The 72,089-nt window shown below is 38.4% G+C and overlaps 3 protein-coding genes and 1 long non-coding RNA gene across 6 annotated transcripts; 2 read left to right on the plus strand and 2 right to left on the minus strand.

The window, feature by feature from the left end:
* The first annotated feature begins 3,807 nt into the window (after positions 1 to 3,807).
* On the plus strand, positions 3,808 to 8,250 carry LOC125235970. Of its 2 annotated transcripts, XR_007178150.1 has the most exons (6): positions 3,808 to 4,713; positions 4,978 to 5,094; positions 5,436 to 5,556; positions 5,811 to 5,881; positions 6,357 to 6,431; positions 8,082 to 8,250. It is a non-coding gene; the product is annotated as an uncharacterized LOC125235970 (long non-coding RNA). The 2 variants fall into 2 exon arrangements; XR_007178149.1 differs by lacking the exon at positions 3,808 to 4,713 and having other exon boundaries at positions 4,752 to 5,094.
* A 17,931-nt stretch (positions 8,251 to 26,181) lies between these two features.
* LOC125236015 lies at positions 26,182 to 30,242 on the minus strand. The gene is made up of 3 exons (XM_048142697.1): positions 30,102 to 30,242; positions 29,478 to 29,733; positions 26,182 to 26,827 (listed from the first exon to the last, which is right to left on the minus strand). The coding sequence occupies exons 2-3, from the start codon at positions 29,583 to 29,585 to the stop codon at positions 26,540 to 26,542; spliced, it is 396 nt and encodes a 131-aa protein (XP_047998654.1). The 5' UTR covers positions 29,586 to 29,733; positions 30,102 to 30,242; the 3' UTR covers positions 26,182 to 26,539.
* Positions 30,243 to 31,679: 1,437 nt separating this feature from the next.
* Positions 31,680 to 35,975, minus strand: LOC125236073 (zinc finger MYM-type protein 1-like). 2 transcript variants are annotated; one of them, XM_048142759.1, is made up of 2 exons: positions 31,904 to 35,975; positions 31,680 to 31,756 (listed from the first exon to the last, which is right to left on the minus strand). In XM_048142759.1, exon 1 carries the CDS (start codon positions 34,456 to 34,458, stop codon positions 31,915 to 31,917), a length of 2,544 nt encoding a protein of 847 aa, XP_047998716.1. In that variant the 5' UTR covers positions 34,459 to 35,975; the 3' UTR covers positions 31,680 to 31,756; positions 31,904 to 31,914. The 2 variants fall into 2 exon arrangements, with proteins under 2 accessions (XP_047998716.1, XP_047998717.1); XM_048142760.1 differs by having other exon boundaries at positions 31,688 to 34,511; positions 35,167 to 35,975.
* Positions 35,976 to 51,939: 15,964 nt separating this feature from the next.
* LOC125235860 lies at positions 51,940 to 54,016 on the plus strand. Its single transcript, XM_048142478.1, has 2 exons — positions 51,940 to 53,799; positions 53,879 to 54,016. Exon 1 carries the CDS (start codon positions 52,325 to 52,327, stop codon positions 53,540 to 53,542), a length of 1,218 nt encoding a protein of 405 aa, XP_047998435.1. The 5' UTR covers positions 51,940 to 52,324; the 3' UTR covers positions 53,543 to 53,799; positions 53,879 to 54,016.
* Positions 54,017 to 72,089: the final 18,073 nt, after the last annotated feature.

Consider the following 72,089-nt stretch of genomic DNA (forward strand, 5'->3'; position numbering starts at 1 on the left):
TACCTCAACTCGGTACCATATCATGATCAAATGAAGAAATGATTTGATGATACTAAACTTCACATATTTGAACACATAACAAGGAAACAAATATTGAAAAGAGCCTCGTTCTCACTAGACGATATCGGCCCTAAAATATGTCGATTGTCAAATACATCCCATTCAAGATGAGGTGTGTGGTTTTAGTATGGGTCTTATTACCTTGTAGAGTGAGTAGCCACGAAAAACTACCCTTGAAATGGGTCGAATCCAAATGGATTTTAACCTAACCGATAAGCTTTTTATGGCTAATGTGTTCCCAAAATCCCCCCTTGTTTGTTGCCCGCAAATTCCGACCAAACTAGTTTTGACCACTTTCCAGCGCTGTCTGTCTGTATCAATCCACTCATTCCATAAAAAAAAATCATTCGAGACACACTTCATTCAGTCATTCATCCCATTCAGAACATTCTTACATCTATAAACATTCATCATCTCTAAATTATTCACACACACACACACAATGTAACCATTCTTACTTCCTCATTCGCTCTTTCACTCGATCTCAACAGAAAGCCAACGCTTTTAAAAGTAATCAAAATAACGAATAAAAATGGAAATAAAATTACACAATAACTTCAAAAGTTTACGTATCCCATTTTACTCCACTCTACCCTGACTCGAAGGCAAAGAAAATTTCAATTTATTTATATATGATAGGTTTCATTTTATACGTCTATATTTCATTTTTACAAAATATTTATTAACCGCAAACAATTTGACAATGTGTGAAAATTGTTTGATGCACATACTAAAAATAAAATGTTCGTACGAAGAAAACGTTACATTTTATGTTCACATTTTAATTAGAGTCAATTACTGTAAGGACACTACCCTACTTTCAATTTTCCTGTCTTTGTTGTTGTTTTTTTTTTTTTTTTTTTTTACAGTTCATAATGCAAAATTGATAGCATAAAATGCAAAAAATTATAAAAGTAAGTAAGCAAAAAAAAATAGTGGCCCTCCCTACTCTGATCTTTGTCTGATAAAATCGTTATGCTTAGAAACGAGGATTTGCACTGATGCCAACCAACATCGTACAGTATACCACCCTATATAATGTAAAACCGATAACGCATAAATAATAAATATCACTGCTAACTGTAATAACTAAAATGAAAAATAGCTTTTCCACCGATCTCGATTTTCCTAACGTCTACCCCAGGCAGACTAGCTACTATGATGTCCAGTTATTGTTATATTAAAATAATCTAACCATACAATGTATATCCAATACATTCTTCTTACAAAATAAAGATTTTTAAAAAAAATTGTTGTCCATATAATGAACCGACTTCTTTATCTAGATAATAAAAAAGATCCGTATTATAGATTTACATCCACCATACACCACTTTATAATCCTAGGAATGAAACTACTAAATGACAGTGAAACTTTACGATGGGCTAGCCAATAAGGCCCTTTATCACACAGATCACTATAGAAATAAAATTAATTTTAGTCAAAATTTTGACTTCTACCACCCTGATAATAATAACACTGCATCTCAATAAAATTTTGAAAAACTCATGACGCATTTAAAATAATGATAATGATGATGATGATAAGAAAGAAAAATAATAATGTTCCACATAAGTATGTCGCAATAAATAAACATTCTTTACTAAGAAGTCATTGACTTGTAACCAATGTACTCATAAAATTTACATTTCACATCATGTAATGTTCATAATAAACGCATAATACAATTTTGCAAAAAAAAGTAATTGCAGTTTTGAAGTGGTTTTCATATTTTCAATTTTTTCCCGCAAAATATGATGTATCCTTAATTTTGATATGGTTTTGATATTTTTTGTAAAATATAATGTAACATCAAATTTGATGTGGTTTTGATAAAATATATTCCCTTTTTTTTTTCAAACTATCTGCAAAATTTTATTTTGGTTTTAATTGCCTTATGATAAAATACAAAATGATGTCATAAGTAGGTTCAAAATACTTTTATTTGATTGGATAATAATATAACAAAATAATGATTTTTTTCTTGAAACGAGCTTAAAACTTGTATTGTCCTATTCTATGTCCGTGTCTTCAATATTGTAAAACATGCCCCGACAGTCTTTTGTAACCTCAGACAATTTATTCCTTCTTCATGGCATTTGCAGCTGCAGCAAACTTAGAAAATTGTTAACAAACACGACAATGGGCTGAGAAACTTGGTCATGGTGTCTCTCTTCCTTTTTTCTCCTTCATACTTGGCTAGTTCTATGATGAGTTCTTGAGTAGCTAATGATGATGATTAGATCCTGCTGGCCTCCTGGTAATATTTCAAAATTTTCCAAACTATTCTCTTCTCAGTCGGTGTCATAACCCAGGACACCATGAAACCTCTTCCGAAGACACGTTGCACACTTGATCACAATCAGCATAACCGCAAAAGATCCAGTTACTTATTTTTGAACACAGCAAGTAACTTGAAACCAATGAATATTTCTTCAACTCTAAAGTTGGCTAGTCCTTATTTGTCCAATCATTGGTCAAAAAATAAAATATTGCATAAATCGAATATCATAAACACTTGTTATTTCACTAGCGTTACTAAGCATGCACTTAAACACACACTGAAGTTTTCACCGCATGTTTCCACCGTCCTCGCTGATCCACTATGTTCAATGACAGAACACTGCTGTGGTAAGAATCTATCTTAGGTTGAAACTAAAGCTAAATTATAGACGTTCCAATAAACAGAGGGAAAGATAAAATAAAAATCACAAGGTCAAAATATTTTCCAAAAAAAAAATATGCCAACTAAGGTTGCAGGACCATCTAGGTACTTTAACCATATGAGACATACGTCTCATTTACGTTCACCTACAATTATTTTTTTTTTTTCATTTTCCTCAAATATGATGTCTGATCGCTAAGTGACTTTAATTTTTCTAACTCAAAAATTACTGCAGACTATAAAACTCCGTCTTGTTTGCTTGATAAAACAAAAATACTCATAGGGTAAATTAACTGGGGTTTTGAACACTTACATATATGTATTTTTCTTGATCCTCATTTTCTGTTCCATTCTTCTGTGTAGTGTGGCATAATATGGCACCAATAACAACATAATCATATTGAAAATCTTCAGTAACACGTTGGTTCTATGAGCAGGTGTGAGACCAGGCTCAAAAACTCTTGCCTCTCCGTTCATTTACATCAAACAAGTCGGATACGTCAACTCTAACGTCGCACGAAATATTTCAATGTTCACTTCATGTTTGTCGCGTCCAAACTGTTGCTAACTCTGTCTCCATGTACTCAAGTCTTGCACTATTGCACTAACACCTTTTTTAACTAACTAATTATGGCCTAAAACTAATTGAAATTACTATGTTTTCACTAACAGAGCTCTTCGTTTCAAACCGTAGTTCACATTTCTCTTCGTCTGATAATAAGACGTCACTAAAAATCACACGTGCTTCTACACAATCAACTATACTAATTATTGGAAGCTACACAACACTGTAATTTCTGTGAAATCGTTTTCTTAAATAAAATTTAATAACTTCGCGCTCAGATTTTTTTTTCGTAAGGAACTGTCACTGTCAATATTGTCATCCTTAACCGTTTTTTTTTTCTTTTACAATTGTCCTCATGGGCGTATTTTCATTGTAAACACACTATAGTGTTTTGTGTAGTCACAAACATTAAATGCGTAGGAAATTGCGTGTACGCAACTTAGATTATAGTGTGACCAGGTTTAAAAAATAATATATTGTGAGATTTTTTTAAGGAGCTACCAGACGGTCGGACCGCACTTGTAAGGGGACATGTGTTAGGCCCTATTTACAAAATACCGTTCAGAATCTACACAACTTGAATAGTTTGATGTGATTTAAGCAATAGAAAATTAAATTAACAAAGTCTTTTGTATTTAAATACATCTTTTGTATTAATTTTACTATAATGAAGTAGAGAAAAGTGAAGTAAATTTTTTGTAAATGACGACACCGGACAATAAATTACTGAATTACTGAATATCTTTTGTCGAAAATTGTATGACCGGTCAAGCGTACCAATTTAAAAACAATGATAGTTTGTGTAATGTCACCGTTAGAACACCTTTTGGCGAAGATATATGTTATCTGTGGTTAAATTATTTTCTCTAATCTATGTCATGCTTACCGCTAATCCGCTTGTTCGCGAAAAAATGGCAGATCCGTTTTTGTTTTCTTTAGCTCATTATTAATTACGTGATCTACAATTAGAATTATTTAAATATTCGCTTCATTTTAATCTGCTTAAACAATACGACAGGCAATTCTGCGCCGACGCCGGTCATGTGCCGTCCATATTCGCCATTTTGTCATTTGTCCTTTAAGTAAGAAAATGCAAACAAAACATTATTTGCCCTAAACACGCGTTACTTCTAAATAATTTTGTCGACAAAGTGAGCCTGTTTTATCAAATTGAACTCTGAACTGCAATTGCAATGTAATTTTCCGTTAGCGAAAGTGAGGTTACGAAATTGACATGATATTTAGTGAATGCAATGCAATGGACATGTGTTTAGTTGTGTTTCTCATCAAGATAATAGAAGAATCTAGTGCTCATACTCATGATCTAATGAGCAAACAGCCCATGTATAGGATGTCTTATCGGGCTATGTCTCTACTAATAAAGTGAACAATTGCCTTCTCCAAAAGCAGCTTTGCAAAAAAGGTAAGCTTTTGTTTTATTATTTGATGTGTTTTCGAAACCCGGCAGAACATACTTGCGAACTACAACGACTAGACCGAATATATATGGTGAAATGTTGCTTATTTCATTGTTCTGTCGTCAGATAAGTTAATTATAGTAAATTTCCCACGTTAATTTCTGACTTTCACATTCCCTAAGAGGATCTAAATGTACGTGAAATAGGCCTAACTAACAAAATATATTTGTTACTTTCAATGAGGTTTACATGGTTGTTCGATTTTTCAGTTTCAACATCTAATTGGAATTTCTCTGGAAAGTTTACAATGCCCGATATTTCTACACATCTGCCACAAATTTATGGAAATCAATATTTATAGAAACTGAACATACCTTGGTTAAACGGTAAGCATTAAAAATATGTTCGACTAATTTATTTGATCTAGGCTACCTAACTGTTCTTGGAAATTGTAACGTTGTTTCCGTACCAACATATAAACTTCTCAATTATTTTTCTGAAGCGCTGGCTTATGGGCTATGGAAAATAATATTTGTAGGACCTCAAACGAATGTCATGGCATTTAAAAATAAGCATTGAATCTTGTCCAAACTTTAATTTTGTATTTTTCAAAGATAAAACTTGACGTCTGATACTTAAATAAAATTATGTAGACTAAAAATCCAGACTTAGCATAGATTTTATTTCTGCTACATTGAGTTTAAACAATGTATGTATTAATTTTCAGTATATGAAATGGGTAACCATCCTCGAAGAACATCAACCAGCTGTCGGCAATGTGCAGGTGGACTGAGGAATTTTCCGGTGTGTCCTTTATGGACTGTACTCCGTCTTAGCACTATCCTCAAGTGAGTACAAAAAATCATTGCCACTAAACAGCTACTTTTTAACTTAATTAACTCTACTTAGTGAGTAAAACGACTCGACAGGAAATTTTACATAGAAACATGGATATGGTTGTTCTTCTTCTTTTTTTTTCTTAACCATGAATGGCCTAGATAAATATAAACAATCTTAATGATACGTATTTATAAATAAGATTCCTTAAACATACATACACCCTTTTTTTTTAACTAATTTTTTTTCATATATACAATTTCAGGTTTTACCCGAGAGGCCATGCTTCAGGTTGGACCGTCTTCCATATATCTACTGACTTCATATAAATGAAAGGTACTTATGTTTTATTATAATAACACGTTCTAATTATTAAATTTAAAAGTGAACAGCTCATGGCATTAATATTATATTTAGATAATTTAGGCGAAGTATAGCGATGGCAATAAGCGATGAAGTGAAAATTGAACTTAAATGAACTTATCCTAATTCAAACAAACTTAAGCAAACTAAGCAAACTTATTACTAACTCATTTATGTCCTAGCTCATGTAGATATGAACTGCACGGCAGAGGTTCTCAAACTTTTCTATTTTTAATTTCCCTTTTGTAAATTTTGTTGTATGCGTTGTTTTTTCTGACACAATATTTCTCATGGGCGTGTCTTAGTTCCAAAAATTAAGCGACGCGCCCCCGTGAATAGATAAATGAAATAATATTGAACCCTATTTGGCAGAACCTTACTCTAAAACTAAACCCTTTTCTTACGCTATCTACATGAACATTTCTAATGTCTGACTATTTCCTTTCAGTGTACTGAGGACTCACTAATCTGCACTACCAGTAACAAAGTAATCCGACAATCAGACTGGACCCGGTCATGTTAGGTAAGTTTACATACTTAATGCGTACCACATACCACATACTATTTCTGAACCTCAGTAAAATATGATTTTATAATGATAATAGTGCTTATTATCTATGCCTACTTAACAGGAATATTACAAATTTCAATCAATTTTCATGAAATTATTTAAGCAATTGTGACAATGATCAAGCAGTGGTGGAGTTAGGGTATGGCGAGGTACGACCTCCCAGATGCTGGTAATGCTAATATTTCGTAGGATATGTTTGACATGGTTGTAATGAAGTACAGTATGTTGGCATACTCCTGACTTGTGTAATATTGTATAAAAGCTGTGTACACAATCTACCGAACATAATGATTGTATGGTTTTACACTTACTATTTTAGACTAGCCTACAGCTTATCATGTGAGATAACGAACTCATGTCATATGAAGCTATTGAAAATCTTGTTTATACATACATACTTATTTGTATTACTACAGTAAAAATGTATACCTATAGAAAGTTGAAATTCGTACAGTGGATTTAATTTATTGAAATAATTGGCAGATATAGGCTACGGTGACTGCTTACCGTCAAGAGGGACGTATGCTTGTTTACTACGGATGTAATATGAAAATATATGATGACTCATAAGCTAATGAACTTAAATTAGTCCTAATATTATTAATACCTATATCTTAACAAACAGAAACCTGTTCTTCTCATGGCTGCACTACAGTGACAATATTTGGTACAAACCGTACAAACAATATGCCAAATTATTGTATGATGTATGAAATCCTGTCAGCCAAATTTTAGATTATAGAGTTACAACTGAAATGCAAACAAACCATCCATCGAAGGATGTACTGTCATAGTATAACATGCGTGTAGCTATTCAGTATTCATAGAAAAATGGCGGGGCGCCCCATATAATATTGTACTTCAGCGCGACAATGAATAATCGCGCCCCCATAGCCATTAGACTAGAGCCTATCTTCTTGTATTACTAGGTCTTAAATCTAGGGCTTAGGTATCCTAGATTATTTTAGGAAAATAACCTTACATCTAGACTGTAGTTATCCTGCCTATGAATGAAATTCTGTATAACAAGCCTGCTAGGAATATGTATATCATCAGAGTGTCCATAGACTATATAAAACAGCATCGAAGCTATCCGATCTCCGGTGTGAAGTGCAAACGTGATGTTAGCTTTCAAAATAACCCTGAAGATGGCAGAACCTGCTAAGAAAATGTACTGGGCATATAGAGAACTATTTGTTTTAACATGAAATTCTATTACTATTGTACATTGTGTACACACTTATGTTTCCAATTCCGGTCACGAGGTGGCAAACTCTTCTAAAGTGCTACAGCTCCGCGCTTCCTATTATTTTAGATACATGGGTATTTTCTATATAAGTACCTAGTATTTCCAGTACTTGCCCTGCCTATACAACAGCCATAAAACATACATTAAGACACAGAATAAATAATAGTACTACGCACAGGCGCAAGGGAACGTCAAGATGCGCCAATGCCAACAATTGCTACGTAGCAATGCAACCCGAATCGCCTATTGGGGACGATGTTTAACCACTACGACTATGAACTAATTTCCTAGAAATATTTTTTTGTCTTAGTTTACTACGCTACTTTACTTTTATTACTATGTTTTTTTTTTAGATACCAGTGGAAGGAGATGAACATACAATTGACTCCGCATCGATGCATGACTTCGCCCGGAACGCGGCAAGAACCAACAATGGAAGAAAAACTACAGACGTGTTTATTAACAATAAAGTTATTTTTGTTTTTATGAAATAGCGATTGAATAAAAATATTAGGTATATGAGTTTTATTTAGAGATGAAATAAGTCAGGAAATACAGCACACCCACTCGTTTTCACAACAACAAATGTAGCCTGGTAAGGCTAATTCCTATTATTTATTTATAAACCTTGGTATCCAAGATGTGTTCTACAGAGCACATCTTAGATCCCTTGGGCACGGAACCAAATGTAACTAAACCTCCGCTCACCTTACTTATTTACTTACTTACTTGACTAACCAACAGTATAGCTAACCCCCCTTTAAATATATCCCGTAAATTTGGCCTTGTGATCGTCTAGCGTGAATAAGTAGAACCCTTCGAAGTGAACCGCGATAACCTAGATCCTTTAATGAGTATCAGCTGTATTTTTGACTAATTTTTAAATTTTTATTTATTTATATTTTAAAGAAGAATAAAGGTTATTGTAGCATAATAATATAGTGTTATAGAAGAGTATTTTATTAGATTTAGGCCTAAAAAGTTATGAGTGAGAAAATTAATGACGTGATGAAGGAATTTTAGAATAAAAGTTAGTGAGTGAAACATACATGAAATAAATATTAAAAATTATTTTGGAAAACATCGGCTACGCTCTATTTTCGATTCCGGTTTGGGGTGAGAACTTGCGATACCGTCTGGAATCCTTAGGCCCAATCAAACCACATTATCGGGCATCCTAAGCAAGTAAGCCTGAAGGGCTATCTATCTACAAACTAACCCCCTTTTTGTTTTGTTTCTTTTTCCCTAGCTAAACCCCCTTTTCCCCAATACTGCTAATAGACCATAACTTCTCGATCTTTCTAATGTTTTATCGAAACACCGAGCAGTTGCTAACTTTTATAAGAACTAAGTCTACTAACTTTTCTAAGCTTTTGACTTTCCATCAGTGGACGGCGCTCGCATGCCACTGGGCCCTATAACAAACCTATGCTTTTTATTCCAAAGAATAGTTTGTTTCCCTAACCATCTTGATAGAATTTACCTTTAAAACCAGTTAGCAACACTAAGTGTCCCGCAGCCACACCGAAAGATCAGAAATTGCTACCACAATTATTAATTTCACTCAGATAAATTAAGTAATAAGAGACTTTATAAATTACCAGTTCTACCACTTATTTTAAGATAGTAAACACCACATTTAAAGTCCATTTAAACCATATAAATAGTAGTAGTTAAATTATTTCTCCACAATACACGTTGACCAATTATATTCCAAGACCAATCATAAAAGAACTCTACTTTCATAGAAATAGTGTGTGACTTTACCCTAGTCCTATCGTTTTCCCTACTCTAGCATATCTGAAACACAGACCGTCACTTACCATAGATCTTGTGTTCAAAATATGCACAAGTGTATCCCTACCATAAGCTGTACAGTTCAGCCAGCGAAGCTGAGATAGGCAACCTATAGGCTTGTGTTCTTATCCCCCCCTCTGCTCTTGCCCGCGGGCTAGGGTAGCAGAGAGTAGATCGCCCTATCCGTGTATATATCCAGTATTCTAGGACACACCAGTACCAGCCACATGAGAGACCCAGCTGCGATCAACTTTACTTAGATGTGGATCGATCACAACCGAAATCCCCAGCGACCAACGCCAGCATGGACGAGAGCACCGAGTAAATAAATATATATAAATATAGGACCCCAGCCTCAAATACTGCCGACTTCTGTGAGCAAGGATTACTCCTAATGTCTTTCGTCAATCGTGAAAGTCCTCACTTCCATCTAACAGTTGGACTCTTTGAGACCGGTGAGAAAATACGCCTTTTGTAAGTAAATAAAGACGCCCAAGCCCTCCACTTGGAACAAAAAGACTCCTAAACGCTCCTTGTTTGACACCGTAAGGGAAGAAGCGCCTAGCCGGACAACAGTCTGTCACAAACAATGATCTGGCTTATAACTTTCACAAAATAACCCCATAGAAAATTACTAAATTCAATTTTACTGACCAACTAAACAAACGAGTGAAGTTTCCTTTACGTGCTATAATCTAAGCTTAGTTTTGCAAGAATTACTCCCTACAAAACCAAACACAGACTTATCTCCAAGCACCAGCCATACATCGACCCAGTCTTTGTATTGCTTGACGGCACTCATGAAACACAGCACAGAAAACTTCACTATACACATCAATTTAAATGTAACACCACACTATAAATAGAACACTAAAATAACCCCACAACTGACAGTAAAGCAATTCCACCATAGGTCTAAGTTCAACTGTACGACGATATTGTCCCCGCACAATCAAACAGAGACACAATTTCAAAGTTTACAATCACTTAGAATAATTTCCAAGTAAAAACAAACAGAGAAATAATAGCAGAACAACTTCACTCACCAGTATAACACACGAAAGCCAGAGACACTGTTAGTCTTGTAGATATTTTAAGAATGACGCGCGTCGGCTCGCTCCGACCCTTTTATAGATAAAAATGAGCGACAAAAGAGCTACAAAAGAGCGACAAAAGGGCTACAAAAGGGCTACAAAAGAGCGACAAAAGGGCTACAAAAGAGCGACTGGCTACAAAAGGGCTACAAAAGAGCGACAAAAGAGCGACAAAAGGGCTACAAAAGAGCGACAAAAGAGCTACAAAAGGGCTACAAAAGGGCTACAAAAGAGCGACAAGTAACAATGGATAGCCGCTAAATTACATGCATAAGAAAAAGGTCATAACTGTTTTGTTTACTAAGTCGTACGCCTTAGGCATTAATGTCCAAGACAGCTCAGCACGTACGTTTTTGCTTCTCAATAGTAACATCTGCATGACTGCACGTGTTCCAAAGTGATATAGGAATAATTTTATTGATACCTAGTTAGCGACGAAGAGTTATGTATTGCGGTTAGTATAGGTATGCAGATATTTTTTTGTTAAAGGGTTTTAGTTAGTTTTGTAGATCAAATACGCAGTAAAATATCATTTTTGTTTCTAAATGCTACATTAAACACATCCAGAAAGTATACTACTAATCATTATCAACTTTCATGACCTGTGATTGAAATCAAGACATAATATCGGAACGCTACGCAGCTGACAACTGTCAGTGTCAGTATTCCGTCCATGTGAACGTAGTTTGTTGATAAATATGTTTTTCCAACTTGTTTTGCATAGAATAACAGTGAATTTTATGAGTGAAGACGTGACTAAACATGTGATAAAGCTTCAAAGATATTATTTGTCAAAATATCCAATGAAATCCCAAAGGAAATATGCACCAAAAAGTTGGTCAAGGAAAAGTTGATTCGCCGTAAGTTTTATATGTAATAACGAGTCAATTTCCTCGTCATAGACGCTTGTTCTGTTACATAGGTACCTAAAAGCCAAAAAGGGCTAAATTAAAGCTAAAAAGCAAAATAATGAAATATTGCGACTACATTCACGTAGCATGGCACGGTAGTCAAATCTATTAAAGAATCGTATTGCATTTTTGTGGATTGACACAGCAAACGTTATTCTAATTTTATTGAGCTGAAGAGACAGTCTCGCTCAAAAAGTATAAAATAAGGGCCCTATCTTAAAAAATATATGTGCATAAGCATTATATTACATTTAATGACACCATATAGACAATTTAAAGTTAGTTCTAAAAATTTAATAATAAAGAATTCATTTAAGGTACTGAAAACCTTATAATTTGTAAATCTAAATCAGCTATATTAGGATTGGAACATATATTTTAAATGTATAAACTTAAGTTAAAACTATGTTATACCCTACCCCTTTCCTTTCCCAAATTATGAGACGAAGACGAAAAGAAGATAAAGAGATACGAAGAACGAAAGTTAATTGGAATATTAACTGAGTAAAAATCATTCCACGTCAGAGAACCTGATAAAAATTTGGCATGGACTATTTTACTAAGTAACTATCCAGATTCCATGATCAATCCAGAATATTTCTACGAAAAACACATGGAGGATAAGAAGCATACGAGTACCTCAATATCTGGTAGTCAGTCTTTCAAAACTTGTGACTAACGTCTAAGGCATTGGTTTTGAGACCGATTACAAGGTGTGGATATACTAAGCAACATCTCCCAGAAAGAACTGATAAGTGATAGTGAAAGTGTAAAAGGCAATAAAATAGTGAAAGTGAATAACAACGGTATTGTGCCGGGATTAAAAACAACAAAAGACATTTTAGGGTTAGCATAAGTTTTATTGTATAACTTACCATAGTTATGTATAATTTAATTGTAATTTTGTCTACAAAATTATTTTTACAAAATGTATTTTTTATCTTAAGGAGGGAGGAGTTAAGGAACCCACCACTACGATACTGAACCCTGACAATCCGCAACATTGTATGTCTTTACGTAGAATTCTAGTTAATTTTTTGCTTATCCGGTGGCAAAGCCAAAGGACACGTAGAAAAGTCATAAATCTACAATTTGTAGGCAATACGTGACATTTCAAAGGTGTTACACATCCTGTACCGTTACCATGGGCTGCCCAAGTGAGAGCCGTATTACTTTACTCAGAAAGTAAGTGAGTTTACGTTTGTTTACAATATATTGTGACTAACTTCACGCCAAAGAAGCTGCTTCTATCCCTTTCTAAGTTTATCAATAAACGGAGAAAGAACTATAGGCGAATGCTACGCCTCTGGTGTTTACGCGATGGAACTAAAATCATAAGTAAATGTAATTTACCTATCGAAATCTGTCAATATAGGGTCTACTGCAAATTTCGAAACATACGCACTGAGGGATTCTTCCTCTTTCACTTTATACTGATAAGAGTAAAAGAGACGCATGTCCACATGTCGATAACTTCGGTATTCGGTAGTAGGCCTCAAGCCATAGGCCAAGTCATTCTGACGTGGCATTTCTGTCAAGTTATACAAAAATCACACGGAATTTTCACAATTATATTTGCAGTTTTAAATAAAATTATGACTAACATATTGCATTAATTTATGATATTACGTGAAATTCAAGATTAGCTAAAATTAAATAAAAAGATAAACCAGTGAACAAATCAAATAAGGTAATGAGTTATTTTTGGCCATCATATTGTACTATTTACAATTGAGATTATTATAATGCTCAAAGCAGTTTTTGGTTTCAGAAAGATGACGGAAGCTATGATTGAAATCAATATTTCCGAACAAACCCGTATGGTATTCAGTCAACATGGAAGATGGTTCAATTGATATTAATACTGTGGCACTCTGGCAGTTACGCTACTCAAAACTTTAGGGCAGCAGAGGGGAGCAGTACCAATTTATAGGTGTTTTTGTTCCGCGAATAATAAAATTTTCATTTGGATCCGTAGGTTTCTATGCAGACGTTTGTCTGCGTTTTTTTCGATTACTCATATTACTATTGTTTTTAAAAAAGAAATGCTTGCAGTGGTTGTACAAATGTTACACAGCGACGTAGGTAGTAGGTACGAGTAGGTATGTATTCTATATTCTATATAAACTACATATTGTACAACAGAACTCACATAGCTCCGTATCTCGGCACTATTGTCGGTGGGTAAAAAGTACTTTCTCGCATTATCGCTTACAATTACCGATTGCCGACCGATTACCCCTATCCCTATCCCTAACCCTACCCCTATCCCTATTAGGGTTTGCTCCCGGGAAATACCGGTACCGAAAGTACCGGGAATTCCCGGGATTTTCAGCCAAGCAAAAAACCCGGAAATGAACTTGAAGGCTGTAGGCATAAACCATATAATTTATGAATTTATTATGCACACTATTGGCGCTTTGTAAATAATTTGTAATTGTTCAAAAATATTTCTTTTCATTCATAAAACATTGTATTGCGTAGTTACTAAATAGTCATAAGTTTAGCATTTCAATATGTGCAATATTACTTTTATGATTAACAAAGTAATTGTTATTCCTGTAATTGTTTCTTCTGCTGTATGTTGTATTAAATATTGTATGTTTGCGCTGATGGCCAAGTTGCCAATGCTCCCAATAAATTAAAAAAAAAATAGCTTTGTCAATTTTGATACAAGGACTTAGCTGAAATGTCAATCGTTGACGCTAAACCATGGACTTTAAATCTATGCGCTAAACGCCGATCGAAATTCAGTCTAGCTCTGTCATGTCAATACGGAAAAGTGATAGAGATAGCTAAGCTACGATAACGATGTTATCATAATCGTTTGTGCATTTGGCTACGTGCCCTGCCAAAAAATTAGATACAATTTTTACTTGTTTCAGCTTTTTCTACTCACTTTTGTATCAAATTATAATCTTCATATACACCCCATAATGGCCTAATCGCCTTCAAAAGTTCTATACCTTACCTTAGACTTTGTCGTTACCTATGTCGATGTCGTTGTAATAATTGATGTTTGATATGTACGTAAACGCTGAATTTTAGGTTTTTAGTTTTCGTTTCACGTCAATTTATTAAATACTTAGCCTGTTACTCAAGAATATTACAAAATAAACAAAGTCACAGAATGAGATACTTTATTTCAGTAATAGGATATTTTTTTTGAAGGTTTTTCCTTTAGTTCACTTCTAATATATACCCACGAGATATGGTGTTATGGTGACTATAGGTACAAGTATTGTGCATTGAGGAACTAACATGCCCATGAATTGGTACTGCCTGCTGCTGTAGGTAATCAGTTGATTCTTAACTGCCTCATTCATTATCAATTTGAACAATCTTCTACGTTGGGTTTGCCGAATACCATACGGCTGGCATGGAAATATTGTTTTCAATAATATCTTCTTTTTCTGAAAGCAACCAATATAATCATCTCAACTGTAGCTAAACAGTACAAAATGATGAATAATAAACCTAACTCATTACCTTTGTAAAAGTATCAAGCACTGGTTTCATCACTGGTTTATCTTTTTATCGAACTACTGACTAACTGCTACATTTAAGCTGTTCCTTCATTTCACGTAATATTATACATTAATACATATTAGTCATAATTGCATTTAAAATTGCAAATATAATCGTGAAAATGTTGTGGGATTGTTATATAATTTGACAGTAATGACACATCAGAGTGAATTGGTGGTTTACTTTTACGTTAGTGACTGTCATGATTACTCACGTAAAGTATTGAGTTTTCACTAGAGACTGTCAAATAGTTCTGGTTCTATTGACTTCATACACTCAGAAAGAGAGCGCCTTAGCTGTAAAGTTAGGAACGTATTAAAAACTCGGAGTAAACACATTAGTAACTTATGGTACCGATGAAAATTTTAGTACGTGAGCGTTTCCGCTTGGAGCGCTGTTCAGTTTTTCCATACATTTTCCGTAACTCTCACTGAAAACGTAACGTATTTTTTAACTCAAAAAAGTCATGGTAAGGCTACTGGTGGTGCGTTTCTTAATCATTCTTTGTGAGAATTAGTATATAAGGAGGCTTCGTCCCTCCATTGGTCATTCCGGGTCTCCTCCTCTCTCAGAGCAGTTGTAAACTACTTAATAAGTGCATTATAACTTTAAACCATACTCTGTTGGTTTTATTCGTCTATATCAAGCCTCCCTAATAAAAAATCGTGTGAAACGCGTATACTCATCCTTGACTTCCTTATGAATTAGATAGTGTATTGAAAAGAGACGGATATATGCTAGTTATTTCTCTTTTTGGTAGGTGGTCGCCCGTTTTGTGAGATTTCGTGTTTAGCCAGGGATGTGACTGTGTCGATTTAATTATCGATATATTTTGCACGTGCTTATGTTCTCACCTTAAAAATAATATAGCCTTCTTGAGCTTACCGTAGGACTCAGTCAATCTGTGTAACAATGTCCTATAATATTTATTTATTTATTTATTTAATATAAACTTCATACATAACTAATGACACTAAAAATGTATTAAATTGATCACTTTTATTAATATTGAAAATAGGCAAGGTAATGTACAAATTGCGTTTATTATGACTTTTGACTAGACTTAGTCATACATTAATCATTACTTCACTTTCACCCCTCATATGGAGACCTGGGGACAGGCTCTGTTTTAGCTTCTTGGCCTTCTCCTTTTTGGTGGGGTCCAGGGAGTAAACGCGAGCATCGCACCTTGAACTTCGTGTTTCCAGTGTTCTTCGGAAATCTAAGAAATATATAAAGTTGAATTTGCAAGATAAGTAAATAACAAGAGAATCATAACTAGAGATGGGCCGAATACGGACTTTACCGAATACGAATATTCGGCCGAACATTCGGTTCAGCTGTTTATTACCGAACCGAACATTCGGCCGAATATTCGGTTGAAAAATCTATACAGAATTGAATAAGATTTAAATTGTATAAACTACTAATATGTACATTTATATTTCTGCCAGGTCGTATCAATAAATATTATCAAAATTTCAAGAAACTTACCGATGAAATGATATTTATAACCTCTTGCGTGTTTTCTTTTCTTCCTGAATGTGATTTGCAACACTTGATCACACAAGCCATAGTCAGAAATGAAACTTGGAACTATCACAAATATACACTGAGCTAATTTTTCCACGATCTATCAGAAATCCTCACAAAATAAATAAATATCGTCAAGACGACCATTGAAGTCGCGCTAAAAATTCGAACCAATATAATACGACTATGTACAGTTGTCAAAGATGGAAACCGAGTGTGAAATGACAAACGTATATTTAATTTTGCCGTATAATAAATGGACCCCAAGTCCGTTTTGATATCAGCATTTAGGGACAACCTTCGAGAAAACGAAAGAAGTTGTGGAATTTTGTCTCATTCGCTCATATAAAAAAGGTAATAGTGTGGTGTGAGTAAGATACATGTCACCGAGCTCTTATTTTAGCATGGCTTCCATGCTTTAGTTATACTTCCGTGGTCTATATCATCATCTACGAGACAGTCAGGCTCCAGTATCAAGCTCCTCGCGAAAGCAACCATTCGCGACGACATTTGTACCTTGCAGTTGCTACTATCCACTTAAACATACATTTGTTAATTCAACAAAAACTGATCAGGCTACCAGCAAGAAATGTGCTGGAACAGAACCTTTGGACATTCCGGAATCTAATCCAATTCAGATATTAGGTGATTGTATATTACCTGATATTGACTTCACATCTGATTTGCCAGTATTGTGTATTGATGATTACGAACTCCCACAACCAACAGAAATTAAAAGGGTTATGGAAAGCAAAGAAAATAAAGACAGCTTAAGGCTCGGTACGGGTGCAAAAAACATAGAAAATAAAGATTACTTAATCCTTGCTAGGAACATAGAAAATAAAGAAAATGATAAAGACAAACACCATAAGGATGTTAACTTGCTGTCTGGACCAGTAAATACGCACATAATTGTGTCAAAAAGTTCATTAGATATTGAAAAAACACCTAAATTAGCAATAAATAAAAGACGACGTTTAAAGAGTAAACAGAAAACCGGTGAATTGCAACCTAATTCTAAGATAATGAAACCCTTAAAAGATGATATCTCAAAGCTACCTTCACAAAAAAAAGCACTAACTTGTATTGTGAAAAGGCAATTAACGTGCAATAAATGTAAAAATCCTACACATTTACATGATTTAGCCAAGTGTATGGCATGTAATAAATACTATTGTCTAACGTGCACAGACGGCTCAAATTTTTTCGATTACATTTGTAATATTTGTTTTGGCGAGGATTAAATTAGATTACAAGCAATCTTTCTTATGGCAGCTAGTGTATACGTTCCTAAAATAGTAAGTAGAGTTTATGGTTTAATTACTACGTTCAAAAGAGTTTTTTGCTTTTGATTTCAGATTACAGACAGAGCTACTGAATTTTATACAAAATGGTAGTACTTTTTGATATTGATAAAGTTTTTACTAAGGGGGAATTTAATATGTACCTCAATGACAATTTTGCTTGGCCCTGGTTGTCAACACATTACATTTTGAGACATGCTTGTTTCGGTTGTGGTGCTGAAACAAGCACATTGAGATCCCTTATTCCATCTCATTTTGTAATGCAGATGAATAGAACGGATTTAATATTACTAAACAAATGTTCATTTTTTTGGTGCCAAACGTGCAAATATTACACTGTATATGATCATTATCCCATTGACGAATGCGATTTCTGCTCTAATTAAACTTGTGTAGAATTTGAATTGATGTTGATTACTACTACCTACCTATTTAGTGCTTATACTTGTGATACGAGAGAGACTTGTTTAATATTGTGTTTGGTTGATTTATGCAATTTTCATCAATGTTTAAATACTTTAATCACCATTTCTAAATTTATAAAGCTGTGTTTTTACAATAAATACCTACGTAAATGTATGTCATTTAAAAAAATGTGAAGTTAATAAAGTTTATAATATCTCTTTAAAACCAATTGTTTTACTCAATGTCCAATAGGTTATGGGCCCAGGCACATAATCCTATAGAATAAAGTAAAACATTGGGACAGATCACTGTTTCGTCGAAGAAAATCACTGTCGATGTCGGCGCGGCACGTTGCGCGCGTTTGAGGTTAAGTCGGCGGGAAGTAAAAATACTTGCACTGCATCGCAAGGACGGGACGAACAGGCAGGAAACAAAACACAATGGAAGATAATCCTAAGTTCGGGACTCACATAAAGTTGGAAGGAATTTCCAATTGGAATGTATGGAAATTCCAATCTATGATCCTGTTGCGCAGCCATGACCTTCTAGAAGTGGTACAAGGTACAAAAGTGAAGCCAGAAGTTGCAACTGAAATACCAAAATGGGAAAAACTAGACGCGAAAGCACAAACATGGCTTGTTACGAGAATGTCAGAAAATGCAATGATGCACATCATAACTTGTACCACCTCCGCGCAAATGTGGAAAAAGTTAGCTAGTGTCTACGAACAAAAATCTGAAACGAGCATCCACATCGTGCAACAGCGATTTTTTCAGTATAAGTACGAAGAGGGAACAGAAATGTCTACATTTTTATCCAAGATTGAGGAGATGAAAAATCAGCTAAAGCAGATGGGTGAAGATATTTCTGAGAAATTCGTCATAACAAAAGTACTGATGTCACTTCCAGATTGCTACAAGCATTTTGTATCTGCGTGGGAATCGGCACCAGATGATAAACAAACTTATGATAATCTAGTGGCTAGATTATTGATGGAAGAAGAGCGGCTGAAAAACAAACAAGGCGAGCCGTCGCAGTCATCGTCATCGGCCTTTGTTGCGAAGAAAGTCGAAAAGAAAGATGCTAAGTGTTATAAGTGTAACCTCCGGGGACATTTTCAAAGTGAGTGTCGTAGTAAGCGGAACAATAATAACTCGGACAGTGACAATAAATACGGTAAAAAGTGTTATTATTGTAAAAGGCAGGGACATTTAAAAAGTGAATGTTGGTTTAGGAAAAATAAAGACAAAGAAAGTAACGCGTTTGTGACTGTGAGTACATCGGGACATTTACAAAAAGCACAGTGGCTTGTGGACACAGGGTGTAGTGATCATATGTGCCGTGATCGGGACTTGTTTACAACATATACTCCATCGTTATCGAACAAATCTATCACTGTTGGTACCTAACGGTAGTTTGTGTAGTGTGCACGGCTACGGACAGATGGCGGTGGAAGTCTATAATGGTGACAAATGCACGACCATAGACAACGTGATGTTTGTACCGGAATTAAAAACAAACTTACTATCTGTCAAATGCCTTACGGATAGAGGTTATGTTATGATCACTGATAAGAAGATTTGTAAAATTGTGAAAGAAAATAAAGTCTGTGCGGTGGCGTATCGTAATGGAGATATGTATACGTTGGAAGTGCGTTACAAACACGGAGCGGCGAACATGGCTCAGTCACAGTCGAGCCTTGAGGACTGGCATAAAAAACTTGTTCACCAAAACATGCAACATGTCAAGACCGTGCTTAAAAACAATAATATCCTAGTGAAAGACAATACGGACGTTAAGTGCGAAAGCTGTTTGGAGGGTAAAATACACCGTTTGCCCTTCAGTACTAGTGAAAGCAAGACAACTAGGACTTGTGAACTTATACATGCAGACACATGCGGGCCAATGGAGGTGCCGTCTGTGGGAGGTTCCAGATATTTCGTTATCCTGAAAGATTACTCAAACTTCAGATCTGTATACTGTGTTAAAGGCAAGGATGAAGTGAATAAGTGCATTGAGAACTTCATAAACAGAGCTGAGAATACCACCAACAATAAAGTGCTGTACTTTAGATCCGACAACGGCTTAGAGTTTGTAAATAAAGCGGTGCAAGATTTGTTTTCCAAACGTGGTATAATACATCAAACAACAGTACCATACACCGCTGAGCAAAATGGCAAGGCCGAACGCGAAATAAGGACCTTATCAGAAGCAGCCAGAACAATGTTGTGTGCGGAAGGTTTGCCGAAGAAGCTCTGGGCAGAAGCTGTCAAAACCGCAGCGTATGTTTTAAATAGAACTGGTAACAGCAATGAAGTCGGAAAAACCCCATATGAAACATGGACCAATAAACACTATGACATAAGCAATTTAAAAGTGTTTGGTACTCCAGTTTATGTCCATGTCCCAAAGGAAAAGCGAAGAAAGTGGGATTCAAAAGGAGAAAAGGGCATAATGGTCGGCTACGGTGAAGATGTAAAAGGGTATCGAGTATACTTTGAAGAACACAACAGCGTTGAAACTAAGAGAGATGTGGTGTTCTTACCAAGAGCCACAGAAGAGAAGATAGTTCAACTGGATTATGATAGTGCAGATGAGAATAAGCAGATACCTGAGGAGACACGGAATGAGAAGTCACCTAATAAGAATGTGAAACAACTGCAGTCCAGCAAGAGTGAGGAGCCGTCCGGTCAGGTTCCATCTAGCCCTGAATCTACAGCTGTTTTGGAGAGTGATGGCAGTACGTATGTTCCATGCACTAGTGATGAAGCATCTAGTGATGAAGGTGCTGATCATGTACCACAACGTGAAAGACCTGTCAGAGTTAGAAAACAAACATCATTCTACAACTGCCATCATGTCTTTGTAGAAGATGAACCAAGGACATATAGAGAAGCTATGGCGAGAACTGACGCAACCAAGTGGCAGCAGGCTATAGATAAGGAGATGCAGACATTGAACGAGAATAATACGTGGGAATTTTGTGACAAACCTGTATCGGAAAAGACTGTAAGCAGCAAGTGGGTGTTTAAAATTAAAAATGGACAGCAATACAAAGCTAGATTAGTGGCCAGAGGCTTTGAGCAAAGTGACAATATAGATTTATGTGAAATTTATGCACCAGTAGCTAACCTGTCAACATTTAGATTGTTTGTATCTGTAGCAACCAAATTAAACTTACCTATTTATCAGATGGATGTAACAGGGGCATTCTTGTATGGAAATATTGATGAAACTATATATTTAGAATTACCAGAGGGTGCATATAGTGGTAATAATAAAATTGTTAAATTAAAGAAATCCCTGTATGGTTTAAAAAAATCACCAAAGTATTGGAATGATAAATTCAATTCTGTAATAATGAAACAAGGTTTTGTAAGGTCTCAAAGTGATACTTGTCTGTATACAAAATGTAGTGGTGATGCCAAAACTTATGTTTTACTATATGTAGATGACTTGTTAATTTTTGGAAATGACAAATCTGAAATATGTGACCTTAAGTCAATGCTTAACAGGGAATTTAAAATGAAAGACTTGGGATTAGTATCTAACTTTTTAGGTATTCATGTAGAACAAGATCTGAAAAATGGTGTCACAAAATTGAGTCAAAAAGAGTATCTAAAAAATGTATTACAACGATTTGATATGCAAAATTGTAAAGAAATGTCAACTCCAATGGATCCAAATTTTAATGCGAATATTTTTGATGATAATGAGTCTGCGACTAATAAAGACATTGAAAATAAATGTAGAAAAATTATAGGCAGTTTGGCTTATGCAGCTAACGGCACTAGGCCAGATATTTGTGTAACAATTTCAATCTTAAGCAGATATCAAAATCATGCAAATAATATGTTGTTAACTGCTCTTAAAAGAGTTTTAAGATATATAAAAGGCACATTAGACTACTGTTTAATATATAAGTGCAATAATGATATGCTAATAGGGTACTGTGATGCTAATTGGGGAGGTGATTTAAAAGATAGGAAGTCAACCACTGGTTATTGTTTTAAATTTGCAAACTGTACAATTAATTGGTGTTCAAAGAAACAGGCTAGTGTAAGTCTATCTTCTACGCAATCAGAATATGTCGCCATTAGCATGGCTGCAAGCGAAGCTTGTTGGCTTATAAACTTGTTAAATGATTTTAAAATTGAAAATGTATGCCCGGTTATCATGCTTAGCGATAAAAAAATTATCTCAAATATAAAATACATAATTGTTAAGCTTACCTCATGTTTATTTTATTTTGTTTTTTTTTTTAAGTTTAGATTGTTGTGGAGATTTGAGAGAATTAAGACTGATATTTTTAAGTTTTTTGAGAGATGTTTATCAAAAACAATCGTGATGTTGCATTAACTATCCTTAAATACATAGTTTTAGATTGTTGTTGTGGAGATTTGAGAGAAGAAGATTCATATTTTAAAGTTTTTTGAGAGATGTTTATAAAAAACAATCGTGATGTTGTATTAACTATCCTTAAATACATAGTTTTAGATTGTTTTTGTGGAGAATTGAGAAAAGAAGACTCATATTTTTTAGTTTTTTGAGAGATGTTTATAAAAACAATCGTGATGTTGTATTAATTTAGATGTTTATAAAAACAATCGTGATGTTGTATTAAAAATAAGCCTGTGACAATTAGCGATCAAATAACATTTTTAGATAAAAACAATGTCATTAGGGCTGTGGGAAGTGCAGTGCAGCAAAATGCAGACAACTTGTCTTATGTCAAGCGGCATCCTGCAACACTTCCAAAAAACTCCTTTATTACCAAACTTATTATAGAACGGGAGCACTTAAGACATTTGCATGGAGGTGCTAGACAAGTGTTAGGCTCTCTATCTCAGAGGTATCATCTTGTGAACGGTATACGAGAAGTAAAAAACGTCGTACATAAATGTATGAAATGCATACGAATGAAAGCTGAAGCGGCAAGGCAGTTGATGGGAAACCTACAAAAAGAATCACTCAAAGCAGACCCTTTCAGCATGTAGGAATCGATTTCTGCGGCCCCTTTAGCGTAAAGGTGTCTCGCATCAGGAAGCCTGTTATTACTAAAGGCTTAGAACTTGTTTCTGATCTCACGACGTTTTATTTATCGGCGTGGCATGCCCACAAATATTTATTGTGACAAATGCAAAAACCTTTAAAGGTGCTTGTAATAGGTACATTAAACCAATTGTATGACCTATTTTCCTCGACTGACAGCGATAGGAATACAACGAGGATATAATTACACGATTTTATAAACGAAACTCGATCTTCGGCTGATGTAGACTCGAGCGACAGTTACGACAGTGATCAAAGCAATGTACCAATAAGTCGAGGTCGTTCTCGTATCCTCGGCAGGGCAACTGGTCGTCGAGGTCGGAGCAGACGGCGTGCTGGATGTCGGGCTCGTAGACGAGGAGGTACTCGTAGTCAAGTTCCAAGTTAATGTTCTATTCTCTGTTTTTTGTCCTATTCTTGTGTGTACATGTACGTACGTGTTTGTGAGCGTCATGAATAAATGTCTTTTATCTTTTATCTTTAAGTCGACCACAAGATGTTTAAAACTGAAAGTTCACTGGGTGATACTGTTACTTTATGTTTATGTTGTTAAAATATTATGCTTGGTACTTAATTTGCGACATAACATTAAATTTTAATATAAATTTAAGTAACTTGTCTAATTTATACATGCAACCTACTTATGCCTTAATGGCCGAAAGTACTTTATAAAAGACGAAAAATACCGGTAGACAAATATGAAAACCTAGTTTATCTTATCTTAATGTCTTTAACGGAAATTAAAACAATATTCCCGGAAAAAAACATTTGTTTTAGTGAAAACCTAGTTTACTAGATGGCGACACAGGTCAAGGCTTTTATTTAACGAATCGCGCGCCATCTCGTGCAGTATGTCTGAGAATTCTTTCGCCTGTCTCTAGATGGGCCATTCAAGGATACAACAAACACAGCTCGGTCGCCCAGATATTGTTTTATTTAACTTGCAATGTCTCGCCTGTCTCGGCCTTTCCAACAAACACAGTTTGATACTTTGTAAAGTACTTTCGGCCGTAGAGGCAAGTGATTTAAGTTAAATGCTCGGTGTCAGGTCAGGAGGATATATATATGAATTGTGATACAAACTTGGGGATACGCGTTTTTTTACCCCTAACTAAAACTTTATCGGGGTGAAATTAATTGAATGCCACCGAGATATTTACACATGTCCTTCCTGTATCTATCTAGTTATGTATTTAATTAAAATTACTTGCAGATTCTTGCCGGTTTTCATTTTATATTTTTTTTTTACAGATACAGAAGTGTCCGCATCAAGAATGGATTTCTGCAATACCTGGCTGGCACATCCAAAAGAATCATGGTGTGAAGCGCTTTTTAAGCTTGTGTTGGACAAATGTGATGTAACTAATGTAGCAGAAAGCTCAATTATGGACATCAAGAAAAAAATCAGTGACTTTTCACACAAAATTCACGCAAAATGGGAAAAAGTTCACAGAATGCGGAACAATTTTTTTTAAAGTATTGGGACTGGATTCACGGAGACGATATTAAGTTTAAGGTTTCTGTGTGTGTTTCAATGCCATCCACATCATCAGACGTCGTGCCGAGCCCTGGAAGACCAACGGCCGACTTTAATGAAGCCAGTGAGAAAACCAAAGGACGTAGAGTAGACGAACTAGTTCAAACAAAAAGTTCAAGTGAATTATTGTTTACCGCCCAGGTGTCTGCTCGTTTGTCGGGTTGCAGAAAATTAGCAGATGGTATAAAGCAATTAACTTACTAGTCTGGTGAGCCTCTCGTGAGCGATAAGGACAAGAGAAATACCACGTGTGATAAGAATGCCAGGTGCCTCACTAAGGAGGAAGCTTTAGCTTTTATGTGGATAATAAATCAACTTCATTCACATATAATAACTCGCAGCAGTGGAGCATTAGATTAGGTCATAATTTATTACCTTCTTTACATTGTGTGCGGAAAGCTAAAACAGAATGTTATCCATCAGATGACCAAATATTTGTCGACGAAACTCGCGTCGAAGTTAAACTTCAGGCCATCTTAGATAAAACTGCAGAACGTTTAGTTTTAGCGGAACACGGCGTTATCACAAATTTGTTAGTGTCAAATTCTTCTTTTAAATTAATAAGTATTAAGTGGGGCTGTGATGGAAGTTCTGGTCATTCTAATTATAAAGAAAAGTTTCGTGATTGATGCTACTGATGAGTATATTTTTGCTTTTCCATTTGTACCCCTCCAGTTGCGGGATGATGAAGGCAATATTCTTTGGCATAATTCTCATCCCTCTTCTACTATGAATTGTCTTCCAATAAAATGTATTTATTCCGAAGAAACTAAAGATGTAACTATTGCAGAAACATGCATGCCCACGACATGCGTAGTAAATGGGACGGAAATGAAGGTCCAACATGAATTGCTTCTGACCATGACTGACGGGAAAGTTTGCAATACGTTGACTGAAACTTCTTCAGCCCAAAGGTGTTTTATTTGTGGTGCAGTTCCAACTCAAATGAACATCAAGGACTGGGATTTTACGGCTAAGGACGAAAATTTAAGTTTTGGAATATCTCCTTTGCATGCTTGGATTAGGTGTTTTGAGTGACTGTTAAAAATTAGTTATCTTATGTTTCTCTTTAGCTCAAAGACCCTGCTGACCAAATTGCCGAAATAGAGCAAAAAACAAAGGACCAGCACGCAAACGAGCTGTACAACGTGGTAAGGAGTGACAGATTGACTGCAAGCCAATTTGGGATGGTAATTAATATTTTTTACACTATATCTTATCTATTGGGTTGGAAAGAAAGTAATGAGCGATCGATTGAATTCTGATATGTCTATATAAATGAAACACACACGTCCGGTCAGTTAAACATTTATTGCGAGACTGGGTGGCCTGCAGAGAGCGCACCGCGACATAACAGTAAACAAGTATATAGGTACATACATTACACTACTCTCTTCTAAAAACATTATACCTAATATTAAAAAAAATACTTTCGAAACAGATATCAACAACCTATCTTCTCCTTTTTTTTTATTTTTTTTTTTTTTTTTTTTTTTCGTACCTTAAAAGAAAACATTTTATCAACCAAGATAATTAAAATAGTAAACAAACACACAGTATCTTTAGGTATACCTTCATTTTAAGGTAAGTATTTATCTAAGTTCAGGGGTAGCATGATACATATAGAAGTAAACTTAAAAACTATTTAAACTAAAATTTATACTTCGGTGGGTTTTTTAATCGACATTCCCTAATATGCCTAGGTAACTGGGGCGGTTTAGAAGGTGGAGTTGTACTTGTTGTAGGTGACAAAAATAGGTCTTCGCTACAACTTGACCTTGGCGAACTCTGCGGTGTTCCGGGCCGCGCGTCAGCTGCTCGGCTCGAATCCGGACTTTGATGACTGCGCCGCGGCGTGCTCGTGGCTACTGGAGTGTCAGCGTGGTCAGAGTGGTCAGGTGCCTCGTCAGAGTGTTCCACTGGTTCGGGCCGAGGTACCTGCAAAGCCGATGCGTCACCTGGGCAGGATAATACACTTGATCGCCGCCTTAACTGATCAACATGCCTATGTACCTCTCTATTTAAGTTATCGCGCACGGTATAGTCCGTAGTACCCGTCCTCTGAGTAATATGACCGGGAATCCATTTTGTATCTCCCCGATATTGCCTTATCCATACTTTATCACCCGATTGGAGAACGCGGTTAGGCCCCAGTCGAACGTCTGCTTGTTTCCGCTGCACTTTACGAACCCTATCTTCACAATCTGGGCGCAGTACATCTAATTGGGTACGAACCTGCCTGCCTATCATAAGTGAAGCCGGACTTTCTCCTGTCGTGCAGTGTGGCGTATTGCGATAATGAAGTAAGAAATTACTGATAGCCAGATTAACATTTTGCTTTTGTCGCACGGCTTTCTTAATAACCCGTTTTATTACACGTACCGAGTTTTCTGCGGCTCCGTTCGACGATGGATGATATGGAGCTGAGTGTACATGTTCAATACGGTTTTTCTCTAAAAAGTTCGCGAATTGTGCGCTCGTAAACGGCGGGCCGTTATCCGAAACTATCTGTCTAGGGAAACCCAATCGAGAGTTCACTTCACATAGCTTTTCAATGGTATTATTAGCCGAGGTACTATTTACGGGAAATACCTCAAGCCACTTTGTTCGAGCGTCAATCATAACCAAATAAGTTAAACCATAAAGAGGACCTAAAAAGTCCAAATGAACCCTAGTCCACGGGCGCGCGGGCCAGGGCCACGGACAGGGCGCGTGACGCGCGGGCGCCTCGGCCTCGGCGGCGCACACGGCGCACTCGCGGCACACACGCTCCACCGCCTCGTCTATACCCGGCCACCACACGTAGCTCCGGGCAAACGCTTTCGTCTTTACGATTCCCATGTGACTCTCATGTAACACGTTTAAAACCCTATCTCGGCAACCTTCCGGTATTACCACCCGATGGCCCCACATTACGCATCCTAATTCTTCGTACAATTCTAGCCTACGGTTAAAGTACGGTTGTAAATTCCGTATTTCTACCTCGCTCGGCCAACTGGATCGTATATACCCTAACACTCGGCTTAAGGTTGGGTCTCGTTGTGTTTCTTTTTTAACATCATGGTAATCTAATAACAATTCGTTGTGGGCGAAATGTAAATACGTTTGCTCGGGCGGCGGGCCGTCTAGCGATTCAGCATTTTTGGTAGGCACGGGCAGGCGCGATAAGCCATCTGCGCCATTAGCATCAGTGCGTATGTACTCTATATCATAAGTATATGCGGAAAGTTTAATCGCCCACCGTTGCAATCGGCTAGCCACCATCGCGGGAATACCCTGCTTCGAACCAAAAATACTAACTAGCGGTTTGTGATCCGTTCTTAATGTAAAATGTCTACCATAAAGGAATTGGTGTAACTTTTGTAAACTGAATACGATCGCCAACGCCTCTTTGTCTATTTGAGAGTAATTACGCTCCGCCTCATTTAAAGAACGCGAGACGTAGGGTGAGGTTGCCAACAATGAGCCACCAAAAATTTAAATCTTAATAAGTCAGTCATAATAGGTCCAAATTCAATATTTTTTATTTAGTGCATTTGTTATTTATCTAGCTCTAAAATTTCATCATTATTTTTTAATAAAACTGAATAGAAGTCGAGATATTTTAGTTTTTTTAAAAGATGAACAATGGCTCATTGTGTACAATCTCTGGTACAGACTGAACCGGTACTATGTATTCAATGAACCGGCCTAGTACACAATGAACCTACCATTATATAATTGCATAGTTTTTGATAAATAATTGCAAAATATACAAATACGCCACCGGGCGTTCGCGCGCGCCGCCCGCGCCTGCGTCCGCGCCCGCGTCCGCGCCGTCCGCCGGCTGCGTCAGCACGCCGGAAATGCCGCGGCTGCTCGCGTCAGTGGTCAGCGTCAGCTTTTTGTTCGGATCATAATGACTTAACACTTCCGCGCTCACTAACACTTTCTTAATACATTTGAATGATTTTTCGCAACTTAAATCCCAATTCCACACGGCACCTTTTCTAAGTAAATCGTACAAAGGGGATAAAATCGTACTCAAATTGGGTACAAAGCGAGCATAAAAATTAACCACCCCTAAAAATGACCTTAAATCAGTTACATTGAGAGGTCGAGGTATCTTAAGGATACCTTCTATCTTGGTAGGATCAACTTTAATTCCGTCTTTTGAAATGATAAATCCCAAATATTGTACCTCTTCTAATAAGAAAGAACATTTACTTTTCTTTAATTTCATTCCCTGACTATGAAGTCGTTTCAATACTTTTTCTAATGTACTTAAATGAGAGTTTATGTCCGCGGAACCAATAATTATATCATCTAGAAATACTTCTACTTGCGGTAGGTCTTTTAACAAATTAGACATAATTCGCTGGAAAATACCAGGGCTGGATGCCAATCCGTAAACTAATCTATTATATCTAAATAATCCCTGATGTGTGTTGATGACGGTATACTTTTTGGAGTCGTCTAACTCCACCTGATTATACGCCTGTGTCAGGTCAATTTTTGAAAATATACGGGCACCATTAAGTCGCACTAAGAGGTCATCTATCTTAGGGAGGGGATACCTATCGATCAGTAAGGCGGGGTTCAAGGTTACCTTGTAATCCGCACAGATTCGCAGACCCCCATCGGCTTTACGCACCGGTACCAGCGGCGTGGCCCACTCCGACGTGTCGACCGGCTCGATGACGCCGCAGCGCAGCATCTCGTCCAGCTCCGCCTCGACGCGGTCGCGCAGCGCGTACGGCAGCGGCCGCGCGCGACAGAACACCGGTGTGGCCCCCTCGCGTACTCGAAGTGTCGCTTTTCCACCTCTAAACCGCCCTAGTCCTCCGCTAAATAACTCCTTATACCTGTCAAGCAACGTAGATAACTCATTATTACAAGACTCGTTAAAGTTATATAAATACTCTTTTCGAAATCTAGGAATCCGAATCTGTAACTCTGTTAGCCAGTGTCTACCTAATATGGGGGTAGTGCCCCCCTCAATAACAAAAAGTTCCAATTTTTTTAACTGGTTTTTAAATCTAACAACGGGCCTTATGACCCCTAGGGGTCTAACTGGACGGCCATCATAAACCGTTAACACCAAAGGGAATTGTTCCAACGGTCTGTGTTTAAAGTACTTATTATAAGTATCACGACCTATACACGACACAGCGCACCCTGTGTCGATTTCCATAGAAATGACCTCATCGTCTAAACCTAATGACAGGCTTACCGATTTATAATCGTTTAAGCAGAGATGATGCAGGTCTTCTTCGAAGTCGGACCCCGACGTAACCTCTTCTTCATACTGAGTCTCGCCATCTTCTGCCTGGACATGGTGTATGGCGCTGGCGCGGTTGGCGCGCTGCGCGCCCCTGCAGCCGCCGGCGCCCGGCGCCGGGCCCCGCCGCTGCCGCCGCTCGACCCACGAGCGCCGCCACCCGACACACGGGCATTGCCGCCATTACCACCTCCTAGCCTAGCCGGACACACTCGTTTTAAATGACCTACGTTACCACATTTGTTACACTGAAAATCTTTGTAAGGACATTGAACGTCGCGGTGACCTAACTTCCCGCAAACTGCACAAATCGCATTGCTAACGCCATTACTGCCACGCGGTTGCCACGATGTGAGTGCATGTACCGTCTCGGCTCTCTCTCCCGCATCGCCCGTCTCGCTCACACTCGCGCGTTCCACCATAGCTGCGTCCTTCTCGGCGGCTTCCAACGAAAGGGCTAGCTGTACGGCCTTACTATAGGTTAAGTCACTCTCAGCGAAAAGGCGTTGTCTAATTGTGTCATTTTTCAAACCGCACACAAATTGGTCACGCAGGTTATCCTCTAATGCTGTGGAGAAATCACAGTACCTAGCCATCTTTTTTAAATCGGCCAGATATTGAGCGACAGTCTCCTTATCTCCCTGCCGCCTCTGACGTAACCGGTATCGTTCCGCCATGAAAGATGGTTTTGGTTCGATGTGATCAGACATTATCTTGATAACTTCCTTATAAGTCATTTCTCCTGGTTTCTTAGGGCTTGTCAAGTTGCTGAGGAGCTCATAAGCTTCATCTCCCATTACGGCAATCAATGTCGGCAACTGCAAGTTGTCGCTGATGTCGTTAGCCTTAAAGTACATATTCACGCGGTCCACGTATGTACTCCAATTGCCCGACGAAACCTCGAACGCTTTTATCTTCCCCACTGACATGTTTAAAAGCACACTTTTAAAACTAGGTTCATATAAATCCCGATCCTCGAGCGCCACTGATATGTCTATATAAATGAAACACACACGTCCGGTCAGTTAAACATTTATTGCGAGACTGGGTGGCCTGCAGAGAGCGCACCGCGACATAACAGTAGGTAAACAAGTATATAGGTACATACATTACAAATTCCACATAAAATTTTTGAGAGAGTTCTAGAATCTTCTATGGTCGAAAGTATATAAAGGGCGAGTCGCACAGTTTCTCGTCAGTCATTCACTAGCTGTCGCCGAGCTAATATAAGGAAGAAAGTGGACGAATTAAAAGTGCATGTAAGGCATTGCTTACTATATGAATTTCAGTCTAGCCATTCAGCCGCCGAAGCAGTGCGTAATATATGTCAGCGTGTTGCTCCTGAAGTTGTGTCTGAGGCCACGGCGAAACGATGGTTCCAGCGGTTTCGTAGTGGCGACTTTTCATTATCAGATCAACCTAAGTCTGGTCGACCGGTGAAGATTGATGTAATCAAATTAAAAACCTTAATTGAAGGAGATCCGAGGCTAACGAGTCGTACTCTTGCTACCGAGTTAGGCTGCTCTCATGCAGTGCCGTAACTAGCCTTTTATGCACCCAGTGCGAGCTTTCAAAACTGCGCCCCTGAAAAATGCTCTAACCAGGCTCTGAAAATAAAATTGACAAATGTGCATACAAATAAATCTATCTATTTATTGTTAACCAAAGTATGTAAGTACCTACTTAGTATATTTCTTTAAGATAAAAATTGTTTATTCAAAAATAGTTGCTCAAATACAGAAATGAGTACTTACTTTAAGATTACTTAAAGATTTACTTTCCTCGCTTTTCTCATTGCGAAGTCCTTTATTACATTTTCATATGACAGGAGCCGTGCTATGTCGCGTTCAATCGACAAAATTGCTAGGCCAGACAATCTTTCTTGACCCATCGTCGAGCGCAGATACGTTTTTATTAATTTGAGCTTACTGAACGATCTCTCGCAAGAAGCTACAGTCACTGGCATCGTTAAAAATATCTTTAAAACGACTACTATATTGGGAAACATTTCCTTTAAATCCAGTTCCACTATAGCTTTGAGAAGACCCATACTTGACTGACATTCACAATTATCAAATAATGTAGTCGCTTCAACTTGACTCTTCAAAGTTTCTATTTCGGACCAAAATTCTGTCGCATTTATATCTGCAGAATATTTGATGCTCAAATCAGCTGCATATTTTTTTAGTTCTTCAACCGAATATGTAGTAATGTGTTTTAAGGTCAAAAAACCGAAAGAGTTATGTATGTCGCGTAGTTTTTCGAATCGCCATTTTAATTCAGAAATGATTGTATCTATTGCTTCATTTATCTGAATTTTGAAACTTTGTTGCTGAGTAATGTCGTAGCCGGAGTCTGAACTTTCAATTAAATCGTGTCTTTTTACTCGCTTTCGTCGCTTTTCAGGAAAATTGTCTTCAATGCCACATTGTTCACAAATCTTTTTTGCCTTTTCGAAAACAATGTCTATAGTCTCGCGAATATTTTGTATCTGGTTTGTTAATCCCTTTATTAATTCAGAAGCTTTGTCGATAGTCATAGTTTTAGACTGTAGAGCTACATTCACTTTGTCAACAGATTCCAAAATTTTATCCCAAATTTGGAGAGTACATATGAATTTATAATTAATTTGGTCCATTATGCTTTTAGCTGCAGAAATTGTTTCAGCATTGTAATCATTGGTAGTTTGAATCTTTAGCACACACCAGATTTGGGGTATTTGCGAGTTCAAAGCTTTGACAGCCCTAGCTTTAGAGGCCCATCTAGTGTCGGCGTGTTTTTTCAAAGAAATATTTAAGTATTTCATTAAAGTTTCCCATCTGACCGTTGAACTCGAAAAAAACACAAATATTTTCTGGATTAATCCAAAAAATGTGATCATGTCAGGTGTGACACTAGCAGCGTGTACGCCAGATAAATTCAAAGAATGCGCTGCACACGGCACATAATCAGCATTTTCATTAATTTGTTTTATTTTGGCTTGGACTCCGTTATATTTACCGGCCATATTACTACCATTGTCGTAGCCTTGGCCACGAAGATCTTGAATATTCAATCCATCAACTTCTAATTTCTCTAAAATCTCTTTCGACAATCCCTCGCCCGTTTTTTCATGAGACTGGATGAAATCTATGAACCGTTCTTCGATTGTAACTTTCTGCTCGGATACTTTTACGAATCTCAATATTTGTGACATCTGTTCTTTATGCGATACGTCTGGCGTACAATCAAAAAGTATGGAAAAGTATTTTGCCGCACGAACATCGTCTAAAATTTGTTTTTTGACCTCAGAGGCAAGAATATCTATAAGCTCGTTTTGAATATAAGGCGTAAAATATGAAATATTTCCTTTATGAAGCGATTCAATATGCGCTCTAAGTTCAGGGTCGAATTTTGAAATCATATCGACGGCACTTAAGAAAACTCCAGATCCTGATTCTCCAATACGCTCATGAGAGCCTCTGAGCGGTAAATTATTTTCCGCGCAAAACAAAAGTATGTTGGTACACACTTTTAAAATATGTCTCCACTTATTTGTTTCTTGATCAATAGCCTTTTGTAAGGATGCATCTATTGTGGTCTTACGTTTTATTTTCTGTTCAAGCATTTTCCACTTAATACAATTTTCTCTATGAAATGTAGAGTTTTCGTGCTCAGGAATACGTGGACTTAAATGACGCCAATCATTAAATCCTTTTTGTGCATCAGCCAGGGCCGGCATTATTTGCTTAGTCGAGGAAGAACCGAAAAGTATACATGGGAAACAAAATATTGCATCTCTTTTTTTACTGTAAATCAACCAAGACCTGGGTACCATCTCGCCATTGCTCATTTTTTTTGTAAACCAATGTATATTAAATTTTCGTCCTGCGTCTTCAGTTGAAGAAATATTTTGACTTACTTTTCCTTGATCAGGACCTTTCTCGACAAGGAAACAACGAATGTGATCAGTTAATGGTAACCATGAAACAGGATCGTTTATGTCTAACTGGATCTTATCAGTAGCAGCTGCTTTTTCAATTTGAATTTCAGAACTTGGACTGGTGGTGATGGGTAAGGTCAAGTCTTGCTGGGATGGGTTGACTGGGTTGTCTTCTTTTTCTTTATATATTATCTTTAAATTGTTTCCAGATTTAGTTCCAGACATACCAGTGAGGGCCAAAACGTCATCATTGGACACATCTTCCTGACTGTTTTCTTGTTGTGTGACTGTCCACTTTCGTAAGGTATTTTCCATTTTTTTTGCTTCCATCTCTCTAACGCGTTTTCTCTTACGAAATTCAGAACCAGATGGACGTTTTTGTGACATGTTGTTTGTTATAGCGTGAGTCCTTAGCTTACGGTAACCGACAGGTAATATTTCTGAAAAAAGAATCGCGAATCACGCCTAGTCTGATAAGTATATAATACAGGGTGTAAGTGACACCCTAGTGAAAACTATAACCAAGGCTTTAGACCGTCATCCTTAACAACCTACAGCAAGAACCGACCTCTCATACAAAATATTCAAATTGGTCGCTGATTTTGTACGAGAAGTCAATTTTTTTTTTTATTTCCGACAAACGTTCTTGCTGTACGATATTTAGGATGATGGTCTGAAGCTATGGTTAAAGTTTTCGCAACGCTGTCACTTACATCCTGTATATGTAGTTCGGAAAACTTCGTGTTTCGGCTATCTTACTAGCCATTTTTTCGTTATTTTTTTTTATTGTTTATTATTGAGGGATTTTCAGACAGCAAATTAGAAAATAAAAACTATCGTTCAAGGATTGATCAAAAGGTGACATGTATGTCAAAAGCAAATATACGCTTTCTTTACGTAAAAGCCGAAAAAGTAATATTTATATGTCGTTCAATCAATAAATCTTTATTTTTGACATACCACACGCATAGGGCACCATCTCTATAAGATCTTATATTCTCTTTTTTTAATTTTCTATCTGAAAATTCCTCATTAGTACTTGACTTCACTTTGCCTGATGGACCTTAAATCTTTAAATACAATTTTCTAACTTACCCAAACGAGTTTATCAACGAACAACAAATCAACAATAACCTTATTCACTCTCACACACAATTTTACTTTAAATTAATGTCATTTTATACGAATAATGACAATAGTTGACAAAACAATCAATAACTATAACCTCCGCTACGGTCGGCCAATTGAATGCGTATTAGCGATGTATCGGGGAATCCCCGAACATTGGGACGGCGGCGCGGCGCGGCATGATCGATGCGTTCAGATATTAATGAATATTGGATGCGTTCTTAAAAGGACAAGTTTACATAGTAACTATTTAGTAATTTTTAGTTTAGCTCTGTCATGTGTTTTACTTTTTGTTTTATTTTTATAAAAAAATAAAAATATTTTTATTGGAGATTTTTTTGTTGTGAGATATCATTGAAAATAACGGTTTATGTAGGTACTTTTGTTTATGTATGTCATATTGCCAGCAAGACTTAAGGTGGATATACATTTGTCTGATGTATCGTGACGTGACGACTGACGCGTCAGAACTGTATCGGTTCCATACATAAACCATCACAACACGTTAAGCAGTAGTGTGAACGTTACCATACTAAATGTATAAAACCGATAATCCACCTTTACATGTGTTGTTGTTTCAAGATCGCTTGAAAATGCGATTTAAATATAACTATAGATAGTACAGTAGGGCGCGTCTACACCATGTTCGCAATAAAACAAAATGTACCTACTAGCTACCATGCATGAGATAAAAGTAGATACTAGTCTGGTCATTTCTGCGCCCCTCCAGGGTCTGCGCCCTGTGCCTGGGCACTGCTGGCACCGCCTTAGTTACGGCACTGCTCTCATGTCACCATAGAAACACATTTACACGAGTTGGGAAAAAACTACAAATACAGTGTTTGGATACCGCACGAACTTGATAGACATCAACTAAACCGCCGTGCCGATATCTGCATACAACTTCTGTCTTTTCGCCGCACATTCAACTGGTTGAACCATCTTATCACTGGAGATGAAAAATGGGTCTTATATATAAATCACACACGCAAACGTCAGTGGCTAGCTCCAAACGAAAAAGGAATAGAGGCACCAAAAACAGAGCCTCACCCGAAAAAAGTTATGCTGTCCGTTTGGTGGGATATTCATGGTATTATTCAATGGGAACTCCTACCAAGTGGAATGACTGTTACCGCATCAGTATACTGTAATCAGCTTGAAAATTTAAACCAAAAAATCTGTCAGAATCGTCCACAGCATGCTAATGTTTTTTCTTACACGACAATGCTCGCCCACACATTGCAAAAGTGACTCGGCTAAAGCTATTGGAGCTAGGTTGGAAAGTGATACCTCATCCACCGTACTCTCCAGACTTGGCACCTACGGATTACGCATTGTTCAGATCGCTAAGCAATGCCTTGAATGAAAAAAAGTTCGATGATCAAGCCCATCTACGACAGTACATAGCTGAGTTTTTTGAATCTAAACCTAAGAACTTCTTCGCCGATGCTATTCATTCTTTACCAGAACGATGGAGACAAGTAGTAGATAACGAAGGCCGTTATATTTTTGATAAATGATTAAAATAATAAATTAAATAAAAATTACAATATTGGTTATGATTCGCTCATTACTTTCTTACCAACCCAATAGTTTAAGAGAGGTTTTATCTTTGGTTATATCTATTATCAAAGATCATAATTTATTCATTCCACAGGTCCTTTTTTACGTGATACATGATATTAATATAGTTGACTGTGGTACTCATTACTATTTATAAATAAATTTTGTTAGAATAGAAGAAATAGGTCTCCCTTCATGATTTAGGGCATGTAGGGAGACCTTCCTCTGTCCCTTAAATGTAGGCCCATGGATATATTCATAGGCATACTTTCAGTCCTCACTTACGGTACTCAGGTCTTTGACGGAAGCTCAGAAGTCCAAACTAGGGGTTTCCCAGAGAGTTATGGAGCGCAGCATACTAGGTGTGAAACTAACCAAATCCGATTGCTCAAAAACTTAAATAATTGATGTAGCTCGGAAAGCGGCCACATTAAAGTGAGACTGGCCACGTCTACCGCATGCCAAATGATTTATAGGCCAAAACAACTACGGTCTGGGAGCCCTTTGAATCATACCGAGGATACGGCAATTCCAGCAGACAGACGCGAAAATTACGGGGTTTCAAGTTTAACGTGTAGTCTATCTATATGTCTGTCTGACTGTGTGTGTGTGTGTGTGTGTGTGTGTGTGTGTGTGTGTGTGTGTGTGCGTGCGTGCGTGCGTGCGTGCGTGCGTGCGTGCGTGCGTGCGTGCGTGCGTGCGTGCGTGCGTGCGTGCGTGCGTGCGTGCGTGCGTGCGTGCGTGCGTGCGTGCGTGCGTGCGTGCGTGCGTGCGTGCGTGCGTGCGTGCGTGCGTGCGTGCGTGCGTGCGTGCGTGTGTGTGTGTGTGTGTGTGTCTGTCTGTCACATCGTAGCTTTCGAACGAATGAACCGATTTAGATTTTGTTCTTGTTTGAAAGCTAAATTACTCGGGAGTGTTTTTGCCATGTTTGATGAAAATCGGTCCACTATCTCTCCAATATTTCGTAATTTAATTTTTTATAATGGTTGGATTAATTTACACAAAATTTAATTCTTACGAAATTTTATCCTATCTGAAATCTATTGTATAAATATTTTAACCAGGTATGCAAACGAAGAAACAAAACTCCTTGTCACAATCATGTGAAACAAATTCTGTAAGTAAAGTAATATTTCAACATCGGACATGAATTAGGTGCGCGCAGCATAACGAAGCTCTTGCGAGAACTGTTTTTGAAACCACAATGAACAAAAAAGTGGATCGTGCGGATTTATTTATTGATAAACAATACGGAATCCTTACACGTTTTTATAGCCGGTAGCTCATACCCTACCAGTGCCTAAGTAATCTAGTGATATTTTAAAGATTATTACTCAATTATACATTTTATTTTTATTAGAAGTCAAAGTGCGGTATATGTAACCTACCATTTTAATCCCAATATTATTATTTCAGCTCATTATTCGGATGGAACACAAGATGCCGATACTTTACGGCAGAGACTATCGTTCTTCGACGACTTCTTCTTGTGCAATGGGGCTGCTATAAGAACGAAAGGAAAGGATTTGAGACGAGCAGTCACCAAAAACTCCAAGCACCACGCTTTCTGGCAATAGGCGATAGAGAGAATAAATTGTATGAAATTCGGCCACCAAGAGAGCGGACAGGACACTCGCATAATTGTGCCTTTTTTTTTAAATTGGGTAGTGACACTGAAAAGACACTAGATATTTTAATTCAGATCCAGTGGAAAACTTTGTTGGGCTAGTGCGCGCCTATCATTTTAGGAACAATTACCCTAATTGCCACAACTTCACACAGGCATTCAGGTATCTCCTCATAACCAGATTTATCAAATTCCATTCGGAGGGTTTCAATTGCGAGGACTTTGGCTCATAAATAATTAAAATAAAAACCACTCTTTGAAACCACAGACCCACGAAGCGGAAACAAGTTCCCCAGTTGTCCTGCAATAAGGACCGTATATCCAAAGAACAAGAAAATATTCAGTAGCAAACTAGTAGCGTTTACATGTTCACTCACGCGCATACTCCGCGGGGTGGCTACTGGGAAAAATATTAAAAATAATTAATTGTGAATCTTGCCGAAAAGATTTAATTACCCAAGAAAGGTACGATTCATCAATGGATTAGCCAAAGAGAGTACAAAGCTACCACATAAAAAAAATACTCCTCGAAGCTTGCGGTGAGGTATTTCGAAACCATTGTGAAAACGACAAACGAATATTAAAAAGACTCCACACCGAAACTATATTAGTCTTTTAAAATAAAGAAATAGGTATTCGATAGGTATTCGTTTAAGTTTATGAAATGTACCTTACGCAAGTGGTTGAATTGATCTTAACCATCACTACAAGATTTGCAATGTTTAACTGGTGTACGATCATAAATAAAATCTTAAATCCAGTGGAAAAACTTTGCCCAACATTGCCCATAATTGCCCATAATTTTAGAAACAATGACTCTAATTGCCACAACTTCACACAGACATTCAGGTCACTCCTCATAACCATATTTATTTAATTCCATTCGGAGGGTTTCAATTGCGAGGACTTTGGCTCACAAATCATAAAATTAAACCACTCTTTGAAAAAACAAAGACCTCCGTAGCGGAAACAAGTTCCCTAATTTATTTATTTCAGGACCGTATATCCACAGATCAAGAAAATATTCAGCTGGTAACTCGACGTGAGCGTTTACGTGTTCACTCACGCGCATACGCCGCGGGGTGGTTAGTGGGAAAAATATTAAAAACAATTAATTGTGAATCTTGCCTAAAAGATTTAACAACTGAAGAAAGGTACGATTCATCAATGGATTAGCCAAAGAGAGTACAAAGTTACCACAAAAAAATACCCCTCGGAGCACGCGGTGAGGTCCGTGGGGTATTTCGAAACCGTTGTGAAAACGACAAACGAATACCTTGAAAAAACTTCACACCGAAACTCTATCAGTCAAAAAATAAAGAAATGGGTTTTGGATATATATTCGTTTAAGTTTATGAAATGTGGATCATAAATAAAATCTTAAGGGGCACAGATGTCATGCGAATAAATTTAAGTAACTTACCGCATATGCAACAAAAGGCGTTGAAAAAGTTTAATTGAAATTCAAAAAATAAAATATATTGTAAGTAATAAAATTTGATTTATTCATATTTCCTTAAAAATCTTAAATAAGCCAGGAACCGAAGGAACCTTCAGAAGGAGGCTGTATACTATATTCTTTGCCTACTATATTCGTCATTAATTAATAAAAAGGCGGCGATTCTTATTGGCTACATTTCTTAGTACTGAAGTTGTCCGTCTGATAGGTTAGTCCAAACCTTTTTTTTTTTTTATCTTTATTTAAGAGCTTGTCACCGAAGTGAACATGTCGCTCCGTAAAAATCAACATACAGTTTTATTGTCTTACAATTGACTTATTCTATTACAAATAGCCTTTCTCACAAGTTGCAATAGCGCAATGGCGGCATCCGATAGCGGAGAAGCCAGAACGCTATTGCAGCCCCCAACATCAAACATAGTATAAGTAGAATGGCCCGAATAAGCCAGTTGAATCCGAGCAGCTTCGTTTCGGACACATTCCATTATAACATGGTAAACATCTTCTAGCACGCCACATTCGTCACAATTAGGGGAAGAAACTTTCTTCATCAAATAACCAAATTGATTTAATGGGATATGTCCAGTACGTAGTCTCATCATCACTACAATGTCACGTCTACTGAGAGAACAATCTATCCACGGTGTTATTAGAGGATGAGGTTGGATCGTCTTGTACCAAATACCTTTTTCTGTGGATCTCTTATCAAAGTATTCTTTCCATAGAATGTAGGTTCTCTGTTTAGCTAAAATGATGCAATCCGTATAAAAAGGTAAGATATTACATTCTACTCCATCTTGACAAGCCAGCCTTGCCATAGAATCCACTATTTCATTACCGGCTATACCCACATGCGATGGAATCCATTGCAATATTATGGTCTTACCCTTCGCTTGTAACTTATCAATGAGATTCAAAATGGAACAGGCAATTGGGAGACAACGAATATTCTTGGTACACCGAGCAATATGTTGAAGAGCACTTTTAGAATCTGATAAAATGACTATGTCAGTACAATCTAGGGCTTGGATGTAGGATAATGCCTCAGCAATGGCAACCAACTCAGCGTGCATTATAGACATGTCGTATAGAATATGTAACTTAAGCGATACTTTCGATTGAGGGTCATAAAACGCAGCACCTAAAGAGTTCCTTTCCTTAGAGCCATCGGTATATATACAATAAAATCCGGAGAAATTTGTACGTAAATAAGCGTTAACAGTAGTTCTTAAATTAGTTCGGTCATATTCTCGCTTAGATTTGGTAACTGAAGTAATACTGAACTTAATTGACTTTGAAATATCTATATAATTTACCCATTGTTCCAAAGAGAACATTTCCAATAATTGGCTCGAATATATAGTAATTGAGTTATACAAATTATGGATGGTCAGAAGAAGTGGCTTTTTATTTCGCAAAATGTCTCGGTCTTTTAAGTAATTATTTAATGCATCTAGGAGTTTGATAGTTGTGTTGTTTTCAAAAGATCTAGATTTTAACCAAAACTTGGACGCCAAATAAAAGCGACGAATATGCAAAGGCTGTACAGCCAGTTCACATTCCATTGCGTGTATAGGAGTAGACTTAATAAATCCACCAATAGTCCGCAAACACTGGTTTTGAATCTTATCGAGTTTGTACAAATTAGAATCGCAACTGTCATCATACAGGAAAGACGCGTAATCTATGCGGCTACGAATTATGGCGAAGTATAGCCTCCTAAGATGTTTTGGATGAACACCCCATCCCGGTCCAACTAAAACTTTCAAAATATTGGAATATTTCTGAATTTTTTGAACCAATTCATTAATATGTTTTTCCCACCTAAGAGATCGATCCAACCACATTCCTAAATATTTGACATACTTGACTAATTCTAATTCCTTATCATTAATTTTGATCTTTACAGGACTTCTATTAATACCTTTCTGAAACACATATAGTTTGGTTTTGGATGTAGATATGTCAAGACCGAGATTGTTCATGAATATGCAAAGGCTGTACAGCCAGTTCACATTCCATTGCGTGTATAGGAGTAGACTTAATAAATCCACCAATAGTCCGCAAACACTGGTTTTGAATCTTATCGAGTTTGTACAAATTAGAATCGCAACTGTCATCATACAGGAAAGACGCGTAATCTATGCGGCTACGAATTATGGCGAAGTATAGCCTCCTAAGATGTTTTGGATGAACACCCCATCCCGGTCCAACTAAAACTTTCAAAATATTAGAATATTTCTGAATTTTTTGAACTAATTCATTAATATGTTTTTCCCACCTAAGAGATCGATCCAACCACATTCCTAAATATTTGACATACTTGACTAATTCTAATTCCTTATCATTAATTTTGATCTTTACAGGACTTCTATTAATACCTTTCTTAAACACACATAGTTTGGTTTTGGATGTAGATATGTCAAGACCGAGATTGTTCATGCATTTGTTAAATATGTCAAGAGATTTTTGTAATGTCTCCTCCGCCTCCGCTATAGATTTCTTTGTAACATATAAAATATAATCATCTGCATATTGTGAAAAGTAAACATCTGTAAGGGATTGTTGGATGTGCATGGTATAAACATTAAAAAGCAATGGAGAAGTAGGATCTCCCTGAGCCAACCCACGACCAGTTGATCTTCTTAACATAGATTTATCAGTTCGTATTGTAAGATATCTTTCTCTTAGGAAATTCCATAGATATTGACATATATTATTTCCAACTCCTAGTCTATCAAGTGTTTCAATTAAAATGGGAACATTTACATTATTATATGCGTTCTCAATATCTATGAAACTTCCCAAGGTGATCATATTTTTTGAAAACCCAGTTTGAATTCGGCTAACTAAACTACTTAAATTATCTAAAGATGATCGACACTTTCTAAAACCGACAGTTTCCTCGGAAAACATGCATCTTTTTTCTATGAACCATTCCAATCTCCTAGTGATCATAGAGTGAAATATTTTACACAGACATGAAATTAAAGATATTGGTCGAAGAGCAGAGTCAGAGGAGGGGTCCCTTCCGGGTTTAGGTATCGGGACTACACTAATTTCTCTCCACTGTGTTGGGACAAAACCTAGGGAGTAGAATCTATTGTACAGTGATAATAGTAAGAGCTTTCCATTTTCAGGAAAATTTTGTATCATAGAAAATGCTACACCATCATGACCTGGTGCAGTATCTTTAGTTTTAATGCAAGAATTTAATTCGTGTAATGTAAATGTTTCATCCAAAACCGTGTTACCGGACTCAATCATTGGCGTCGACGGAGACACATAATCTGGCGTGAGAGAATACAAGAGATTGCGAGCTTTTTCTACACTAACATGAGGCCGAGAAGATCTATAACCCTTTACCCATTTCATTCGAGACCAAACTTCAGAGGCTGATGAGGACTCGCTTATAGAATTGCAAAATTGTTGCCAACTTTCATTTCTACGAGTTCTGATGAGTCTCTGAGCGTCTCTAATCTTAGTCTGAAGTTCCTCATCTAGGTAGTTTAGATCGATGGGTGGAGTCGCAATCCTGACGCATAAATCAATCAAGTCTGAGCATTGTCGTGTTCAACATCCTAATCCTGGTGTACAAGTGGTTTACGTAAAAGTGTTTAATTGTGATCAAATAAAAAATGTGATTTCAGTTTATTGTCCGTCTACTGTAGTGACAAAACAGAGTGATTGGGATTTCATTTTTTCAATCGTACAACATAACGTTATTATTATGGGTGACTTTAATGGCCATCACACCAATTGGTCATATAAAACGGATACTCGCGGTACTCAAATATATGATTCTCTAATGGACTGTAATTTAGTTTCACTTAATGATCACAGCCATACAAGAGTGCGACTAGTCAATGGATCATTACAGGAGTCGTCTCCAGACATTTCTATAGTATCTACTGATATTTATTTTACTATTAATTGGAATGTTATGAAAGAATCACTAGGTAGCGATCATCTTATTATAAAAATTTCTACATGTTTCAATTCTTGTGTTGAGTCTGTATCAAGGAGAAACTATAAAGGAGCTCAATGGAATGAGTACAGAATGTATTTAGAAAATAAGTTTACTGAGTTTTCTTTGCCTGAGGATCCTCAAGAATCTTATAATGGTTTTCTAAGTATTGTAAATGAAGCTGCCAATCTTTACATACCATGTATTAAATTTAACAATAACCCAGCAAAAAAATTCCAACCAAAACCATACTGGAATCAAGCTCTATCCAAAGCCGTTGCTGAAAGGCGTTTAGCTCTCTCATTATTCAGACGGAACCCTACACCACAGAATCTTGAGGAACTTCAGACTAAGATTAGAGACCATCGATCTAAACTACCTAGATGCACCATCACGGCTTAGAATTAGAGTTTGCATTATCCGACGGATTTTTAATATTCGAATAATTCGGATAATACAATTTTTATTATTCGAATATTCGAATAATTCGGATAATTTCGGATAATTTATTAAATGGAACAAAATTAATGTTACGGGTGCGTATAAGCGTGGAATTGATAATGGCTGAGATAGATGAGCGCCATAATGCAAAATTTACCTACATTTTTATTTATTTTTTGCGTAAATCAGCAAACTGTAGAAATTAAAACACACCTAGCTCTCTATCTTTAGTTCTATGACTAGAATCTTGCAATCAGATAGTGAGCTGTCGATATAAGACAGTTAGTAGTAGTGATTAGTTAGGTGTTAGGTATAACGAGAAGTTTTTCTGACAACACCTTAACCTTGGAAATGGATGGTAGAGAGGATGGCTTGTGTAGAGTGGAACGTGAGACAACATCATTGGATATGATGATGGTTATAGGCGATACAGCGTTGTCATATTATCCGTTCCGATATCGGATATAGGAAGGATGTCAAAGGCAAAAATCAAAGATGGCGCCTTGAATGATTTCGAGAATGTATAGGAGTCGGTCCTTCGCTCGATCGGATCGGATACTCATCTTATCTTAAATCTGCGGGGCCCTTCCGGATACACTTCGACCCATCGGGATCTTTTGTGCAATTACCCCCTTAGATCTTAAGATCCTTCAGCTATTCAGGAGCTTCTCGACCATCTCCAAACGTATCGGATGATGAGGCTCATGGGTAGCTCTCTGATGTCCTTTGGTACTAGGTAGCCTGCTCCAAAGTTCTTCATTCTTTGTCTGGCGAGGGCGTGACATTCACACATTAGATGTCTAACGGTCTCTTCCTCTTCGCCGCACATGCGACAATCTGTGTAGTCAGCGTGTCCCATCTTGGCCAACATTCCTTTGATCCCGTAATGGCCTGTGAACACCCCCGTTATAATTTGGAGTTGTCTTTTGCCTAGCTTTCCTAGCTTTTTGCTCCATCCAGATTCTACCCTCCGCATAAAGAGCTTTGAATGCTTCAGACCTACCAGGGCATCCCACTCTTTTTGGTGATTAGCCTTTGTATGGTCCTTCATAGCCGTTTTAATGGTTCCTTGTGACGTTGTCTTCAGACCTGGCCTTGGCAAGTTCATCAGCATTTTCATTGCCAATGAAGCCTTCGTGCCCCGGTATCCATACCAGTTGCATCTTGTTTTGCCTTCCAAGGTTGTTAAGAGCTTGGATGCCGTTTAATACCAGTCAAGAGTCACCTCTGGGCGATGTGAAGGCTTTGAGTGCCGCCTGACTGTCGCTGAGTATATAGATATTCTTTCCTTGGGTTTGTCTAACTATATTCTTATGTACACAGGTAATTATTGCGTATGTCTCGGCTTAAAAGACAGTGGCATAATTGCCCATGCTGATACTACCACTGTAGTCACTAGTCATTTGCATAAATGCCTACGCTCATACCAGATGCCATCTTGGACCGGATCGGATACTTAATATAAAAAGTTGAAAACTCTTTTCGTAGGCTCTAAACAAAAGCGTCCTGGTTAGGGTCTTAGAACAGGAATAAGCAACTGAGCATAGGTACTCCTTCAAAACAGAATAACCAAAAAAGAGAAGACCAATTAGTCGAAGATACTTCCTATCCAGGTGTGGATCATTTTAGACCTTAGTTGCACAGTGGCTGGTACCAAAGTACCAATGGAAGGGGAGAGGCGATAAATAAGTATTGTACCACCAACATAAAATATACAAGACATAAAATTTAAAAAAATGAAGAAGGAGGAGGTACAAAGGCGAACTTATTTAAATATTCAAATCCAAAACGCCTTAAATTGCTCGGCAGCAATTTGATGGGTTTTAGTTTCCAAGCTGATCAGTAGATCGACTAAGATTTCAAAGTATAAGTAGTAATTAGACCGATTTTTGTGTATGAATGTAACTAAGGACTTAAAAGGAAAATGCCTTATATTTCTTAGTGAAGTGGAGGGAATTCTGGCGTACTAAATTGCCATGGAACTGATAACAGCTAAATTCGGAGTGAGGCGCTAAATTTCAATTTCAAAAAAACAAGGGACCAGGAAATCTAGGTATAAATCTCCCTTATTAAGTACGGTTTTACAGATAACTTCACGTTAGCTATTAGCAGTAATGAAAGTAGGTTGGGGTAACGTTTTCATATTAAAAAATAATACTTGAACGTTTTTCTGTTTTTTTTTAAATCATCCAATTAATCGAATATTTGATAAGAACTGAGTGCGTGGGGTGAGGCATTCTGCTTACTTCTTGTCCACGAATGCTTTCTTTGTTTTGTAAATATTAGTTTGATTTTGAAGATAAATAGGTGTTGACTTGTTAGCAATAACATTGTCCGTATTAAGAATTGATCGAAATTGGTTTCAGTGACGTCTATCTATTAAATATATTACTTATAAATAAAAAATAATGTTTATAGAAATTATCCGTTTATCCGGATAATTTCACTTGGATTATTCGAATATTTTCGGATAAAAATATTGGCGGATATTCGAATAATTCGGATATTCGAATATCCGAATTGCAAACCCTACTTAGAATGTGTCCGCAGCAAATTGTGCTTGAAAATGTTCTAAGCACAATTGGGCGGTCAGTAGCGCTTCATCCGCCGTGTCGGCAACATGCCTAAGTGCTCCGTAAAAAAGTGCAAAAATAACACCTTATATACGTTGAAAAAGGATGACGTATCGTATTTCCGGTAAGTAATTGTTAATAATTTTATAATGTTATGCATTTGTGGTCAAAATGGCTTCCTAACTTACAAAAGCCATTTATTTTCTAGAATAATTAAAGTAAATTCCTTGATTTGGTCTTACGCAGTTTGTCTCTTTCTCTCGCGCTATACTAGTAATGAGCGGACGGCGACAAAAGATGGATGAAGTGGAACATAGTTAAAAATGGAATGATGGAGTCGCTAATTTATATTTTTTGTAAAAGAAGCCTATTTCATATTAATAATGTATGTATTTATTTATTATTATGGACCAATAAGTCTGAAATAAATGATTTCAATTCAATAATATTAATACATATCTTATAAATTACTTTAATTATAAAAAGAAACAACCCGGGAATAGCAAATTCGTTTTTAAGTAATAAAAAAGCTTTTTATTCCAGATTCCCAAAACAAGACGTTGAAAGGGAAAAATGGCGCAAGATTATAGCTGAGGAGCGGAGAGAAGATTTACCCAAACAAAGCTTTGAAAGAAATTATACGTAGAATAATAAATTAATGTCATCGTTCAATTCTTCTTTGTTTTAATAGCTACTTAATTCATATTCTCCAAGTGCACCCTCACACACACCACATACAATCCCTCAACTGTTTACCTTCACATAATCGCTACACATACACTCACTACACGCACACACACACACACACACACATATGTTATATATATACATACCTACACACACACACACACACATATATATATATATATATATACCTCAGTTGACTCTCCCAACTAACAAAAATTAGTCTTATAGTGGCTTATAATGCCAAAAATAGTACTCTTATAATAACCTTGTAAACCCTTTACAAGAGGGCATTTGGGCACACCTTATAAGGCCAAAAACCTTATATCCCCCTTGTAGTTGCTATATTATTAGCTTTCTTATCTTGTACGTGCTTTATTATGGCATGCAATAAGAAAGTTAACCTTATAATGGCAAGAAAAGTGCTTTTAAAAGGCTAATGTACTAATAAGAATCATATTTAAAGCTTTAATAAAGGCAATTATACTTGTAAGAATCATATTCAAAGCTTTAATAAGGGCAATAGCTCTTGTACACGTTTTGTGATCATCAGATATAAGGGAGTAAAACTCATAACGGCGAAACAGGATGCTGTTTTAAAAGTTTATTGTGCTTTTCGTAGTGATTTATGTGTACATCATCATCAAGTCATCCATTTTGCAAGTTAGTAAACGGTAAGTTAACTTTTACATATTACAATTATTTGCTTATTTATTATGAAAACTGTGTGGGAATCCAATTTCATGGTGAAATGTGATATAAAATGTGTTATATTATTAATGCGCCCTTGTATTTCAACGGTTTTGTACTAAAAATGCGGTTAATTAATTTTGACATGTCTTAAGCAAGGCTGTTATAAGAGTAAAAGCAGTAAGCACATCATTTACAAATACTCTATAAGAGTAAACACTTTATAATAGCCACCGGTGTTACTTAAGATTCGCCATTTTATATATCTTTAGGGTTCCTTCTCACAATTAGTGAAATCCCGAACCTTACCATCTAGTTAAATATTTGTAACGGATACCAGTTAAAAATTCATAACGTTATCGTTAGAGAGCAGATTTCAGGTAGCGATTTAAATATTAATATGAATATGACTCGCATACAATATTTATTATTTTTTCTACACACGAAAAAATGTATGGGAACATAAAAGTAAAACCCTTTTTGGATGCTTTTGTGAATATTGGGCAAAAATTATAATGATAATAAATAAAAATAAAAAAAATATTTATTTATACTTATTTCTTTAATATTTCTTCTGCGCATTGCACAGTAAAAACTTCTATTATGGCTCAAAGAATATAAAAATGAAAATAATTCGCTTCTTATATATATTTAAATTGAAAGTCCATTATTTAGAATAAAATACTTTTTTTTAAATGTAGTTTGTTGAAAAAATAACATTAATTTAATCTAATTATTTAGTGAAGTTTGTGGTGTGCGATGTAGGTAATAATAATAGATTATAAACCACATGACATGTATTTAAAAAATTGCACTAGTCATATCCATATTAATATTTAAATCGCTACCTGAAATCCGCTGTCTAGTTATCATGTACTTGGCGCAAAACTTTGAAATTGCATTTTTGTTCGAAAGACCGTTCTTTTTAAACCGGTATTTTGGGGAACGCTTTGATAAAGGTTTGGTTCGATTAACCGGCATAGAACAAAATAAAACCGTGTAGTCCGCAGCATGTCAGGTAATACTGATATTTTCAATATTTCATTAGGAAGTTATACCTAGAATTTTCAATTTAAAACTAACTTGTGCCTCGGAATATTTAATCTTCTGGTGCCTTATTTTATTACTTCCTATTGATTTATTGTAAATGCTGAGTCAAATACTCTATTTGATATTTATTATTATGGTTTTTCCCATCACGGAACAATGGTATTCCGGACCTTTGGGAGGCGTGCGCGGGGCCGAAGCCAACACGTAGATGCCCTTTCGACACTTTAATGAAATGTAAGGGGTACACCGAGCGGATGTTGCCCTTGCCCGTATCATGGGACACACGCAGAGGCAACACCCGCCAGGGTGTAAGGACTATTTGAGAGTTAATGGAATCTAAAATGAACTGGTCTATTTTGATGAAAGTGATGGACTAAATACTGTACTGGGCTATGGATAAAAAACCGGACGCCTGCCTAATAAAACGGTATCCAATTTTATTTCCGGCAGACGGTGACTCGTCCCCACAAGATGGGCCCCCACAAAAAGCGACATCCAAGATGGCTCAAGGGCAACACCGGTGTGAGAACTCAAGGGTGTCGAGAGGTGTACACCGCTTTCTGCCCAGTGGCTGTGAAGCCACTGCACCAACTCGCGTCTTATGCAAATTTTTATGGTTATTGTTACAGAATCTGTGGATGAGATACATAGTCAGCCGTTTTTAGTGACGTGAAGATGACAAGTTGACAACTTTTCTCCTCCTCTTAGTAAGTAAGTGCTATTGAAAACCACAGACGATTTCAGTACCGCCATCACAATGGACTTTGTGTCGATAACTATAAACTGCCTAGCCTAAGACTTCAAATATTTTTTTTTATTGAACTACATGGATGAACTACAAAACGGCACATATTCTGATGGAGAAAATCAGTCACAATCATTACTTACACCCAAAAATAAGCCCGGAGTGGTGGATCAAAAAACATGCAAAATGGAAGAGGACGCAGGAAATAGTTTAGGTTGTAAGAAAATCACACCAAGCAAAGATGGCACTGATAATTCAAAACAAGAAAACGAAAATCAATATATCTTTTGTGAATTTGATGAAGACCTCGATAAAGGAAACTACTTATTATTTTGGAAATATACTGATAGGTTAATTACAATTTCTACCACCGTGTAGGCGCTCTGAAGAATATATTAATATTTTGAAGTATGTAGACTCATTGAAACAGCAACATCGTGAGCAATAGGTAGAACTGAAAATATTAATCTTATAAAGTTACTTGTATCGGTTTGGTTTCGTTGCACATAAATAAATATCTTAAAAACAGTGAGTTTGTCTTTATTTGTCCTCAATTTTAATCTGTCTTAGTCCCAAAAGGACTACATATAAAATCGGTTTCTTCTTAAAATAGCCGAACATTGTATTCACTTATTCAGATCGTCCAACATTCACAATGATAATCCGCAATAAAAGATTTTTTTATTTCAGACCAAAGTCCATAAAGTAAGGAATACACTTTTGGAACTTATTCTAATAAAGTTAATCTTAAAAATTAATATTAGTAGGTACTGATGGATAAAAAAACTGAGTGCCTTGGTAATAGTCTCTTATACGCTCAGTTATGTATAATTGGCCACCGCCGAGTGCATGCTAGTCTGGTATAACCGGTGGACACTCTATTTAATAATGTAAACATTGTAAAACATGGAAACAATGGACCAGTTACATTTGCCCTCCAGTCGAGATCTGCCCCGCGGCCCCGCTGTATATACCATTTTTCACCGCAGAGCTACAGACACCTTAAATAAGAACAAAAAATATAATTATTAAGCTAAATCCAAACTCAATTCATCATTTAACGATATACCTGTATTACTGTCACTGCTGCTTGCCTGCATATTCTTATAATTATTCCATAATGGCATCCTCTACGGAACCACTAATCAATAAGTTGGGATCAGATTGTTCACATTCGCTGGATTTTCAAAATGACGAATCAAGTTTTATAAAAACTTTTAATACGACACTTTCAAGAATAATGCCTTTATAATTATTGTATAAGAGAAAATGTATTGCTTTAATTCTTTTAAACACTTTATAAAATGCTATAATTTGTTTGCTGGATAGACGTTTTATAATATGCTCCTATGAGGCATAAAGCATCATAGTTATCTTATGCATTACTTTTATAAGAATAATTGGCCATAACAAAAGCTTTTATAGTGCTTTGAATATTATACAGCGAAAAGGCATTTTAAATGGCTTCTATAAGAATACATATTTTTAAACCCTTATTGCAGTCATATAAATTGGACTTATTAACGTGTACATGGCCAAGTTATAAGAGTAAATGTACTATTGGCCAAATCCTCTTATAATGAGCTACTATAAGAGTAAATATTTTTAAACCCTTATTGCAGTCATATAAATTGGACTTATTAACGTGTACATGGCCAAGTTATAAGAGTAAATGTACTATTGGCCAAATCCTCTTATAATGAGCTACTATAAGAGTAAATATTTTTAAACCCTTATTGTAGTCATATAAATTTGACTTATTAACGTGTACATGGCCAAATTATAAGAGTAAATGTACTATTAGGCCAAATTCTCTTATAATGAGCCGCTATAAGGAACTCTGGCATAATGAATGCTATTTTAAAACTACTATGAGTGTTTAGCCCTTATAGATTGATTTTATAAGGATATTTTGTTTGTTGGGTAACGGGGATAGGACCTGTGTTGTGTCTGGTTTGGCGGGGAGGGGTGGTTGTCGCGGAACCCCGGGGTGTCGGGGAGAGATACCCTAGGGGTGAAACACTTCTACTCTGACCTGTCGACTGGAGTGGTGGGGTATATGTGTGCAAGTGCTAGCCCCGGGAGCCCATGAGCGGGTTCCTAGGGGTGAGCCTACGCGCACATTCCCGCCACAACAGGCAACACAGGAGCTATCTTACCATGCTTGCGAGCCTACTCAGCACAATCGCTGTCGTTAACGACTATGCGCAGGGGGGTGGCGCCACTGTCGTAGGAGTAAATTTAGCTGGGGTCTGTATGGGAGCTCTGCAGCTACCCCTAGTTTTTATCTCACCACGCTGAAATAGCACTTTTTATAGTTTGCATTATGGAGAATCTTTTAAATATCAATAACAAAACTAAAACCAACACCGCGTCAGCGGCGAAGAGACCCGAAAGGGTAGAAGTGCGTGAGGGCGGGAAGTCTGCTGACGGACCCCCGATCGCTGTAGAGAGTGGGCTACCGAGTTCCGGTGAGGAGCAGAGCAGTCTACAGAGAAGAACTGGGCAGGGTACTCCGGATGTCCTACAACTGGAAGGCCTGTCGCTAAGTGAAGAAGCGGAGCTGCTGCGTTCACCGAAGAGGGGGGTAACCGAAAGGGAGGCCACACCTGCGGAGAACGGGCCGTTCTATAAGTATCAGTCCAAGGCCCAGAAAAAGAAAGCTAAGGTTCTGAGGAGAAAAGCTGCGATTGATGGGGAAAGGGGTGGCGTTCCGGTGGTGGAATTTAAGGGGGACGCCAAACCTGGCCCGAGCAAACGCGGCCTCAAGATGAAGAGGCAGAGTACTGATGAGGGTCGTTCGGAGCGTCCTCCGGCGAAGCGCCAGAATCAGGGCAGGGCGGCTGCAGATGGACCACGGAACGTCGCTAGGGCGAACCGAGGTCTGGCTGTGGCTGTCGGTCGTGAGGATGGGGCTCCGGTGGATGAGGCTCTGGCGAAGCTCATCAGGAAGAAGCTTACGCAGTTGATAGAGGTGGTCGTCCTGCAGGTAGTACGGGGGGAGCCAGGCGTAGTAGCACCAAGGTTCGCTGCGTCGGGTTTGGTGTCGGAAGGATTTTTCCTTGTGACACCAAAGTCGACGGAGTCTAGGGACTGGCTGCTAGGTCAGGACTTCGGGGAGCTGGACGGACACCGAATCATCGTGCGCAAGCTGGAGCAGACTAGGGTGCAAGTTTGGGTGCCGGGTGATGCGGATACGGAGTATGTAAAGGAATTCCTTTACGCTCAGAATCCGGATCGCCGGGATCTCAAATTCCTGGAGTGGAAGGCTGCGGGCAGGGATGCTCTAGAGTTAGGTACCCGGTTGACCTTTTTGGTCCCGGATGGAGTAGAGGAGATCTGGGGCGAAGAGAAGACGAAGGTCATGGACTTCTCCGCCACCAGTGTGAGAGTTAGGATTTTGAGGGCCAACATCACTCAACAACCCTCAGAACCTAACAATGAAGAACCCGAACTGAGAAAGGAGGGCACGGCACCGAGCGGCGTCAATACGGAGGAGAAGGAGGGTATGGACGTCGTCGACGGGGGCGAGCTCTCCGAGTAACAGTCCGGGGACAACAACACTACACACAACTATCACTATGAACACACAAAGAACACTACACAAGCACCTACACACAAACACACACACAAACATATGCCAAGTAAACCTCCAACACTGCAAGGACGCAATGTCTGAGCTAGGACAATATGTTAGGAGGGCCAAAGTTGAAATAGCACTGCTGCAAGAACCTTATGCATGGAGGAACCGGGTGGCAGGCCTGGGACATCTGGGGGGAGCTCTGTACTATGAGGGAAATGGTGAGCTACCTCCTAGAGCATGCATATATGTGAGTAATAATGTGAGAAATATGGGATGTTTCATGACCATGTGTTGCAGAGACCTTGTCGTGGTGGAGACCTACTTCATCAATGACGAAGGGAAGAGATGCAAGGTGGCGCTGGCGTCCTGCTATCAGCCGGGCGACGTAGAGACACCTACAAAGGAATTGGAAGAGACGGTTCTGAGGTATAGAGGTAGGAATATACCCCTGATAGTTGGTTGCGATGCTAACTCACATCATGAGGTGTGGGGTAGCACCGACACCAACGAAAGGGGGAAGCTCTATTAGAATTCATAATAAGCAATGACCTGGAAATTATAAACACAGGTGATACACCGACGTTTATAACAAGGGCGAGGAGAGAAGTGCTGGACATCACTGTAGCATCGAGAGAGATATCAGGCAAGGTAAAATGTTGGAGGGTGGACGAGGAGGACAGCATGTCTGACCACCGAAGGATACTCTACAGCATTGATTGTCGGGTAGAAAAGATGAAGGTAAGAAATCCACGCAAAACAGACTGGACGAAGTTCGGAGAGGAGCTAAAGAGGACTTCCGTCTCGGGTGGTAGGTACGAAAGTATAGACGACCTGGACAAAGGAGCACTCAGGCTGAAGGAGTTAGTAACAGCAGCATACCACAAGGCATGTCCAGAGAAACTCGTACAGGCAGGTAAAGGACAGCCATGGTGGAGCAGAGAATTACAGAAGGTAAGGAAGAAGGTTCGCAAGGCTATGAGGGTGGCGGTAAAGAAAGGCGACACTCATAGTTGGGACGAGTATAGAGAGGTCAGAAATAAGTATACCAGACTAAGAGAGAGAGCTAGACAGGAGGGCTGGAGAAGATTTACGGAAGACATTGACAGTTACTCAGAAGGTGCGAGGGTGGTAAAGCTATTAGCTGGTGACCGGGCGTGCCAACTGGGGAGCCTAAGAGTAGACGGTGACCTAATCACAGAGCCGGAGAGGGTACTGAGTACAATGCTGAGCACACATTTTCCGGGCTGTGAGGAGGTGACAGAGATAGATGAGCAGGTAAGCCGGGGGGAGGCCGACTGGGGAGGAGCGGCGGAAGTGGTGGGGGAGAGCAGGATGGAGTGGGCGCTCTTCTCCTTTGCACCCTTCAAGTCTGCGGGCCCGGACGGGGTCCTACCGGTACTACTGCAGAAAGGGTATGAGCATATAAAAGATGACCTACTGGAACTGTACAGGGCAAGTATCGCTCTCAGACACATACCAAAGGTGTGGAGAGAGGTAAGGGCGGTTTTCAGCGCCGGCCCGTGCACTCGATCAGGGTAGAGCGAGTTTGAGTTTCGGCGCCCTTGTAAAAAAGTTTTACGAAGTAGAAAAAAAATCGCGAGCGTAGCGAGCGCGAATTTTTTTTCCATAATAGTGCCGTAATTTGAAGATTAATGCTATACAGAATTTATGGATTTCATCATACAGAGTACAAAAGGGACTAGGGTTGAACTTTCTCAGTCGCACCCTAGTATACATAGTTACGTGGGGCTGAACGTGGATATCATGTACCTACATAAAATAACAAACAAAATGGAGTACTATTAGTGGCCAAGTCAGGAAAGCAGATTTGAAATGAAAACGCGAGCGCTGCGAGCGTAGAATTTTTCCTGAGTAACGTTCTAAAAGAGAACTGACACAAATAGTAAGCGCGAGCGAAGCGAGCGCGAGTTTTTTTTCCTATTAACGCAATTTATTAAGCCTCAACCCTCTAGCGGGGAAGCAGCAAGCTTCCAAGCTTTGATCAACTGCAAAGCTGCGGTCGTTGGCATATTTTGGGGTATTTTGACTTCACAGGGCGCCTATGTTCCCGACTTTTAGGCCTTATATTTCGCCATCACTATTATTTTTATAATACTAGTTAGAATTAAGATATTAACGGCGAACTCGATCGTCACCGTCGGGATGCCCATTTCGGTATTTTGCCACTAAGTGGCCTTCGGGATCTTAGTCGTTTGAAGTTCGCTCATCATCTCCTGTGACTTACAAATTTGCGCCTCTCTGAGACGTTTTGCGCCTTTGTCTTTATGAGGAACTCCGCTTTGGACTATCGGATAGACTCATATTTTTGCATTTGGATAACGACGTAACTTTGTCGTTCGGCCGCACAACAATGTGGTTCGTCAAGGGCTAGAATCCTCCTTTTACGGCGCCCTAGCAACAGCGCCCTTATGATTGTTGGTATATGTTGGTAATGTGGTGCAACTTTCCACTTAATCTAAATTACAAATCTAGATTTTCAATAGCTGGATTAATTCCCGACTCCTCTCGCCATTTTGTGATATGCGCGCCCACGCAATGTATAATTTTTTTGTATGGATTTTTCCACATTCTCGATTTTGGCGCCCCCTTACCATGTGGCGCCTAGAGCGGCCGCTCCACTCGCTCTACCCTTAATCCGGCCCTGGCGGTTTTCCTACCTAAACCAGGCAAGAAATCATACCAAGAGGTAAAATCATTTAGAAGCATAAGTCTATCGTCTTTTGTCCTAAAAACCCTAGAGAAGGTGATAGACAAGCATATAAGAGAGAAGGTCAACGGCAGTGGTGACCCGCTTCACGGGAATCAGCATGCATATATGGCTGGGAAGTCAACGGAGACGGCTCTTCACAACCTAGCTGTGAGGGTGGAAAGGGCCTTAGAATCAAAACAGTACGCTCTAGGCTGCTTCTTCGACGTGGAGGGGGCCTTTGACAGGGCTACCTTCCAGGCCGTGGAGGAGAGTCTGGTGAGAGAAGGCATCCGACCGACATTAGCGCAGTGGATAGGCAGTATGCTAAGGTGCAGGTCTATAACGGCGGAGTTGGGAGGTATAACAAAGACGATTAGTCCCAGGAGGGGTTCCCGCAGGGAGGCTGCTTGTCACCCTTGATGTGGTGCCTACTTCTGGACTCTATGGTAAGAGAACTCAACAGGGGAGGCCTGTACATGCAGGCCTACTCTGATGACGGAGTACTACTGGTGAGAGGCATGGTCCTCAGCGTCATGAGGAACATAATGGTAAGAGGTCTCAGACAGGTACTGGGATGGTGCAGAGGGAGAGGACTGGATCTCAATCCGTCAAAAACTAAGCTGGTGTTATTCACTAACAAGAGGAAAAAGAGCTGGAACCCATAAAAATAGAGGGTGTAGAACTAGAAATGGTAGACGAGTTCAAATATCTGGGCATTACTCTTGACAGTTCGCTTAGATACAGGACTCATATCAGAGAGCAGACGGCTAAGGCCATAAGAACGCTGTACCAATGTAAAAGGGCAGTAGGGAAGAACTGGGGACTGAAGCCGAGTATGATCCACTGGATTTATAAAGCCATTATCCTACCCAGGGTACTATATGGGGCGGTGATCTGGTGGCACAGGACCCATATTGGAGAATATCGGAAGAATCTGACAAAAGTACAAAGATTAGCTTGCCTCATGATGACGGGGGCAATGAGAACCACCCCGACACATGCTATGGAGGTGCTGATAGGCTTAAAGCCCCTCTGGATTGAGGCAGAGAAGAGAGCCATGGAACAGTGGTACAGAATGAAAGCATGCAAGGAATGGAGAGGAAGTTGTGTGGACAAGAGACACGCACTGATACAAAGAGGCACTATCAAAACTAGAAATGCTGATGGTCAATAATGACCTCATAAAGAGGGAGGAGATTTTCGATAAGAAGTATAGGGTACATATAGGAGAAAGAGACAACTGGAAGGTAGAGGTCGTGCACCCAACGACTATATGCTTCACAGATGGCTCTAGGAGAAGCTCTACAAAGCTAGCAGGGGCGGGAATAGTAATCCCGAAACTAGGAGAAAAGGTGTCGATACCACTAGGGAGATACACTAGCGTGTTCCAAGCAGAGGTATGTGCCATAGCGCGCTGTGCACGTATATTAAAAGAAAGCGACAAACAAGATGGAGCCGTGGTAATATACACCGACAGTCAAGCGGCGCTAAAGGCTCTGAAGAGAATATCGGTGACCTCGTCCCTGGTGAGAGAATGCAGGGAAGAGCTAAACTCGATAGGCAAGCATAGAAGTGTAACGGTTGCGTGGGTACCGGGACACCAGGGAGTCACAGGTAATGAGAAAGCGGACGAGTTGGCAAGGGCGGGGGCGGAGACGGAATTCTTGGGTCCGGAACCGGCTCTGCCTATGTCAGCTGACGTCACGAAAGGAGTCATTGAGAGGATAAAAGAGATGGAAGCACAAAGAGCCTGGGAAAGAGAGACCAGTTGTAGACAAACGAAGATGATGATAGAAGGTAGAGACCAAAGGAGAACTAAGTATCTTCTGAAACTAGGTAAGAACAGTCTAAGAATGCTGACCGGTATCATAACGGGACACAACACCCTTAACAGACATATGAAGATAATAGGTATCAGTAGTGACGAATCCTGTCCACACTGTGGTAAGGAGGAGACTAGCTTGCACCTACTAGCAGAATGTGTCATGTATGCGGCACCGCGACATGACACATTCGGTAGAGACAATCTGGGAGAAGATGAACTCAAGGATGTCAAACTTAAAGATGTCCTTCTGTTCTGCAGGAAAACAAGAAGATTTGAGGAGAGAAGTGTGGGAGGGCAGCCGGGACAGTAACCTGCAGCTCCAACTCCAGGGAATTGGGCTGAATGAACGCACCAGCGATCGACAGCCCGCCTGTATCCGGCCAGGCGTCCCTACACTACATCTACATCTACAACTTTGGTCTGATACTTTGGGCGTTCCATTGCAATATGTTAAGTCTGCACTTCTCAAGTTTACTAGCCATCTGTGGCGTTAAAAAAAGATTTTAAAAATGACATGTCAAGTATGTTCTGCATCACAAAAGATAAAAGCCATTCTACTCCAGTTTGAACTCCAAGTTTAATTTTTTCAGCAATAGTCAGGTTTTTCATGAAAATAATATCTTTTATCTTATCAATTAATGAACTGAATTTCAACTTACTTCCACTTACTTCGTTGGGTTTGTTAGATGTTTCAGGAAGAACATGGTTGACATCGGTATCCATAGTAGTCAGATTATCATTTACTATGTCATCTTTTTCTCTCAATTCGGGCTTATTATGTTTAGTTTTAGTACGATTTGTTTTTCTGGGGAGAGTAACAGATACATTATTCTTACCTGGGACTTCGCTGTGAACTACAGCTTTGGTCGTGACTATCTTTGCATATGCCGGTTCACATATCACAGACTCCAATGTTGAAGTTTCAGTAACTGGAGTATCAGTTGTACTAAGCGTCTGGGGAAAGTTTTCCTGATACATTGATGCCGCTGGAGCTGGAGGGCTGCTAGAATCTAGTTCATATTTATTTAATGCTTTTTTATATGTACAGTTAAATTCAGCCATAATTTTCCTTATTTTCCTTTCTTTTTGGTACAACGGACACGTTTTATCGAGAGCCATGTGATTACCTGAGCAATTACGACATGTGAAAACAGTAGTTTCACAATTCAAATGATTGCCTCCGCACTTAGGACAAGTAGACTTCTTAGAACACGTTTTCTTTGTATGGCCGTATCGCCAGCAGTTGGCACATATAGAAACAGGAAATAAGTAAGGTTCAACCTTCACTCGCAATTCATGGATATATACGTAAGGTGGTAGAATAGGGCCCTTGAAACATATACGCACAGTCTCACTATCCTGCCATCCTGATCCATCCGAACTTTTTCTACTTAACCTTTTTACAGCAACTATTTCTACTCCGCATGTCATATTTTCTATCATATCTTTTTCATTTAAATCTAAGTCCACATCTTTTATAATTCCATAGATACACCAACCTCGTATGTTTTTTGGAATCGCCAGCCCATCTCCTCGTGCATTGCAACCTTGGAAAGAAGCCGCTCAGCGTTGGTTTCATTATAAAATTGGACAAGCACTTTATATGAATTAACGTACCTGACTTTAATGATACCTTGAATGTCATGGCTTTTTAAAAGCTTCGCTAGGGCAAATTGTTTCGGCAGGGTATCCTTGCAAGTAATGCTGATTTCTGTGCCTACAGATAAGTTTGGGTTAAACAGGTAACGACGTTTTGGATTTTTACTGAATATTGTCCATTCATCGTCCTTCCTCTTGGTTGCGTAAGAATGATCTTGGTCCAAACCTATACGTCCAAAAATTTTTTTATAAGATTCCTCCCGTCGTGGGCTATCCGAAATAATATCCCCATGTATATTAGCCGATTTTTCGTAGTTTTCGAGTTACGAATTTTTAAAGTTTTCATTGCTAAGAAATTCTGAGGTGAAACAATTTAATTATTAAAAACAAAACTGTTGGGTGTGCAATACAAGGCACATAAAACGTTGTATATAAACAAAATGCTTAGTTTTAATATGGCAACCCCGCAGCTGTCAACCCGGCTCGGGCCTCTTTCTCTCATAGCCTACCATGTAGTCTGTACTATGTATTTTTGAGAAATTGCAAATAAATATTTCTTCATGTATTTGAACCTATAGTTTCACTTAACATGAAAATGGTCCTTCGAAAGACCTAAATCTATATTTAGAGTCAGTGCAGTTATAGTTTTACTGTTCTTTTCCGCGATTGGAATATTGCCCCGTGGGTGAGCTGTCGCCGATTCGTGCTATAACACGACCAACTTCAATACGCGCTGCTATTGAGCGTATATAACCAGCGCCGTCTACATTTTCTTCGGCCGCTTAACCTGCGACGACGTGGCCGGCCGTCAACAGACATAACCCGGCCGAGTGAAACAGGCATCGTGTCATCGCTGCGCGGGAGGGTTATCTGGCCCCGTAGCCGAATGGCATTTCTCCGACGCCAAACGAAAACGAAACGTAGTCCGGCTCTGTCGCGCCAATACGCAAGAGTGACAGGGATAGATATCTACTAGCGTTTCGTTTCGTGAGCGTTTCGTGAGCGTTAGTGCCATTCGGCTACGCACCCTGTACGGCGGTGACGCCGATAAACCGACCGAGTGAAGAAGCATCTATCTTAAAGCGGTTATCGATCGTGGACGGTTATCAATCTTTACGGTTGGATTATATCGACCGCCATTGTGAATTGCATTGTGGTGTTTGTGCAAAATCACTGTGTATTTTTAAGCATTCGATTGATTCGATAATATGTATATATAAGTATGGACGACTTAAAAAGGCTAATAGCCTCTAGGGGCCAGTGTAAAGGCGTTATAACAAAAACCGAAAGGTTCCTCAGCGGTTTGGCCGATGTCGACCGGGAGCTCGTGAAAATAAAAAGAGACCGTCTTGTTGCGGCCTTTAACCAGTACTCGGAAACCAATATAGAAATTCAGGTGTTGGACCCGAACGACAAGGAGGAATTAGGAGAAAACGCTAGACAAAATATCGCAAACACCAATGAACTCGTACCAGACATCGCATTGCACGAAACAGAACCTCCAGAAACCAATTCTGTCCTGAAATTACTTAAAACTTCCATTGAAGGCAATTTTAAGTAATGGAGAAAAACATCACGGATAACAGACTGATCGTCACAAAAGAGTTAACTAACAATCTAAATAACAATGGCTCACAAAAGGAAAGATGTGTGCGCTGCCTTAGTGGTTTGTGGAACACCATGTTCCACAAACCACTTTAGAGCGTTATGTCAATAAAATAAAACAAGGCAAGGAAATAATTTTTGGCGAGTAAATAATGTTTCAAACTAATGAAAAAAGGAAACAATACCGAAGGGGTAAAACAGCCCTCATCACTTCTACTCCGTATAAAAAAGAAGTAGAGGAAAGAAAAAGTGCTGCGAAACCAGCTGTTAACAAAAACACGACACGGCAAAGAAGGCCAAAGGTAAAGGAAAAGGCAAAGCAAAAGGGAAGGGAGCAGGAAAAAAATCTGAAGAAGATACGATTTGTATATATTGTAATGATAAAAACAATTCTTAAATTTTAATCTTCTTAAATCGTCCGAACACTGGGTAAAGTGTCAGCGGTGTGGACGTTGGGCCCACACAGCTTGTTCTGGACTCGACGACGCTGACATGGAATAAGATATCTTGGTGTGCATATCTTGCCCCTTTTTTTAAGTATCCCGTCTTATCCCATATGTGAATGATGAAGATATCAAGCAATTAATTCCACTAGCGGGAGACAGGGCCCGGCCCGTCGGTAATTTAGCTTTATGGAAAGCTGAAAGTGCAGATGCTTCAAAAATATCTGAAGTATAATGTTACTTTATTAACGTAAATATTACAATGTAGTTAGGTGTCCTCACTCGTTAAAAAACATCAATTGCTGAGGTTGTTGATGTAGGAGAAATCGCTAGACAAAATATCGCAAACACCAATGAACTCGTACCAGACATCGCATTACACGAAACAGAAGCTCCAGAAACCACAATTCTGTCCTGAAATTACTTAAAAATTCCATTGAAGGCAATTTTAAGTTATGGAGAAAAACATCACGGATAACAGACTGATCGCCACAAAAGAGTTAACTAACAATCTAAATAACAATGGCTCACAAAAGGAAAGATGTGTGCGCTGCCTTATCCAGTGGGACAGGCTTCGCGTGCTACTAAGCCCCTGGAACTGGTACACTCGGATGTGATGGGTCCGATGCAGGAGGACAGCTGGGGAGGTGGGAGATTGTGACATTGCACATTTTAGCTTAACAATTTAACAACGGCAGTTTTAAATTTGTCCCGAACGTAATTACTTTTTGCGCATAGCAAAGCCTTTATGTGATCTAGCAACTGGATCGATACTGGATGACAGTTCGATTATCCAATCAGAATCAGCTGTCAACAAAGGGTGTTGCCAGAATACAAATATGCACAATTTTCAGAATATTTAATTATTTAGAATTAACAATTTAAATGTAATTAATAAATCAGAAAATAGTCACTTTATTGTTGGAAAATTATATGGAATTTTGTGCACTAGGATTTTCAGTAGGTTGAAATTTATCTCTGCAGAGGACTGCTGAGGTGGTCATTTTAGATGTTATCCCCAAGCCTCTCAAGGTCGTTAGGGCTCCTGAGATCATTTCCTGCACTTGCTAGCTGTCTCCGGTCCTGTTCAGGCCTCCAGTGCCTGCTTTTATTTATCGAGTTTCATCTTCGATCCAAAAAGTGATCAGATTGATGGAGTGCTGGCGGTCAATCCTTGTGTAGCCTAAGTGCATTCTGGAGGAATATTTTCCCACCATGAATTGTAAGTAGAATATTATGGGTGTATCAGGTTGATCACATTATTGATCCTTGCCTCAGTTTAATTTGACCACGTGTGTCTATTTCCAGTCTTCTGGTGGACTATGTGGAGGGAAGGGTCGTCAGAGCTGAGAAAATGAGCTCTCTCAAGTTCCAGCTGGTAAGGAAATCAGAATAGTAATTGTCCACATTTAATAGGTTAGACCACATTCACTTTTCTAATGACGTCTTGTTTTCCTTTTCAGCTGACTGGGAACTATAATTACAATTATAATTACAACTAGAACTATAATTAAAATTACAATTACAACTACAATTACAACTAAATCTGTGTTTAGGCCTACTCCAGGTTATACTGGTTATACAGACATTCAAGTAATGTCTTCTTTATAAAGGGGGCCGGTTTGTCCGGCAACTCAAATTTTACCACAAGCGTCGAATGGTGCGATAGCTTGCTTCCGGGGTCGAGCCTATCCAGGCGAAGAAGATGCTCTCGACTTGCTGATGCGTCGGTTGCGGTGGTGCTTCATTGTGTCACAGCGCCTGGGGCGACCAGCTTCAGCTCGCAGAAGGAGGGCTTACCATTGTATTAGCGGTAACTTCTGGCTTGAAGGTTGGTGTCATTTTCTTTCTTCCTGGAAGGCAAGATTACTTAGTTTAGTTAAGAAGAATTCCTATTATCTATGTTGGCACTGATAACTAGGGTCTAACAGAACTTAGGAACGCTTGTAAATCATTTAGAATTTGAACTATTGCACGGCCCAGCTCTACCGTCTGGCAATACATATTAAGGTGCTAGCTTAAGCTTAGAATAATGATTTACTGGCTATAACTTGCTTTGTGTCCATATAGACAAATAAACTGTGTGTCACAATCTAACCGTTTTCTTTCCACCCAATTAGTGACCTGAAATCTTGAGGAAATCGTAGTGCACCTTATTAAGTACTTTTTTACTTCTTTTTCGTGGCGGACGATCCGCCAAAATTTTAGACTCATTTTGTGTAAATTTATTGTCTGGGGCTTTCCCATACTTTCCCCCTTTGCCGGGCTGGGAAAAGTCAACCATGACAAGATACCTCGTCACGTTCACTGATGACTATTCTCGAAGAACACATGGATATATAATAAGACAAAAATCCGAGGTAATGTCCAGTTTTCTTTTAAATAAGGCCCTCGTCGAAAAGCAGTCTGGTTTGCCAATACTTTGCCTACGTACGCATGGGGGTGGTGAGTATTGCAGTTCTGAGTTTGCTACCTATTTGCAAAAGCAGGGTATAATACACCAAAAGATAGTACCCTACTGTTATCAACAACTTGGTGTAGCAGAACGTCTCAACCGCATTCTGGCTGAGAAAGCAAGGTGTATGCTGCAAGGTGCAGGTCTCTGCCACAGATATTGGGGTGAGTCCAAGATGACTGCTATCTTAAAAATAGGAGCCCCACATCTGCGTTGTCAGGACTGACACCAGAGGAAGTATGGACCGGGTCAAGGCCAGACCTTTAGTCATCTTCATGTCTTCGGCTGCATTGCTTATTCTCTTGTGCCTAGTGAATGTCGCCGAAAACTGGTGTAATGGCACTTTCTATGTTTAGCAGTAACATTATGGTTTACTGCTCCTTAAAAGATGAATCGTGACAATTATTCACGTGGCAGAGGCCAGGTCAATTCCGGTGGTAGCCGCCGAGAGACCAGGGACCAAGTTCGCGGGTATAACAACCAGCAGCGACGAGAACAACGGGAGTACGACCAGCGGCAACAGGCCGACTGGAATATGCCGGACTTTCAACCAAGAGAGTTCGAAGTTCGTGATTCCCAACCACCAAAGCCAAGGCAATCAAACCGATCTGCCGGCTTTCGGGGCCGTCGTCCCCAGGCGCAACGCGCTGACGGCCCGGTCCCCATCATCACACGATCCAGTGTTGAAACACCACCAGTGGACGCCCCCTTATATGATGTTGGACCTGCTAGCAGCATGGTACCCATCCAGGGAAAGTATAGTCAGAACTTTGACTATGGTGGATTCATCCCGGTAGTGGAAGCCTCTATTACTGCGACATAACGCATATTGCTTGGTCAGCGGCAACGGACACATGTATATATAGGCGTGTTTTATTAAATAAAGGGCTTGATATACGACTCATACTTTGCCTATGAATCAACCATCCTCAATATTCAGCTAATATTACACTGGATCCTAAGAGCAAAAAGTTAGTTTTTGTAGGGTACAGTGAGACTACTAAAGGATTTAGATTGGCAGATCTCCTTAATCCAAAGAAAGTTATACTTTCAAGAAATGTAGCATTTTTTAAATACTTTTTTAAATGATGTTGACATTAAAAATAAAAATAATGATATATTTAACGATGAATTTATATTTTATGAATGGTCATGTAATGACAATTTTAATAATGTAACGAATTATTTAAATGAATCTAATAATAATTCTTCAAGCAATGCTGAAGTGAATAGTAATATTAGGCAATTAAATTCTAGTCATGAAAATAGGATAAGTCCCAGTGATGAAATCACTTTAAACAATTCTAACATAAATGTTTCTCAAATTTCAGGAGCAGATGAATACTGCACGGGCAGCGAGGACGAGTCAGGTTCCGCTGAGTCACCGATGCCGGATGCGCGCCTCGAGCGTCTGACATCTTCGTACCAGTCGCCAGTTGGTGGGGAAGATGCGAGTAGCCCCCTGCCGCCTGTGCCTACCGATGCTCGCCCTACACGCAGCACACGCTCCAAGCTACCTACCAGGTACCAAGACTATGAAATGGATTATTCTCTCATAGCTGAATGTATATCTGTATCTGAGTCAATCCTATGAGGAAGCAGTCCCTGGCCCTAACTGCCATGAGTGGCAAGCCGCTATGCAGTATGAATATAATTTTATGTTTTCTAATAATGTTTGGAAATTAGTAGATCGCCTTTCAGGAGCTAATGTCATTAAGTGTAAATGGGTCTATAAGACTAAACATGATGCTTCAGGGAATTTTGACAAATACAAAGCCCGTTTAGTTGCCAGAGGCTTTACACAAGTTCATGGGTTTGATTATTCAGAAACATATTCACCTGTTGTTAGGCACAGTAGCATGAGAATATTGATTTCCTTAGCAAATAAATTTGATTTAAATATAGATCCTCTATAGATCATATCGATGTTGCTACAGCATTCTTGAATGGGAACCTAGAGAAGACTATTTATATGGATCAGCCTCCGGGCTTTGTTAATAATGATCGAAGCAAAGTTTGTTTGTTATTAAAAGGAATTTATGGATTAAAGCAAGCTAGCAAAATTTGGAATGATAAAGTTCATGACTTGCTTTCTTCCAATAGTTTCACACTGAGTAAATGTGAACCGTGTGTATATATCAGTAGGTCACAGAATGATTTGGTCATAATAGCTTTGTATGTGGACGACTTTTAATTTTTAATAAATAATCAATAATTTGTTACAGCTTTTGGAAAGTAACTTTAGTGTAAAAAAAACGTGGGTAGCCTCAAAAGCTGTTTAGGTATTAATGTCACACGTGATAGATCAAAAGGATTGTTAAAACTTGATCAAACTGAATATATACGCAAATTGTTAATTAGATTTAGATTTATTTATTTCATAATATAAAATTACATTATAAATTATTCTACCTTAATCTATACGAATTTATATTATTACCTACGCCGCTCTGCGCGACGGGACGCCGGGCCATTTCTACAAAATTCTATTAAGCTGTTCACGCCCCACATTTCAAAGATCATAAAGTTGATGCAGGATGTCTTAGAATTATAGATGATGAAGATATCAAGCAATTAATTCCACTAGCGGGAGACAGGGCCCGCTTTAAAAGTAATTTAGCTTTATGGAAAGCAGAAAGCGCAAATGCTTCAAAAATATCTGAAGTATAATGTTACTTCATTAAGGTAAATATTACAATGTTAAGAAACATCAATTGCTGAGGTTGTTGATGTAGGAGAAATCGCTAGACAAAATATCGCAAACACCAATGAACTCGTACCAGACATCGCATTACACGAAACAGAACCTCCAGAAACCAATTCTGTCCTGAAATTACTTAAAAATTCCATTGAAGGCAATTTTAAGTTATGGAGAAAAACATCACGGATAACAGACTGATCGCCACAAAGGGAGTTAACTAACAATCCCACTGGTATAGTGCCGGGATACGAAGTCTATGTGTTGTAAACATCAGTGCAAACTAAAACGCCAGTGCTGTGAATAACATACCAAAACATTGATAAAAAACAATTTAATACGAAAGTGAGAAATGAGTGTGGTGTTTTTACATACATTTTGCAGCTAAAAATGGATTCAGTGACTGTGCGATTAACATTTTTTTTTTTAAGTGAGGGTGGCCGAAACTTTCTTAGCATGTCTTAAGCGTTTTATTTCTCGGCGTGGCATGCCCACAAATATTTATTGTGACAATGCAAAAACCCTTTAAGTAAAGGTGCTTGTAATACATTAAACCAATTGCATGACCTATTTTCCACGACTGACAGTGTAAAAGCCATACAAAGAAATATAAAAAGGAACAAAAGATAAACACTCCCATGTGAATAAAAGAGACACGGCGATGTTTATTACTCGCCAAGCGGTGAACTATCAATATCGCCGTGTCTCTTTTATTTGCACGGGAGTGCTTATATTTTGTTCAAGCCGATAGCTCATAGCTTACTAGCTCGCGGATGGACCAGTGCCTAAGTAATCTAGTGATATTTTAAAGATTATTACTTAATTATAAATTTTCTTCTTATTACAAGCCGTGCGGTATTTTAATCCGAATATTATTATTTCAGCTCATTATTCGGATGGAACACAAGGTAGCGATACTTTACGGCAGAGACTGTATCGTTTTTCGACGACCTCTTCGATTCGTGCAATGGGGCTGCTATAAGAACGAAAGGAAAGGATTTAAGACGAGCAGTCACCAAAAACTCCAAGCACGCTTTCTAGCAAGAGGCGATAGAGAGAATAAATTGTATGAAATTCGTCCACCAAGAGAGCGGACAGGACACTCGCACATCTGTGCCCTCTTTAAAAAACTGGATACTGACACTGAAAAGTATGCAAAGGTTGTGGCAAGGTTGTCAAAATTATATGCGCACTAGATATCAAATATTTAATTCAGACCCAGTGGAAAACATTTTTGGGCAAGTACGCGCCTATAATTTTAGGAACAATGACCCTAATTGCCACAACTTCACACAGAAATTAAGGTCACTCTTCATAACCAGATTTAAACCCTTTAACCGCCAGAGTCTGATATATAGACATCACATATCCAGCTCATTCCGCCATAGTCTGATAAATAAGACAAAGATCTGATTTGGTTTTTACAGCCCATTTATAACTCCCATAACTATGCCAACCTTACTCTGCGTGGTACAATACCCGTCGGTGGCGACACGAGCACGCTCGATCAAAAATTTCTGGCGGTTAAATTCCATTCGGAGGGTTTCAATTGTGAGGACGTTGGCTCACAAATAATTAAAATTAAACCACTCTGAAAAAACAGAAACCCCCGAAACGGAAACAAATTCCCTAATTGATTTATTGCAGGACCGTATATCCACAGAACAAGAAAATATTCAGCTGCCAACTCGACGTGAGCGTTTACGTGATCACTCACACGCATACGCCGCGGGGTGGTTAGTGGGAAAAATATTAAAAACAATTAATTGCGAATCTTGCCGAAAAGATTTAATTACCGAAGAAAGGTACCTACGATTCATCAATGGATTAGCCAAAGAGAGAACAAAGCTACCACAAAAAAAATACCCCTCGGAGCATGCGGTGAGGTATTTCAAACCATCGTGAAAACGACAAACGAATACCTTGAAGACTGGTACGCTTTCAGGTACTTCGTCTTAGGCGTCTTAGCTATGTTAACTTGGAGACCGGTCCCTGCAGATGACTTTTCAAGAGCAAGGTATGCAATGCACTCTTCATTGCAAGTTGGGATCTTCCTATCACGTAGATACAATATTTGGACGGATTTGTGGTAGATGGTATTTTTGAGTCGTGGATACATTTGTCGAGACCGATGTTAAAGAGTAGGCATGAGAGCGCATCAAGCCATCGTTGGTTCTGAAGGGCTCTGATAACCCTGTTTGGACTTTGATTACTGTTTAAATATGAACGTATACTTAGAGCTAGATATTATCTTCCTCTTCTTAACATATTTGCGTCCACTGCTGAACATATGCCTCTTTCATGGATTTCCATTCCGTTCTATATGCGGCAGTTCTGTGCCAGGTCGGCCCTGTCGTCTTTTTGATGTCGTCCGACCATCTGGCTCGTGCTAGACATTATAATCTGTGGCAACACAGAGATGTACACTCTTGTCGCTACTAAGCTAGAGATAATGGCGTCAAATAAAAGACTGTACTTAAATCAAGTGCTTTAATTATAAAATTACAACAAAATGAACATGGTTACTGGTGTGGGGTCAGGCGTAGTGCCCCCATGACTTATGAAGGAAATCTGGCTGAAAATTTCAAGATTTGGAGTCAGAGGCTGATTCATATGGAGGCCAACGAATTGGAAACGGCATCTGAATCCAGAAAATTTGCAATACTACTCAATTTGATAGGAACCAATACAAAACTATTCCAATAGAAGAAAGTAACACGTTTGATAAAGTTCTGGCTAAATTTGAAAAACATTTTTCATCAAGGAAAAACTTAACAATATTAAGATACGAATTCTTTGTGATCAAAATGGTGGTGAGCGCTTAGAGGATTACTTTTGCAAAGTACCTAATCAATTTGGCAAAACAAAGTGAGCTGGGGCATTTAGAGGAGAAGCTCATACCAAACAAGATAATTTCTGGACTCGGCCGACAATATGACCAGTTAAAAACAAAATTGATATCGGAAGAAGACAACGTTAGCTACATTAGATATTCTAATGTAGCTACATTAGAATATGTAACTACATATATGAAAAACGCGGAGGCCTCGAGGTTACATGTACAAAAACTTAACAAAGAAATGGAGGCAGAAGTTTTGTTTGTGCGGAAGCCTGGTGTCAAGCCTACCAACGATATTAATAATAAATTACTGTCATTAACAACGGACCTTAATAGATATTTGTCTGGCGATAGCTCAAAGCTGAGGACATACAAACATGAGAAAACGAATATTACCCAATCCATACCTCAAGGTAGCGTTCTCGGATGTATATTATTCCTACTGTATTTAAACGATTTACCGAAAGCTATAGACAACTTTTGCACAATAGCTTAGATTTCACCCTACATAAAATTACATCCTGGTTAGATGATCACAATTTAAAACAACTAGTTATACCTAAACGAAAATCATGCAATTTAGGCCCTATCAGAGACGAAGCATAAATATAGACTTCTCATTCCAAAACACTACATTAGATTGCGTACAAACCTTTCCACTGCTAAGCATACCTACACATCGATTCGAAAATAAATTGGAAAAAATATATTAATCCAATATCAGTAAAGTTAAGCCGATTCACTTACGCCCTATATGTTACGTGCTTATTACGCATATGCACATGCGTGGCTACAGCATGGTATAGTGCTATGGGGAAACAGCCCCGATACAACCACGTTATTCTTACTACAAAAACGGTCTTAGAATAATTGCTAATATAGATTGTGGGCTACCTTCCCACTTACACCTAAACTTACATTAATAACATATTTACACTTATAATAAAATCATTAATATATACTATACACATATATACATTGACTTACATCACTAAACAAACAAACACAATATTATATTACATCTACATATTTATAATATACACGTTAAGTTTATGTATCGTCCGTCAATAATTTGCCGTACCAACAGGTCGTTGTGTGCTATGCAAACGCGCACCGCGATAGCAGTTCTTTGTTCGCGGCGCCCGGTTTCGAGGCGTCCAGTACCGGCCGGCAAGCGCCGCGCCCCACCTCAGTCGATGCACGATACTGACGCGAAACGCATGTCGCTTATGACCGCTAGACGCATTACGATCGCTATCGCTTTGCCTTTGTTTAAGCTGTATTTTCTATTTCTTCCGTACTGTTACCTTCTGTGTTTCTATCTTCTGAACTTTGGACATTCCTTCTTAGTCAGGGACCAAACGACCTCTTTTACAAAAAGTCGTCGACATCTCTTCTAAATACCTAAAACAGGTATGGATGTGTTCCTCGTTATCTCCAGATTACGAATTGACCTGTTTTAGTTTAAGGAGGGGGGGACGGGTTGAGAAAAAGGGGGAGAAAGATGGCGGCCGACCATCATAGATATTTATTCACATCTCGAGTCCTATGGCACCAATCTGTTCGTGCAAGGTGTCGTTTGAAAGCTTATTAAACCTACTTTAATTGTTTTTAAATAACTATACTCATAAAAGTAACCGTTTACGAAATATTTGAAAATATGTGTTTTTTTATCGCGCATTAATTGCACAAGTACTAGAAAAAATGCGTCTAACTCAATAAACAATAACTTTACCGCAATTGATGTTATTATAAAATTTTCGCGTCTATTCATGCTCTTTCTAAAAATATAAGTTTCATTGGTATATGATAATATATAACCATGTAATTACGAATTTGGTTTAGCAGGAGTCACTCTGCCCGGTCGCAGAAATGGGCGCTGACCGTAGTAAAGTATTCAATATTTTTGAGGTCCTATTTTACGGATCCATATGCGAGAGGTATCGTTTCAAAGCTAATTAAACCTACTATATTTTTTTATAAATAACTATAATCATAAAGGTAGCTGTTTAGAAAATATTTGAAAATATGTGTTTTATAGACCATGAGTCGCACAAGTACCTACTGGTAAAAAAGGCTTCTTAATCAATAAACAACAACTTTCCGGAATTGATGTTAGTATAAGATTTACGCGGAATTTCGTGTGCTTTCTAATAACATAAGTTTTATTGGTGTATGATATTATATAACCAAGTAATTACAAATATGGTTAAGTAGGGGCCACAGCGCCCGGCCACGTATGGATGCTGACCGTCGCCAAATTTTCTATATTTTTCAGATACTATTTTATTTAACAGGAATCTTTTGAAAGCATATTATGCGTACTATCATTGG

The sequence above is a fragment of the Leguminivora glycinivorella genome, chromosome 18 (genome assembly GCF_023078275.1).
Source record: "Leguminivora glycinivorella isolate SPB_JAAS2020 chromosome 18, LegGlyc_1.1, whole genome shotgun sequence".
In the NCBI taxonomy this organism is placed as follows: domain Eukaryota; kingdom Metazoa; phylum Arthropoda; class Insecta; order Lepidoptera; family Tortricidae; genus Leguminivora; species Leguminivora glycinivorella.

Bases quoted from the DNA above. Each gene is read 5' to 3' on its own strand.
- LOC125236015 (XM_048142697.1), bottom strand. From the start codon at position 29,585: ATGCTGCGCTGCGGCGTCATCGAGCCGGTCGACACGTCGGAGTGGGCC. The intron at 26,828-29,477 runs GTAACCTTGAAC...TCGGCTTTGCAG, and splicing joins GAATCTGTGCGGATTACAAG to GTACCTCGGCCCGAACCAGT.
- LOC125236073 (XM_048142759.1), bottom strand. From the start codon at position 34,458: ATGTCACAAAAACGTCCATCTGGTTCTGAATTTCGTAAGAGAAAACGC.
- LOC125235860 (XM_048142478.1), top strand. From the start codon at position 52,325: ATGGAGAATCTTTTAAATATCAATAACAAAACTAAAACCAACACCGCG.